The sequence below is a fragment of the Aegilops tauschii genome, chromosome 3 (genome assembly GCF_002575655.3).
Source record: "Aegilops tauschii subsp. strangulata cultivar AL8/78 chromosome 3, Aet v6.0, whole genome shotgun sequence".
NCBI lineage: Eukaryota > Viridiplantae > Streptophyta > Magnoliopsida > Poales > Poaceae > Aegilops > Aegilops tauschii.
Window position 1 is genome coordinate 448635597 of NC_053037.3, and position 72089 is coordinate 448707685.

Here is a 72089-nt window from a genome sequence, read left to right on the forward strand (position 1 = left end):
TATCGATGTATGGAGGAAACATCGATTGCGCCAGTAAGTCGATTTTGCTTACCACCCCAGAAGGAAGAAGGATTAAGTATGTATCACGGCATGTGCCGAAGAGGACTCAAGTGAATTCTTTATCAGGAGTTGTACAGGAGGAAGTACCAGTGGTGAAGGATTACCCGGATGTATTTCTAGAAGAGTTGCCAGGCATGCCACCAGATAGAGACATTGAGTTTCTGATTGAACTTTTGCCAGGCACAGGGCCAATATCTAAGAGACCGTACAGGATGCCCGCAAAAGATTTGGAGGAAATTAAGAAGCAGATCAAGGAGTTACTGGATAAAGGCTATATTCGCCCAAGTTCGTCACCTTGGGGATCACCAGTACTTCTAGTGGAGAAGAAAGATGGATCGTTGAGGATGGTTGTTGATTATCGTGGATTGAATGAAGTGACCATCAAAAACAAGTACCCACTGCCGATGATCAATGATTTGTTTGACCTCTTACAAGGAGCTAAAGTATTTTCCAAGATCGATCTACGATCAGGATACCATCAGTTAAAGATTCGAGAGCAGGATATACCTAAGACGGCTTTTACCACCAGATATGGGCTGTATGAGTATACCGTTATGTCATTTGGTCTGACTAACGCACCTGCCTATTTCATGAACTTGATGAACAAAGTGTTTATGGAGTTTTTGGACAAGTTCGTCGTGGTGTTCATTGACGATATTTTAGTCTTTTCCAAGAATGGGGAAGAGCATGAGGAGCATTTGCGATTGGTACTTGAGAAGCTCAGAGAACATCAGTTATATGCCAAGTTCAGCAAATGTGAATTTTGGCTGAAGGAAGTTGGATTCCTCAGACATGTTATTTCTGGAGAAGGAGTAGCAGTAGACCCTGCCAAAGTTGACACAGTGACAAGTTGGGAATCACCCACGTCAGTTGGAGAGATCCAGAGTTTTCTTGGACTTGCAGGATACTACCGGAGGTTCATTGAGAATTTCTCGAAGATTGCTAAGCCCATGACTGAGCTATTGAAGAAGGACACCAAATTCAATTGGACTGAGGATTGTGAAGCTAGTTTCCAAGAATTGAAGAAACGATTGGTTACATCACCAGTGTTGATTCTGCCAGATCAACGCAAGGATTATGAAGTTTATTGCGACGCTTCTCGTCGAGGACTTGGAGCAGTGCTTATGCAGGAAGGAAGAGTTGTGTCATATGCTTCACGACAACTTAAACCCCATGAGAAGAATTATGCTACGCATGATTTGGAGTTAGCAGCCGTGGTGCATGCGTTGAAGACATGGAGACATTTTCTCATCGGAAACCATTGTGAGGTGTACATGGATCACAAGAGTTTGAAGTATATTTTCACGCAGAAGGAGTTAAATCTCAGACAGAGGAGATGGTTGGAGCTTATTAAGGACTATGATATGAGATTGCATTATCACCCAGGAAAGGCTAACGTAGTAGCAGACGCGTTAAGCCGCAAGAGTCATGTCAACACCCTCATGACAGGAGAGTTACCTCAGGAGTTAGCCGAGGACCTTCGCGAGCTATATTTGGAGATAGTCCCAAGAGGCTATTTAGCGACACTGGAGACTCAGTCTACCTTGATGGAAAGGATCAGAGAAGCTCAGAAGACAGACAAGGAGATTGACGAGATAAAGGAGAAGATGAGCAAAGGAAAAGCCAAGGGATTTCGTGAGGATGAGCACGATACCTTATGGTTTGAGGACCGCGTTTATGTGCCCAATGATCCGGAGATCAGGAAGTTGATTTTGCAAGAAGCCCATGATTCACCGTACTCGATTCACCCAGGAAATACCAAGATGTATTTGGATCTGAAAAATACTTTTTGGTGGACCGGAATGAAGAAGGATATTGCGGAGTATGTAGCAGTTTGTGATGTATGTCAGAGAGTGAAGGCAGAGCATCAGAAGCCAGCAGGATTGGTACAACCATTGCCAATACCCGAATGGAAGTGGGATAAAATAGGCATGGATTTTATCACCGGATTGCCAAGGACTCGTTCAGGCTATGACTCAATATGGGTTGTAGTCGACCGTTTGACGAAAGTAGCTCATTTCATTCCAGTGAAGACCACTTACACCAGTGCTAAGTTGGCAAAGATATACATGACCAGGATCGTATGTTTGCATGGAGTTCCGAGGACCATTGTATCAGACAGAGGAACCCAGTTTACCTCAAAGTTTTGGAAGCAGTTACATGAAACATTGGGAACCAGGCTAGAATTTAGTACAGCCTTTCACCCACAGACAGATGGACAGACCGAGAGAGTCAATCAGATTTTGGAGGACATGGTGAGAGCTTGTGCACTAGATTATGGATCTAGTTGGGACGACAATTTGCCATATGCGGAGTTTTCCTACAACAACAGTTATCAAACCAGTTTGAAGATGGCCCCTTACGAAGCTTTGTACGGAAGAAGGTGTAGAACACCGTTGTTATGGGACGAGGTTGGAGACCTTCAGTTGTTTGGACCAGATTTGATTAAGGAGTCTGAACAGAAAGTGAGGCTGATTCGCGATAGGCTCAAGGTAGCCCAGTCCAGGCAGAAGAGTTATGCTGATTCTAAACGAAAGGAGACAGTTCATGAATCCGGAGACCGAGTGTCTCTTCGAGTATCACCACTTCGAGGAGTGAAGCGCTTTGGAGTTAAGGGAAAGCTAGCACCCCGTTTTATCGGACCATACAGAGTTTTGGAACGTATGGGAGAAGTTGCCTACAAGCTGGAATTGCCCGAAGGATTGTCTGGAGTTCATGATGTATTTCACGTTTCCCAGTTGAAGAAGTGCCACGCAGAGATGGCTGAGATACCACTGAGAGATACAATGCCATTGGAAGCGATTCAGCTGGAAAGTGATTTGACCTATGAGGAGAAACCAGTTAAGATTCTGGAGTATGCCAGCCGAGTCACCCGCAGTAAGGTTATCAAGTTTTGCAAAGTCCAGTGGAGTCACCACACGGAAGATGAAGCCACCTGGGAGCGAGAGGAAGATCTACGGAAGGACCACCCCCACCTGTTTTCTAGCCAACCCGAATCTCGAGGGCGAGATTAATCTTAAGGGGGGTAGGTTTGTAACATCCCAAATTTTCATTTGGAATGTTATACATAGATCATCATTGCATATCATATTTTTTATTGCATTTTTACAAATCCTCGATAAATCCTAAGCAACTCAAGGACCCTCGGAGAGAGTTGGGGATTTTCTCGATTTTTCATATTTGATTTTATCAAATAATAAAACGAGGATTTTGGTTTTAATTATTTTCTCTCCGGAAAAATATTTCATTAAAAAATAAATGAGAGGAGAAAATATGACTTCTCCAAAACAATTGAAATATTGGAGGAAAAATATTAAAATCATATATTGGATTTTATCCGGATTTTATTTGCAATTTTAATTGCATTAAAAAAATTGCACGTTTTCAAAACTGCATTTTTGTGTCAAAAAAATGTTCACCCTGTTCTAATTATTTTAACTAGACGGGGAAATTTTGTTTTATCGTTTTTCGATTTTTATTTATTTTTGTGCGATTTTCTTCGGCGGAATTTTTTTTAAAAAAAGCGCCGCGCCCGACCGGGCCGAGGCCCAGCCGAGCGGCCGGCCCAGCCGCGTCGTCTCCTCCGCGCGTACGCGCCGCCGCCGCCCGAGTCCGCCCCGAGCACGGGAGCCACCGCCGCCTTACCCCTCCCCCAGGCAGCCCCCCATCCATATATACCGCCGCCGCCCCCCCCCCTTCACCCCGTCCCCGCCTGAGCCGAGCCCCGCCGGAGCCGCGAGCGCCGCCGCCGAGTTCGCCGCCCGTCGCCGCCGCCGGAACCCGCCCCTCGCCGCCCCAAGCCCCGCCGCACCCCGCCGCCCCCTCGCCGGACCCCGCCGGAGCCCGCCGACCCCGCCGGAGCCCCGTTCCGACGAGGTATCGATCCGATGCCGTTGCCGGTTTTTATAAAAAAAACCGTTCATTTTTTTAAAAAAAACCCTAGATCGGTTTATTTTCTTCGGTTTTATTATTTAGTGAACGTTCACCGGCCCGTTCGTTTTAACGAACGTGTTCGTCGGATTTTCACTGTTAACGAACGTCCGTTCTTTAACCGTTCGTCAGTTTTCTTTTTCGTCAGATTTTTCCCGATTATTTCAGATCTCGATTTCTGATGGGATCTTCGTTTTCGTTTAACTTTTCGCTCGTTTATCGTAATCAGGCGATTCAAGCGCCTAGAGTTTCGTCTCGAAATTCTCTTTCTGTTTAACCTACTCAAACAAGTTTTTGCTACTGTAAAATTTGACCTAGATCCAGATTAGTAAACGAAGCTTGTTTCTTTCGCCGTTTGACTTTCGTTGCTTCGTTCGAGTTGATTCTTTTTGCAAACCGGAGTTCTTAAGTTGAAATTTCTGGTTGGATCTTTCATTCGAGTTTTACCTATGCATTAGATGAGTACTTATTGTTTGCTTGTTTGTTTGCGATAGAGTACCCGGAGTGCGCCGCTTGTTACTTCGAATCGCTAGGTTTCGCGGATCATCAGCAAGGCAAGTAACACTTTGATCATACCTTTCCATACCCAGTTTTTATTGCATTAGATCAATCCTCAAACATTGCATGGTTAGGATCTAATTAAATTGTGGGTATTGGGATGTAGTTGAGGTAGTACCTATTACCTGTTTATTATCAAACCCTTCGGAGTTACCTCTACGTTTGCCTATATCGCTAAGCTATGCTAGTAGATGTGGATTGGGTTTGAGAGATATTCACAACAGATGTGAGATTGTTAATTAATGGTTTACTTAAGGTGGCAACTAAAACTCACATCTGGGTGGATTGAGGTACCTGGGTATTCCAGGATTGCCTGTTTTTCTTTTGGACCGCCACCCAGGTTCAAAGGGATCATGAGATTATTCATGCTAGAAACTTCCGTGTGCAGCCGCAAGCTATTATGGGCTCTAGCATAGTTGATTAAGTTGTGTGAACTCTTACAGTGGTAGACTAGCAGATGTAGGGGAAAGTAGGTGTAACTGTCTACCCATACGTAAGGTGCAAACACTTCTGAAAGACTGTGTCTCGGTCATCCGTTACTCAAACACCATGTAGTGCGAGTAATCCAACGGAGGAGATCGAGTCTTGTGGGGAAAAGTGCACAAACCTCTGCAGAGTGTACAAACTAATCATGGTTAGCCGTGTCCCCGGTTATGGACAACTTGAGTATCTAGTACCTGGATTATCATGTGAATCTCATCATGTTACTTTAATTAATTTTGTTGGGTTATTGATGACATTTAATTGGGATTGAGATGCTGTCAACCATCTCAATGTTCAACAACCACCATGATAGTTAAATAAAATTTATTCCTTTGCAGTAGGGAAAAATTGGCTTTTCGCAAAACTGTAACCATAGAGCTTTCCACCAGCCATATATGCATGTAGTATAGCATTATTATGTTCATTATTCTCTATGTGTTATTTTGCCAGCATATTCCATGTGCTGACCCGTTTTCGGGCTGCAACGTTTCATGTTGCAGACTTTTCAGACGACGAGTAAGGTGCCTTAGGTCGTGGTCTTATACTCAGTGATGCCGTTGGAGTTGATGGACTCACTTATCTTCCAAGTCTTCCGCTGTTATCGTTTTTAGATGGCCTTAAGCCATATTTATCATACTTATTCTCTTTGGAGATATTCGATGTAATAAGTGTGTGATTGCTACTCTGTTATAAATCCTCCATTTGTACTGTGCGTGTCAGCATTACTGATCCAGGGATGACACTGGTGCACAGCAGCACAGACCATTTGAGGTCTGGTCGCTACAGGTGCTGTGCGTTCGGTACTTGATCGGTTGGATCGCGAAGATGTTCGACTACATCAACTGCGTTACTAAACGCTTCCGCTTTCGGTCTACGAGGGTACGTGGACATACTCTCCCCGCTCGTTGCTATGCTTCTCCTAGATAGATCTTATGTGATCGTTGGCAAAAAATTTGAAATTACTGCGTTCCCCAACAATGGAATCAGAGCCAGGTCTATGCATAGATGTTATATGCACGAGTAGGACACAAAGAGTTGTGGGCGATAATAGTCATACTGCTTACCAGCATGTCATACTTTGATTCAGCGGTATTGTTTTATGAAGCAGCCCAGACCGACATTACATGACCGCGTTCATGAGACTGGTTCTACCGCCGTGCTTCGCACACAGGTGGCTAGTGGGTGTCTGTTTCTCCAACATTAGTTGAATCGAGTTTGACTACGCCCGGTCCTTGTTGAAGGTTAAAACAACACACTTGACAAAAATCGTTGTGGTTTTGATGCGTAGGTAAGAACGGTTCTTGCTAGAAGCCCGTAGCAGCCACGTAAAACTTGTAACAACAAAGTAGAGGACGTCTAACTTGTTTTTGCAGGGCTTGCTGTGATGTGATATGGTCAAGACGTGATGATATATAAATTGTTGTATGAGATGATCATGTTTTGTAAAAGTTATCAGCAACTGGAGGAGCCTTATGGTTGTCGCTTTATTGTATGAAATGCAATCGCCATGTAATTGCTTTACTTTATCACTAAGCCGTAGCGATAGTCGTAGAAGCAATAGTTGGCGAGATGACAACGATGCTACAATGGAGATCAAGGTGTCAAGCCGGTGACGATGGTGATCATGATGGTGCTTTGGAGATGGAGATCAAAGGCACAAGATGATGATGGCCATATCATATCACTTATATTGATTGCATGTGATGTTTATCCTTTATGCATCTTATTTTGCTTAGTTCGGCGGTAGCATTATAAGATGATCTCTCACTAAATTTCAAGGTATAAGTGTTCTCCCTGAGTATGCACCGTTGCTACAGTTCGTCGTGCCGAGACACCACGTGATGATCGGGTGTGATAAGCTCTACGTTCACATACAATGGGTGCAAGCCAGTTTTGCACACGCAGAATACTCGGGTTAAACTTGACGATCCTAGCATATGCAGATATGGCCTCGGAACACTGAGACCGAAAGGTTGAGCGTGAATCATATAGTAGATATGATCAACATAGTGATGTTCACCATTGAAAACTACTCCATCTCACGTGATGATCGGACATGGTTTAGTTGATTTGGATCATGTGATCACTTAGATGATTAGAGGGATGTCTATCTAAGTGGGAGTTCTTAAGTAATATGATTAATTGAACTTTAATTTATCATGAACTTAGTACCTGATAGTATTTTGCATGTCTATGTTGTTGTAGATCAATGGCCCGTGCTACTGTTCCTTTGAATTTTAATGCGTTCCTAGAGAAAGCTAAGTTGAAAGATGATGGTAGCAACAACATGGACTGGTTTTGTAACTTGAGGATTATCCTCATTGCTGCACAGAAGAATTACGTCCTGGAAGCACCGCTAGGTGCAAGACCCACTACAGGAGCAACACCGGACGTTGTGAACGTGGCAGAGCAAAGCTGATGACTACTCGATAGTTCAGTGTGACCTGCTTTACGACTTAGAACCGGGACCTCAACGACGTTTTGAACATCATGGAGCATATGAGATGTTCCAGGACTTGAAGTTAATATTTCAAGAAAATGCCCGGATTGAGAGATATGAAGTCTCTAATAAGTTCTACAACTGCAACATGGAGGAGAATAGTTCTGTCAGTGAACATATACTCAAAATGTCTGGGTACCACAACCACTTGACTCAACTGGGAGTTAATCTTCCTGATGATAGTGTCATTGACAGAGTTCTTGTATGACTGCCACCAAGCTACAAAAGCTTCATGATGAACTATAATATGCAAGGGATGAACAAGACTATTCCCGAGCTCTTCACGATGCTAAAGGCTGCGGAGGTAGAAATCAAGAAGGAGCATCAAGTTTTGATGGTCAACAAGACCACTAGTTTCAAGAAAAAGGGTAAAGCGAAGAAGGGCAACTTCAAGAAGAACGACAAGCAAGTTGCTGCTCAAGTGAAGAAACCCAAGTCTGGACCTAAGCCTGAGACTGAGTGCTTCTACTGCAAAGGGACTGGTCAATGGAAGAGGAACTGCCCCAAGTATTTGGCGGATAAGAAGGATGGCAAAGTGAAATGTATATTTGATATACATGTTATTCATGTGTACCTTACTAATGCTCGCAGTAGTGCCTAGGTATTTGATACTGGTTCTGTTGCTCATATTTGCAACTCGAAACAGGGACTACGGATTAAGCGAAGATTGGCTAAGGACGAGGTGACGATGCGCGTGGGAAATGGTTCCAAAGTCGATGTGATCGCCGTCGGCACGCTACCTCTACATCTACCTTCGGGATTAATTTTAGACCTGGATAATTGTTATTTGGTGCCAGCGTTAAGCATGAACATTATATCTGGATCTTGTTTGATGCGAGACGGTTATTCATTTAAATCAGAGAATAATAGTTGGTCTATTTATACGAGTAATATCTTTTATGGTCATGCACCCTTGATGAGTGGTCTATTTTAGCTGAATCTCGATAGTAGTGATACACATATTCATAGTATTGAAGCCGAAAGATATAAGTTTAATAATGATAGTGCAACTTATTTGTGGCACTGCCGTTTGGGTCATATTGGTGTAAAGCGCATGAAAAAACTCCATGCTGATGGGCTTTTGGAATCGCTTGATTATGAATCACTTGATGCTTGCGAACCATGCCTCATGGGCAAGATGACTAAGACTCCGTTCTCCAGAACTATGGAGTGAGCAATAGACTTGTTGGAAATAATACATGCCGATGTATGCGGTCCGATGAGTGTTGAGGCTCACGGCTGGTATCGTTATTTTCTGACCTTCACAGATGATTTGAGAAGATATGGGTATATCTACTTGATGAAACATAAGTCTGAAACATTTGAAAAGTTCAAAGAATTTCAGAGTGAAGTGGAAAATCATCATAACAAGAAAATAAAGTTTCTACGATCTGATCGTGGAGGTGAATATTTGAGTTACAAGTTTGGTCTTCATTTGAAACAATGCGGAATAGTTTCGCAACTCATGCCACCCAGAACACCACAGCGTAATGGTGTGTCCGCACGTCGTAACCTCACTTTATTAGATATGGTGCGATCTATGATGTCTCTTACTGATTTAACGCTATCGTTTTGGGTTATGCTTTAGAGACGGATGCATTCACGTTAAATAGGGAACCATCTAAATCCGTTGAGACGACAACTTATGAATTGTGGTTTGGCAAGAAACCCAAGTTGTCGTTTCTTAAAGTTTGGGGCTGTGATGCTTATGTGAAAAAACTTCAACCGGATAAGCTCGAACCAAATTGGAGAAATGTGTCTTCATAGGATACCCAAAGGAGACTGTTGGGTACACCTTCTATCACAGATCCGAAGGCAAGATATTCGTTGCTAAGAATGGATCCTTTCTAGAGAAGGAGTTTCTCTCGAAAGAAGTGAGTGGGAGGAAAGTAGAACTTGATGAGGTAATTGTACCTGCACCCGAATTGGAAAGTAGTTCATCACATAAATCAGTTCCAGTGATTCCTACACCAATTAGTGAGGAAGCTAATGATAGTGATCATGAAACTTCAGATCAAGTTACTACCGAACCTCGTAGGTCAACCAGAGTAAGATCCACACCGGAGTGGTACGGTAATCCTGTTCTGGAGGTCATGTTACTTGACCATGAAGAACCTACGAACTATGAGGAAGCGATGATGAGCCCAGATTCTGCGAAATGGCTTGAGGCCATGAAATCTGAGATGGGATCCATGTATGAGAACAAAGTATGGACTTTGGTTGACTTGCCTGATGATCTGCAAGCCATAGAGAATAAATGGATCTTCAACAAGAAGACTGACGCTGACGGTAATGTTACTGTCTTCAAAGCTCGACTTGTTGCGAAAGGTTTTCAACAAGTTCAATGAGTTGACTATGATGAGACTTTCTCACCCGTAGCGATGCTTAAGTCCGTCCGAATCATGTTAGCAATTGCCGCATTTTATGATTATGAAATTTGGCAAATGGATGTCGAAACTGCATTCCTGAATGGATTTCTGGAAGAAGAGTTGTATATGATGCAACCAGAAGGTTTTATCGATCCAAAGGATGCTAACAAAGTGTGCAAGCTCTAGCGATCCATTTATGGACTGGTGCAAGCCTCTCAGAGTTGGAATAACCATTTTGATAGTGTGACCAAAGCATATGATTTTATACAGACTTTTGGAGAAGCCTGTATTTACAAGGAAGTGAGTGGGAGCTCTGTAGCAATTCTAATATTATATGTGGATGACATATTGTTGATTGGAAATGATATAGAATTTCTGGATAGCAAAAAAGGATACTTGAATAAGAGTTTTTCTATGAAAGACCTCGGCGAAGCTGCTTACATAATGGGCATCAAAATCTATAGGGATATATCAAGACGCTTATTTGGACTTTCACAAACCACATACCTTGACAAAGTTTTGAAGAAGTTCAAAATGGATCAAGCAAAGAAAGGGTTCTTGCCTGCGTTACAAGGTCTGAAGTTGAGTCAGACTCAATGCCGACCACTGCTGAAGATAGAGAGAAAATGAAAGCCATTCCCTATGCTTCAGCCATAGGTTCTATCATTTATGCAATGTTGTGTACCAGACCTGATGTGTGCCTTGCTATAAGTATAGCAGGGAGGTACCAAAGTAATCCAGGAGTGGATCACTGGACAACGATCAAGAACATCCTGAAATACCTGAAGAGGACTAAGGATATGTTTCTCGTTTATGGAGGTGACAAAGAGCTTGTCGTAAATGGTTACGTCGATGCAAGCTTTGACACTGATCCGGACGACTCTAAGTCACAAACCAGATACGTATTTATTTTGAACGGTGGAGCTGTCAGTTGGTGCAGTTCTAAGCAAAGCGTCGTGGCGGGATCTACGTGTGAAGCGGAGTACATAGCTGCTTCGGAAGCAGCAAATGAAGGAGTCTGGATGAAGGAGTTCATATCCGATCTAGGTGTCATACCTAGTGCATTGGGTCCAATGAAAATCTTTTGTGACAATACTGGAGCAATAGCCTTGGCGAAGGAATCCAGATTTCACAAGAGAACCAAGCACATCAAGAGACGCTTCAATTCCATCTGTCATCAAGTGTCGGAAGGGGACATAGAGATTTACAAAATACATACGGACCTGAATGTTGCTGACCCGTTGATTAAGCCTCTCTCACGGGCAAAACATGATCAGCACCAAGACTCCATGGGTGTTAGAATAATTACTTGTAATCCAGATTATTGACTCTAGTGCAAGTGGGAGACTGAAGGAAATATGCCCTAGAGGCAATAATAAAGTTGTTATTTATATTTCCTTATATCATGATAAATGTTTATTATTCATGCTAGAATTGTATTAACCAGAAATTTAGTACATGTGTGAATACATAGACAAACAGAGTGTCCCTAGTATGCCTCTACTTGACTAGCTCGTTAATCAAAGATGGTTAAGTTTCCTAGCCATAGACATGAGTTGTCATTTGATGAACGGGATCACATCATTAGAGAATGATGTGATAGACAAGACCCATCCATTAGCTTAGCACTATGATCGTTTAGTTTATTGGTATTGCTTTCTTCATGACTTATAGATGTTCCTATGACTATGAGATTATGCAACTCCCGGATATCGGAGGAACACTTAGTGTGCTATCAAACGTCACAACGTAACTGGGTGATTATAAAGATGCTCAATAGGTGTCTCCGATCATGTCTATTAAGTTGGCATAGATCGAGATTAGGATTTGTCACTCCGAATGTCGGAGAGGTATCTCTGGGCCCTCTCGCTAATGCACACCACTATAAGCCTTGCAAGCAATGTGACTAATGAGTTCGTTACGGGGTGATGCATTATGGAACGAGTAAAGAGACTTTCCGGTAACGAGATTGAACTAGGTATGATGATACCGACGATCGAATCTCGGGCAAGTAACATACCGATGACAAAGGGAACAACGTATGTTGTTATGCGGTTTGACCGATAAAGATCTTCGTAGAATATGTAGGAACCAATATGAGCATCCAGGTTCCGCTATTGCTTATTGACAGGAGAGGTGTCTCAGTCATGTCTACATAGTTCTCGAACCCGTAGGGTCCGCACGCTTAACGTTCGATGACAATTGGTATTATGAGTTTATGTGATTTGATGTACCGAAGGTTGTTCGGAGTCCGGGATGAGATCACGGACATGACGAGGATTCTCGAAATGGTCGAGACATGAAGATTGATATATTGGACCATGTTATTTGGACACAGGAAGTGTTCTGGAGAGTTTAGGATAAAACTGGAGTGCCGAAGGGTTACCAGAACCCCCCTGGAAGTTATGGGCCTTAGTGGGCCTTAGGGGAGAGAGACGGCCGTAGCCAAGAGGTGGCGTGCGCCCCCCCAAGGGGAGTCCGAATAGGACAAGGGGAGGGGGCCGGCCCCTCTTTCCCTCTCCCTCTCCCTCTCCTTCCTTCTTCTCCTAGTTGGACTAGGAAAGGGGTGAACCTATTCTTACTCGGAGTAGGATTCCCCCCCTTGGGAGCGCCCCTTGTGGCCGGCCGTCCCCCTCCTCCCCTCCTTTATATACGGGGGAGGGGGCACCCCATAGACACACAAGTTGATCTTTAGCCGAGTGCGGTGCCCCCCTCCACGGTTTTACACCTCGGTTATATTGTCGTAGTGCTTAGGCGAAGCCCTGCGCCGGTAACTTCATCATCACCGTCACCACGCCGTCGTGCTGACGGAACTCTCCCTCAGCCTCAGCTGGATCTAGAGTTCGAGGGACGTCACCGAGCTGAACGTGTGCAGATCGCGGAGGTGCCGTGCGTTCGGTACTTGATCGGTTGGATCGGGAAGACGTTCGACTACATCAACCGCATTACCAAATGCTTCCGATTTCAGTCTACGAGGGTACGTGGATACACTCTCCCCGCTCATTGCTATGCTTCTCCTAGATAGATCTTACGTGATCGTAGGCAAAAAAATTGAAATTACTGCGTTCCCCAACAGAGACTTCAACCCACGAAGGGTAACGGCTGCGCGAGTCCACGGAGGGCTCCACCCATGAAGGGTCCACGAAGAAGCAACCTTGTCTATCCCACCATGGCCATCGCCCACGAAGGACTTGCCTCACTAGGGTAGATCTTCACGAAGTAGGTGAACTCATTGCCCGTACAAATTCCTTGGTTCAACACCACAATCTTGACGGAGGCTCCCAAGTGACACATAAACAATCTAGGAGACACCACTCTCCAAAAGGTAATAGACAGTGTATTGATGGTGAACTCCTTGCTCTTGTGCTTCAAATGATAGTCTCCCCAACACTCAACTCTCTCTCATAAATTTGGATTTGTTGGAAAGATGATTTGAGTGGAAAGCAACTTGGGGAAGGCTAGAGATCAAGATTCTTGTGGTTGGATTGGAATACCTTGGTCTCAACACATGAGTAGGTGGTTCTCTCTCAGAAAATGAATGTTGGAAGTGTAGGCATGTTCTGATGGCTCTCTCCACGAATGAAGAGTGGGTGGTGATCGGGAACGTAGTATTTCAAAAAAAATTCCTACGATCACGCAAGATCTATCTAGGAGAAGCATAGCAACGAGCGGGGAAAGTGTGTCCACGTACCCTCGTAGACCGAAAGCGGAAGCGTTATATGAACGCGGTTGATGTAGTTGTACGTCTTCATGATCCGACCGATCCTAGCACCGAACGTATGGCACCTCCGTGTTCAGCACACGTTCAGCTCGATGACGTCCCTCGTACTCTTGATCCAGTTGAGGCCGAGGGAGAGTTCCGTCAGCATGACGGCGTGGCGACGGTGATGATGAAGTTACCGGCGCAGGGCTTCACCTAAGCACTACGACGATATGACCGAGGTGTAAAACTGTGGAGGGGGCACCGCACATGACTAAGAGATTGTCAGTTGTGCCTTTGGGTGCCCCCTCCCCACGTATATAAAGGAGGGAGGGAGGAGGAGGCCGACCAGGAGGAGGCGCGCCCAAGGGGGGGAGTCCTACTCTAAGTAGGATTCGGCCCCCCCTTTCCTACTTCCACAAGGAGAAGGGGGGAAGGAGAGGGAGAAGAGAAGGAAAGGGGGGCTGGCCCCCCTAGCTCTAGTCCAATTTGGTTTGGGCTAGAGGGAGAACTATGTAGACATGACCGAGACACATCTCCGGTCAATAACCAATAGTGGAACCTGGATGCTCATATTGGGTCCTACATATTCTACGAAGATCTTTATCGGTTAAACCGCACAACAACATACGTTGTTCCCTTTGTCATCGGTATGTTACTTGCCCAAGATTCGATCGTCGGTATCACCATACCTAGTTCAATCTCGTTACTGGCAAGTCTCTTTACTTGTTCCGTAATGCATCAACTCGCAACTAACTCATTAGTCACATTGCTTGCAAGGCTTATAGTGATGTGCGTTACCGAGAGGGCCCAGAGATACCTCTTCGACAATTGGAGTGACAAATCCTAATCTTGATCTATGCCAACTCAACAAACACCATCGGAGACACCTGTAGAGCATCTTTATAATCACCCAGTTACATTGTGACGTTTGATAGCACACTAAGTGTTCCTCCGGTATTCGGGAGTTGCATAATCTCATAGTCATAGGAACATGTATAAGCCATGAAGAAAGCAATACCAATAAACTAAACGATCATAGTGCTAAGCTAACGGATGAGTCTTGTCCATCACCTCATTCTCTAATGATGTGATCCCGTTCATCAAATGACAACACATGTCTATGGCTAGGAAACTTAACCATCTTTGATTAACGAGCTAGTCTAGTAGAGGCATACTAGGGACACTCTGTTTGTCTATGTATTCACCCATGTACTAAGTTTCCGGTTAATACAATTCTAGCATGAATAATAAACATTTATCATGATATAAGGAAATATAAATAACAACTTTATTATTGCCTCTAGGGCATATTTCCTTCAGTCTCCCACTTGCACTAGAGTCAATAATCTAGATCACATAGTAATGATTCTAACACCCATGGAGTCATGGTGCTGATCATGTTTTGCTAGTGAGAGAGGCTTCGTCAACGGATCTGCAACATTCAGATCTATATGTTGAAAGTGCGTTATATCAACTAGAGGGGGGGTGAATAGGCGATTTTTATGAATTCTTCACTGAGGAATTTGCGGGTGAGGAAATTCCTTAGCGAATAACTACTTGCAGCGGAATAAGTACTCAGAAGTAAACATAACAGAATACAAGCATGGTCATCATGATGAAATGAAGACAAGCACAGAGTACAGAAAGCGTAAACACAGGATAACACAAGATGAAGACAAACAGACTGAAGAAATTGAACTGAGGAAATTCAGAAAGTCTTCAGTCAAAGTCTTCAAACACAGATATGAACAAGTGCACAACACAGTTATGAGGAAATGAAAAGAGTTGAGGAAATAGAACCAGTAAGCTCGGTGAAGACAATGATTTGGTAGACCAGTTCCAACTGCTGTCTCAGTTGTACATCTGGTTGGAGCGGCTAGGTATTTAAACCTGAGGACACACAGTCCTCACCGTATTCTCCTTGAGCTAAGGTCACACAGACCTCGCCCAATCACTCGTGGTAAGTCTTCAGGTGACTTCCAAACCTTCACAGACTCGGTTACTCGGCGATCCACAATTTCCTCTTGGATGCTCTAGACCATGACGCCTAACCGTCTGGAAGAAGCACAGTCTTCAAAGGTAACAAGCGTCAGATCCACACAGGATCAATCTCTCCAGTGATGCTCAATCACTTTGGGTTTGTGGGTGTTTTGGGTTTGTGTTTTCCTCACTTGATGATTTTCGCTCAAAGTCCTCAGAGGATGGGATGCTCTCAAATGACAATTGTCAGTTTCTCTCGGAGCAGCCAACCAGCTAGTGGTTGTAGGGGGCGCCTATTTATAGCCTAGGGAGCAGCCCGGCATGATAAGACATAAATGCCCTTCAATGATATGACCGTTAGGTGGGTAGATATTTTGGGACAGCTGGCGCGTAACACAGCAACGGTCGGAAATTTGAGTATCAAATTCCTCAGGGCTATCATGTTCCTCACTGTGTAGGCAATCCGCACTGGTGAATTCCTAACTCCTCAGTTAGAACAAATTCCTCAGAGACCAGAAGAACTTCGTCTCTGTCACTGAAGAATATGACTGAACTGTATGAGATTTCCAATGGCTTCACTCGAAGGGATTGGTAGGTGTAGGATTTTGAGTTGAGCATCACATGGAAATTTTTCCTTAGTATTTCCTCGACCCCCTTTAACAGTACGGTGTTTCCTATGACTCAAGAAAGAGAAAATGAAACTACGAAAACAAAAGTCTTCACGCTTCATGTTCCTCAAATTAATACCAAGTCTTCAAGGTCACACCAATTTCTTCACTTTCAAAGTCTTCAGAAATCCAAAGTCTTTAGTCGAAGAACTTCATTTTTAGGGGTCGACTTTCTTTGTAAATATCAAACTCCTCATAGACTTATATACCTGTGTACACTCATATACACATTAGTCCCTTAACCTATAAGTCTTCAATACACCAAAATCACTAAGGGGCACTAGATGCACTTAAAATCTCCCCCTTTTTGGTGATTGATGACAATATAGGTTAAGTTTTCAACGGGGACAAACATATGAAGTGTAAATACTGATATTGAGGAATTTTATTGCAAGATATAGAAGAACTCCCCCTGAAGATGTGCATAGTGAGGAATTTGCTTTTGAAGCAATGCACACTTGAAGAGTAAAATCATGGAGATCTCCCCCTATATCTTGTAATTCATACACGCATTTGACATAATATATGAAGAATTTGAAATGCATGATGAAATATGGTGACTGATGTAATTCAGCATGCGTGCAATAACATTAACGAGGAATAAGCATGCAGAAGAAAACAGCAAAAGTATCAGGCCACCATAGAGTTTTAAGTTTACAACCCGATCCAACAAAGTCATCAGAAGAACGAGAGTTGTAACTTAGAAAAAAACGCCCATATAAGATAGACCCGCTTGAAACGCCCATATAAGATAGACCCGCTTGAAGACTAACTCAAATTTCTCCCCCTTTGTCATCGAATGACCTAAAGGTTCGAAAATGAGGACTAACGCCCCTCAAGAATATCAAGTTGATGAAGGAGCGACAGCGTTGTTGGGGTCATTTGTTGTAGTAGGGCCTGCCGCAGTGTCGTCCAAGTCTTCATGTTCATCAGTGTCACATGATGAAGAATAGGAGCTAGCCACCAAGGAAGGAACCTTGACCTTCTTGTACTTCTTCGGAGGAGGTGCAGCCCAGTCAAAATCTTCCTTGAGACCCATTTTCTTCAGATCTTCTCCACCATATATGTGCGACAGAACAGCCCAGGTGCGGTTGAGGGTTTCATGAAGGTAGTAATGGTTTTTCTTCACTGCATTGTGGGTAGCAGTCATGTTGTGAAGAATTGAACCAAACTGACGCTTGACCCATTTGTGATTGCGATCAACCTTCTGGTGAAGACTGAGGAGAAGCTCATGGTCAGTCATCACCCTGGGAGCTGTGCCTTGAGGATTTGGCTTGGTTGCGTTGGCGGCAGAGTCATGGGTGGCAGAGTCATCATTGGTGGAGTAGGATGCAGCCTTGCGAAATTGACCATCCAATGGACGAATGCCTTCATCAATGACAGCAGTAGCCTTGCCCTTTTCATCAGCTGAGGAAAATGTCCGTTTGAGGACTTCAATCAGGGGCAAGTAGTTGCAATGGTTCAGTGTATCAGCTTTGTAGTTGAGTGAAGACCTTGTTCTGATGAATCTCATAATCCATGGAGCATAAGGCTTCAACTCAAACGGTGACATTGCGACATTGGCCAGAATCCTCATGAAGAAATCATGGAAGTTGACGGGAACGCCATGAATGATATTGAAAAGCAGATTCTTCATGATGCCAACAACTTCTTCTTCATTCGAGTCATGGCCCTTGATAGGACTCAATGTCTTCATCAGAATGTCATAGACAGTCCGAGGCACATATAACAATTCCTTCACAAGGAATTTTTTCTTGGGGCCTGACCTGGCTTCAAAGGCTTCATCAGCACTTGCATATAGTGATCTGTAAGCTCAGGTTCACTATAGACGCAACGAGCAGCTTCAAGGGGAGGACTGAGAGGCAAAGCACGAAGCAATTCAGTAGTTGGTGCTTTGTAGTGAGTATTTTCATACATCCAGTCCAACACCCATGAATTCACATCTTCAGAGTCTCCGGTGATGTGCAGAGTTGCATGAAATTGAAGAATGAGCTCTTCATTCCAATCACATATATCAGCGCAGAAATTTAACAGTCCAGCATCGTAAAGAACACTAAGGACTGGCACGAAGCACGGCAAAGATTCCATATCCACGTGAGGAATGTGCTCATGATCGAAGACTTTGTCTTTGTTGAACAGCACTGAGGAATAAAAATTTGCCTGGCTGGCAGTCCAGAAACGCCTCTTCCAAATGCGAGCAGAGTCATAGGGGTTGTAATCAGTGAAGAATATGTGCTCGCCGAAGAAATCATTAGCCTTGAATTTTTGCTTCCTTGAGAATGGATCCTTTGGCTTGGGCAGAGGAGTGTCAGTCAGTTGCATGACAACCTCAGGAATCGCCATCTCAGGTTCTTCAGGCTGAGGAATTCCTGGTTCCTCTTCAGTGGCAGCCTGGGTCTTCAATTCTTCATTTTTATTTTCTTCAGCACTAGTGGCTGGAACTTGTTCATGAGCTTCATCAGATCCCATTTGAACTGTAGTTGCCGGGGACTGAGGAATTTGTTGCAATGGAGTGAAGAGTGGAGAATTGGGGTGTTGAATTTCCCAGAAGTCATCATTCATCATTGGTGTGGTACAGCCAATGTCCACATCTTCATCTTCCATTTCTTCAACGCCAGCCTCTTCAGCAGTAAACTGAGGCATAGGCGAGGAAACTGTTGGGGTTGAAGGGATTTTATCCACTTCAATTTCTTCATCCATCTGCTCTGACGAAGCAGCAGAAGGATTTTCTTCATCAGATCCGCTAGGGATCACATATTCTTCATCAAAAGGGACGATTTCCTTTGATGGCATGGAGGAAACAGGAACAACATCAATTGGATTAGCAAATGAGCTTGTCAATTTCTTCATCTTCTTCGGTGCTAAAGAATCTGAAGGAGCTGATGCTTTCCTTTTCTTCACTGCTGCACGCTCTGTAGCCTTGGTCTTCTTCACATCTGATGCAGATGGAAGAATTGGAGTTGGGGCAGGCGCAGGAGGAGCAGCGGAATGTGGTTGATTTTCTTCAGGCACAACTGATGCAATTGCCCTGACTTCTTCATTTTCTTCAGGCGCGCCACTAGTGGATGCCCTGGCAATTTCATCAGTGGCTGGAATGCAGTCATCAGCCCTGGAACTTACATTTTCTTCAGCAGCCTGATTGTCATCAGCGGTGCTGGCATGTTCTTCAGTTGGCTGAGCAGATGCTTCAGCTGAGGAATTTCTTGTTGCGATGGGGCTGCAACATTTGAGGTGAACTTCTCAGTCAGTTTAACAAACCTGACCTTGGCTCCTTTCCAATCAGCATAGTAAGCATTGAAATCATCGCTGAGGACTTTGATTTCAGACTGGATCTTCACAAGTTCATCAGTTTTCATAGAGACAACGTTGTTCTTCAGGAATTTCTCCTTCCCGTACTGTGCTTTCTTGAGCTGCCTGGCCTTCTCAAATTTCCATTTCTCTTCTTGGATGAAGGCAGTCAGCATATGACTTCAACCAGGAGTCAGCTTGAAGTCAGGCATAGGAGTGTTTGGGTCCTTAGGCCAGAGATCAATGTAATCGAGGATCAACTTTGGATCCAAAAGCAGAGGCACATTTGTGCCCTTGGCTCTAGCGGCCCTGACTTGCCTATCTCTGATGATTTCAGCAAGTTCTTCATCATCAGCTTCGTCTTCTTCAGACGGCACTTGGAAAGCGACCTGCTTCTTGTGAGGACTTGGGCGAGAGCCTCGTCCAGCAGTGGTCTTGGTCTTCAGCAGAGAGGGTCCTGTTGAAGAATTTGGTGCAGCTGAGGAACTAGCTCAAGCTCCTGAGGCAATAGAGATGCCTGTAGTCCTTTGGCACGTGGCAAGATGCACAGGTGCTGAGGATTTGGTCGGAGCAGGAGCAGCGTGAGGAATTTGCCGTGAGGGCTTAGCTGAGGCACTTGGCCATGAGGGCATTGAAGAAGAAGCACTTGGCTTATGCGCAGGCTTCTTTGCCATGGATTTCTTCGGCCTTACAGAGGCCTCAGCAGCAGCAGTAGAGTCTTCGTTGAATTTCCTCACTGCATCTTTTGCCTGTTTGGCCAGTTTGGCCTGGCGCTTGGCCCATTCTTCAGGAAAATCCTCACCGCATTTGATGCTAGTGGGATCTGCTTCTTGGCCAGGTGCCAATGGTGGTCTTGAGCATGGAGGAGTAACAGCGAATTTCTTCATGTACTTTGGAGTCACATATCTGTACTCCCTCCACTCTCTTGCCCATCTCCTCTCTATCTTCGGAATGCGCACCTTGCGCTGATTTTTATCTTCCTCAGGGGGTGTGCAGTACCCAGCATAGATGTCCTCAGGGATTTCAAATGCAGTGTTGACCTCAGGCCTCTTTCCTCCTTTCTGTAGCTTCTTTCCATCAGCCATTTTCTTTAGATGAGGAATTTGGACAATTCAATTTTCTGAAGAAGTATGCAACTTTTCTTCGAGGAACGCTGCAAATGAGTTAAGTTGATGAGAACATAGTGATTCAGCTGCGGACATGAGTACCTGTGAACAGAGTATAGTTGCGAGGAATTTGGAGAGGTCATATGCGTTCTCACAAGGTTTTTCAAAAAAGAACAAGTTTGAGGAATTTGACCAGGCGAGTCTTGAAGAATTTCACTAAGCGTTCTCAGTCTTAGGTTCTAGAGTTGTATAGATCGAAGATCCACACAATTGAGGAATCTTGAAGAAAAATGATGCTTAGAGAAACGAATCAAGAACAGATGTCATGTGAGGTGTTTAGTGTGTGAAGAATTTGAAGAATAAACACCTTTGAAGATTTTGTAGAAATCATTTGAATCAAAGAGGGCAGTAAAAGTGAATTTTAATTACCCTGAACGAAGAACACAACAAACTCTGAGGTGGAGAAGTGAAGTTCGTCTGTGCAGATCTTCCATGCCCTAACTCGGCGGAGGAAGACGGCTACGGCGATGGCGGAGTGAAGATTTCCGCGGCCGGCACGAGTACGGCGGCGACGAGGTCGAGGCAGTGAAGCTCTTCCTCACCGGCGACGATGAAGTAGCGGCGGCGCTAGGGTTTGAGAAGCTTGAGCTGGAGAGAGGTCGAGCGAAGTAAAGGCAGTGAGGAAGGGGAGAGGGGGTATTTATAGCCACGGTGAAAAACTGTTCGCCCGAAGAAATTGGACGAACGTGCCCCTGACCCTTCTCATTCGCTTGACATGTGTCACCCATGTATTGAGAAGTGGAGATCGTGTTAGATCGTGGGTGAATAGATAAGTATTTCGTGGGATGCGGAACGGTTTGAGCGGCAAAGCCGAAAATTTGGATAAGATGAGTTAAAAGTTCCATTCGCAAATTCTTCAGCTGACAAGGACATAGTGAAGATTTAAACGAGTTTCAAATAGAACGCACATGAAGAATTTGTGAATAGATTGGGTTGAGTATAGCATAGAGGGGGAAGGGTCCGATCACATTCACTTAGCAGAGACACCAACTTGAAGAATTAGCCATAAGTGAATGCTGTAGAGGACATAAACTCATATATATATATAGCCAATCAAGAAAAACGACGGAGAAGGTGAAGACAGTGCAAAGTTGAAGAAAATGAACAACTGAGGAATTTCAAAAACTGAGGAAAAACTCAAATTGAAGATTTTCAACTTTGTGGTGGTGTGACCCACCGTATAAGAATGATGATTTCGGACACCGCGTACAATTGTCGTAGGGTTCCGAGAATCAAATTCTTCATTAATTGCTTCACACTTAGAGTGTTATTCTTCATTGATTGAAGAAAAACGTTTCTTCATGTGTTGCACATCTAAGTCATCAATTTTGCATAAGTGTTAGGATGAGTGTCCTTTTCAAAGAACATTCGAAGATTCTAGGATATTTAGCTCACACCGCAACTTGCTAAATCTCTTCTCATCCAAGGGCTTTGTGAAGATATCGGCTAGCTGTTCTTCAGTTTTCACATGCTCAATAGAAATGTTGCCCTTCAACACATGATCGTGAAGAAAATGATGACGAATCTGAATGTGCTTTGTCTTCGAGTGCTGAACTGGGTTGTGAGCAATCTTGATGGCACTCTCATTGTCACAGAAGAGAGGCACATTCTTCACGTTGACGCTGTAGTCCTTGAGAGTTTGCTTCATCCACAACAATTGAGCACAGCAAGAACCAGCAGCAATGTACTCAGCTTCAGCAGTAGACAGTGATACGCAGTTCTGTTTCTTTGAGGACCAACAGACCAAAGATCGTCTGAGGAAATGACATGTACCAGATGTTGACTTGCGGTCCACACGATCACCAGCATAGTCAGAGTCAGAATATCCGATGAGATCAAAAGCCGAGCTCTTGGGGTACCATAATCCAAGTGTTGGTGTGTGAGCTAGATATCGAAGAATATGTTTCACAGCCTTATGGTGTGATTCCTTCGGTGTAGCTTGAAATCGGGCACACATGCAAACACTAAGCATAATATCTGGCCTAGATGCACATAAATACAATAAAGAACCAATCATGGAGCGGTATACCTTTTGATCGAAGTCAATACCATTTTCATCAGTGCACAGATGGCCATTTGTGGGCATCGGAATTTTGACGCCTTTGCAATCTTGCATGCCGAATTTCCTCAGTACATCCTTGAGGTATTTCTCCTGAGATATGAATATGCCATTGTGCTGTTGACGAATTTGGAGACCTAAGAAGAATTTCAACTCTCCCATCATAGACATTTGATATTCTTCACTCATCATATAGGAAAATTCATCACTATAACGTTGGTCAGTACAGCCAAAGATAATGTCATCAACATATATTTGGCACACAAACAATTCACCATCATAAGATTTAGTGAAAAGAGTAGGGTCGAGTGAACCGGGTTTGAAGCCTTTCTTCATGAGGAATTCCTTCAAAGTATCATACCATGCCCGAGGGGCCTGCTTGAGGCCATAGAGGGCCTTATTGAGTCTGAAGACTTTGTCAGGATGCTTTGGATCTTCAAAACCTGAGGGTTGAGCAACATATACTTCTTCCTCAAGCTTACCATTGAGGAATGCACTTTTCACATTCATTTGATATAAAGTGATATCATGATGGTTGGCATAAGCAAGTAATATGCGAATAGCTTCAAGTCTAGCTACAGGTGCAAAAGTTTCATCGAAATCAATTCCTTCAACCTGTGTGTAGCCTTGAGCTACAAGTCGTGCCTTATTCCTCACCACAAGGCCATTTTCATCTTGCTTGTTGCGGTAGATCCACTTTGTGCCAATGATATTGTGTTTGCGAGGATCTGGACGTTTAACCAGTTCCCAGACGTTGTTGAGTTCGAATTGATGTAATTCTTCTTGCATGGCCTGAATCCACTCAGGCTCCAGAAATGCTTCATCTACCTTAGTGGGCTCTGTGATAGAGACAAAAGCATAGTGCCCACAAAAGTTAGATAAATGTGAAGCTTTTGAGCGTGTGAGAGGACCTGGTGCTTCAATGTCATCGATGATCTTTTCAACTTGCACTTCTTTTGCAATGCGAGGATGAGTTGGTTGTCGTCGAGGAATTTGATCAGCATTTTCTTCAGCACCATTTTCTTCAGCATTTTCTTCAGGTGCATTAGCTCGACGTTCTTCACGTTCTGGAATGAATTCTTCAGCAGATTCTTCGGTAGGAATGACATCCTCAGTAGCCTTGAACTTGATAGATTCCTCAGGTGCAGGTTCATCTATCACAGAAGGTAGGTGCTCTCTTTGCGAGCCATTAGTTTCATCGAACCGCACATCTACAGTTTCAACAACCTTGTGAAGAACGTTGTTGAAGACTCTATAGGTGTGCGAGTCCTTTCTGCAACAAGGCATAAAACCTTAATGTGCTTTCGGTTCAAATTTAGCATTGTGATGAGGATCTCTAATCCAACATTTAGCACCGAAGACTTTGAAATAACTCACATTGGGTTTCTTCTCAGTGAGGAGTTCATAGGCAGTCTTCTTGAAGAATTTGTGAAGATATACCCTGTTGATGATGTGGCACGCAGTATAAATTGCCTCAATCCAGAAGTGATGAGGCGTCTTGTACTCATCAAGCATAGTGCGAGCCATCTCAACAAGAGTTCTGTTCTTGCGCTCCACGACGCCATTCTGCTGAGGAGTGTAAGGAGCAGATAACTCATGAGTAATACCAAGTTCATCAAGATAGTCATCAAGACCAGAATTCTTGAACTCAGTTCCATTGTCACTTCTGATGTGCTTGATCTTCACACCAAAGTTGGTTGAAGCCCTCGAGGAAAATCGTTTGAAGACTTCCTGCACTTCATGTTTGTATGTAACAATGTGTACCCATGTGTATCGAGAGTAATCATCAACAATAACAAAGCCATAGAGAGATGCGTCATTTGTGACTGCTGAGTAATGGTTAGGACCGAAGAGATCCATATGAAGCAATTCAAATGGTCGAGTAGTGGTCATGATAGTCCTCGCTGGATGCTTAGCCTTGGTCATGTTTCCAGCTTCACAAACTCCACACAAGTGATCCTTGAGGAATTTGACATTCTCAATGCCAATGACATGCTTCTTCTTTGCAAGCGTGTGCAAATTCCTCATGCCTGCATGACCAAGTCGTCGATGCCATAGCCAGCCTTCTGAAGCTTTTGCAAGTAGGCACACGGCTGGTTGCGGTCCTGTAGAGAAATCAACAATATACAAGTCTCCTCTCCTAAAGCCTTCGAAGACTTTGGAATTGTCAGCTTCCATAACCACAACACAACGATACTTGCCAAAGACAACAACCATATCAAGATCGCAAAGCATTGAGACAGACATGAGGTTGTATCCTAAGGACTCGACAAGCATGACTTTGTCCATGTGTCGATCCTTTGTGATCGCAACCTTACCTAGACCCAATACCTGACTTTTGCCTTTGTCAGCGAAGATGATATGCTTCAGATGCGATGGTGATAAGGGAGCATCCATCAATAGATTCTTGTCACCAGTCATGTGATTTGTACATCCACTATCGAGGACCCACTCAGTGGATTTGGGTTGATCATCCTGCAGATGAATTAGTGCAGCTTACGAACTTCATATACTTCATCAGTGAAGAATATGACATCACAATTCATCAGACCAATTTCATCAAGCAATGCAGCAGTTACAACAGTATGAGGACGTGAGAAATGAAAGTTCATTTCTTCATGATTAGCCTGCGTCCTTTCAGGCATTTTTCAGGTCTCCAGCAAATTCTTCAGACGTTTAAGTACGTCTGGAGACCTGACCCTGCATAAAAGATTAGTTCTTTTTCTTCACCATCCACATCTGAATGGGTGGCAAAGAGTTCATCACTCTGCGAGCTCCATACGAGAAAGGTGGCATAGAAGCCAATCCATTTCATTTCACATAAGAGGAGTTAGGGTAAGCATATGAATAAGCAGAGAAATTCTTCGAGGACTTATGAACATAATGATTAGAAGAATAATGCTCATATTTATAGCCCTTGGCTCTTCCCTGCGAAACAGAGTTGTTAGCACAATGATGTTCATATGAGGACTTTGATCCTTTTGAGGAATTTGATCCATGTGAGGAATTTGGTCCGTATGAGGACTTGGATCCATATGAAGAATTTGGTCCATATGAAGAATTTGATCTGGGGTTCCTATTCTTCACAGGTGGTGTCATGAGGACATTCACCTGAAGACTTTCAAGGTACCTTTTGGGAACCCAGATTTTCTTCATAGGAGAACCGTTCCTGCAGTTAGTGCCAACATATCTAGCAAATACTTCACCATTCTGATTTTTGAACAGTTTATAGTTGGAGTCAAATGACCCATCGGAAGAATGAGGAGATTCACATGTAAAGCAAGATAGATTAGATGGATCAACTGGAGGTCCCTTTGCCGCAACCCATGAGGTTTTGGGGTACTACTCAGGCTTCCAATATGTACCATCAGCATTGAGTTTCTCTCAAAGGCAATACCCTCTTTGCTAGCGTTCCTGTTGAGGATCTGCTTTTTAAGCACATCACAAAGAGTCTGATGCCCTTTGAGGCTTTTGTACATGCCTGTCATGTACAATTTCTTCAGCCCTGCATCGTCAGTGATACTAGCAATGTCTTCAGATGAGGAATTAGTGATAGCAGAGACAGTTGAAGAATTTGTAGCATTAGAAGCATTTGAACATTCAGGTGAAGAATTAGCAGATTCACGTTCAATGCATTTCAAACATGGAGGAACAAATTCTTCCTGAGCAGCGCTGATTTGTTGAGCAAGTAATGAATCGCGCTCCTTCTGAAGATCTTCATAACTCACTCTTAGCTTCTCAAGATCTTGCTTTCTTTGAAGAAATTCATAAGAAAGCTTCTCATGATCAGACAAGAGAGTGTTATGATGACCTGGAAGGTTGTCAAACCTAGTCTGAAGTCTCTGAAGATTTTCAGTCAAGGTTTTAGTGCGATCCATTTCTTCACCCAACATATCATCACTTTTGTCTAGCATGTTTTGAACCTTTTCAAAAGCCCTTTGTTGTTTAACAGCAATCTTAGCAAGTTTAGAATAGTTGGGCTTAAGGTTTTCATCAGATTCATTCTCACCTGACTCAGAGGAGGTATATTTGAGTACCTTGGCACCCTTTGCCATGAAGCAATAGGTGGGAGCGTAGTCATCATTGCCTTCATCAGCCTTCTTGGTGAGGTCATTTTCTTCAGTGTTGATGTTACACTTGCCGACGAATGCAGTAGCGAGGGCTAGGCTCGCCACACCGGATTCGGAATCCTCAGATGCCTCCTCTTCCTCATTTTCTTCTGATTCAGCCTCAGAGTCCATTTCCTTGCCAATGAATGCCCGAGCCTTCTTGGAGCTGCTCTTCTTGTGAGATGAAGACTTTGAGGATTTTGATGATGAAGATTTTGAGGATTTCTTCTTTTTCTTTGCATCAACAGAACTATAATCCTTGTATTTCTTCTTCTTTGATTCCTTTTCCCACTGAGGACAATCTTGAATGTAGTGTGCGGGTTTCTTGCATTTGTGACAAAGCCTCTTCTTGTAGTCACTGGATGAGGAATCATTGCTCCTTGAGGGTCTTCCAAAGCGACCACGTCTTGAGAACTTCTGGAATTTCTTCACGAGCAGTGCTAGATCATGGCTCAGTTCATCAGGATCACCAAGGCTGCTGTCAGAGTTTTCATCTTCAGACTCAGAAACTGCCTTGGCCATCTGTGCACGTGATCTGCCATAGCTCGAACCATAGAGATCTCTCTTTTCAGCAAGCTGGAACTCATGAGTATTTAGCCTCTCGAGGATATCAGCGGGATCAAGGGACTTGTAATCAGCACGCTCTTGTATCATCAATGCCAGAGTATCAAATGAGGAATCAAGCGATCTCAGCAGTTTCTTCACCACCTCATGGTCGGTGATGTCAGTGGCACCAAGTGCTTGAAGCTCATTTGAGATGTCAGTGAGGCGATCGAAGGTTTGTTGAACATTTTCATTTTCGAGTCTTTTGAAGCGGTTGAAGATATTGCGAAGAACATCAACTCGAGAGGTACGCTGTGTTGAGACTCCTTCATTGACTTTGGACAGCCTATCCCAGATAAGCATAGCAGTTTCCAAAGCACTCACTCTTCCATACTGTCCTTTGCTCAGATTGCCACAAATGATATTCTTCGCTTGAGAATCGAGTTGCTTGAATCTCTTCCCGTCAGCAGCATTCAGAGAAGGTGTGACTGAGGGAAGACCATTTTCCACAACATACCAGAGATCGTTATCAATTGCCTCAAGATGCATTCGCATCTTATTCTTCCAGTAGGGGTAGTCCGTCCCATCGAAGGTAGGACACCCAGCAGAGACCTTGATCATACCTGCGGTCGACATAACTAAAACTCCAGGCGGTTAAACCAAAATCACACAGAACAAGGGAGTACCTTGCTCTGATACCAATTGAAAGTGCGTTATATCGACTAGAGGGGGGTGAATAGGCGATTTTTATGAATTCTTCACTGAGGAATTTGCGGGTGAGGAAATTCCTTAGCAAAGAACTACTTGCAGCGGAATAAGTACTCAGAAGTAAACATAACAGAATACAAGCATGGTCATCATGATGAAATGAAGACAAGCACAGAGTACAGAAAGCGTAAACACATGATAACACAAGATGAAGACAAACAGACTGAAGAAATTGAACTGAGGAAATTGAGAAAGTCTTCAGTCAAAGTCTTCAAACACAAATATGAACAAATGCACAACACAGTTATGAGGAATGAAAAGAGTTGAGGAAATAGAACCAGTAAGCTCGGTGAAGACAATGATTTGGTAGACCAGTTCCAACTGTTGCCTCAGTTGTACATCTGGTTGGAGCGGCTAGGTATTTAAACCTGAGGACACACAGTCCTCACCGTATTCTCCTTGAGCTAAGGTCACACAGACCTCGCCCAATCACTCGTGGTAAGTCTTCAGGTGACTTCCAAACCTTCACAGACTCGGTTACTCGACGATCCACAATTTCCTCTTGGATGCTCTAGACCATGACGCCTAACCGTCTGGAAGAAGCACAGTCTTCAAAGGTAACAAACGTCGGATCCACACAGGATCAATCTCTTCAGTGATGCTCAATCACTTTGGGTTTGTGGGTGTTTTGGGTTTGGGTTTTCCTCACTTGATGATTTTCGCTCAAAGTCCTCAGAGGATGGGATGCTCTCAACTGACAAGTGTCAGTTTCTCTCGGAGCAGCCAACCAGCTAGTGGTTGTAGGGGGGTGGCTATATTTATAGCCTAGGGAGCAGCCCGGCATGATAAGACATAAATACCCTTCAGTGGTATGACCGTTAGGTGGGTAGATATTTTGGGACAGCTGGTGCATAGCACAGCAACGGTCGGAAATTTGAGTATCAAATTCCTCAGGGCTATCATGTTCCTCACTGTGTAGGCAATCCGCACTGGCGAATTCCTAACTCCTCAGTCAGAACAAATTCCTCAGAGACCAGAAGAACTTCGTCTCTGTCACTAAAGAATATGACTGAACTGTATGAGATTTCCAATGGCTTCACTCGAAGGGATTGGTAGGTGTAGGATTTTGAGTTGAGCATCACATGGAAATTTTTCCTTAGTATTTCCTCGACCCCCTTTAACAGTACGGTGTTTCCTATGACTCAAGAAAGAGAAAATGAAACTACGAAAACAAAAGTCTTCACGCTTCATGTTCCTCAAATGAATACCAAGTCTTCAAGGTCACACCAATTTCTTCACTTTCAAAGTCTTCAGAAAGTCTTCAGAAATCCAAAGTCTTCTGTCGAAGAACTTCATTTTTAGGGGTCGACTTTCTCTGTAAATATCAAACTCCTCATAGACTTATATACATGTGTACACTCATAAGCACATTAGTCCCTTAACCTATAAGTCTTCAATACACCAAAATCACTAAGGGGCACTAGATGCACTTAAATATGTATCTTGCAAATCTCTATGTCCCCTTCCAACACTTGATGACGGATGGAATTGAAGTGTCTCTTGATGTGCTTGGTTCTCTTGTGAAATCTGGATTCCTTCTCTAAGGCTATTGCTCCAGTATTGTCACAAAAGATTTTCATTGGACCCGATGCACTAGGTATGACACCTACATCGGATATGAACTCCTTCATCCAGACTCCTTCCTTTGCTGCTTCCGAAGCAGCTATGTACTCCGCTTCACACGTAGATCTCGCCACGACGCTTTGCTTAGAACTGCACCAACTGACAGCTCCACCGTTCAATATAAAAACGTATCCGGTTTGTGAATTAGAGTCATCCGGATCAGTGTGAAAGCTTGCATCAACGTAACCATTTACGACGAGCTCTTTGTCACCTCCGTAAATGAGAAACATATCCTTAGTCCTCTTCAGGTATTTCAGGATGTTCTTGACCGTTGTCCAGTGATCCACTCCTGGATTACTTTGGTACCTCCCTGCTATACTTATAGGAAGGTGTCGGTGTACAAAAGTAGGGGTCCCTTTTTGCACCCCTTTACTTGTGCGCGGGCAGTCGCAGCCCCACGCCCCTGGCCACGCTTGGCAGGGCGGAGGAAGCGAAGACACAAGACAACCAGACCAACGCCAAGCCGGAAACACAAAGAGCAAAAGGGTGAGATGGACTCCCTCGGCAAGGCCCTTGCCTGGGCGGCTTCCACAGCCCCAGCAAGAATCTTGTCGGGGCAACTTGCGCAACGCCAGTAGGGCTGCCACCCTTGAGCCTGAGGGTTCCGACGCCCTCAACCACCTTGGAACCAAAGCTCGGGAGGCGCCTCCGTGGTGGCATGCAGATCTTTGTGAAGACCAGGAACATACAAGATCAGATGAGAACCAGAAGACGAAGATCCTCGGCAAGATCCTTGCCAAGGAAACCCACGAGACCCCCGGCAAGATCCTTGTCGGGGACGACCGCGGTGCCCCGGCAAGACCCTTGCCGGGGCCCCGGCAAGACCCTTGCCGAAGACATCCGCGGGGCCACAGCCAGGCCCACATCTGCCAAGACTCCACCGCCGTTCCCATGCAGCTGCTAGCCCACCAACTAGGCGAGCACCTGCGTGGCGACGTGCGGCCTCTAGACCAACTCAGCAAGCACCTGCGTGGTGGCGTGCAGATCTTCGTGAAGACTCTGCCACCGCACCAACTCAGCAGCCAGCCACCCGGCGTGGCACTACACGCCTCGTCAGTTCGGACGCACGTCGAAGCCAGGCGAGGCGGCGACGGCTGGGATGAGCTTCCTTCCTGTCCCTGATAAAGCAAGAAGGGCACGTCGGCAACGCATTAAATGTGTTTGTCCTACGATGCCAGAGGATAGACTCGACCACTGTATAGCTTTCCACCTCCTGTGTGTCACTGTGGCAGCCCCTTTGTCTATAAAAGGAGGCCCGCGGCGTACTGGCGGGGATTCAGACTTTTTGGACCCTGCACGCCTTGTAGCTAGTCCAAGAACACCAGATAAACAGAAACCAGCAGGAGTAGGGTATTACACATCGCTTGTGGCCCGAACCTGGATAATCCCCCCCCCCCCGCGTTGATCTCTCAATCACGGTCTTTCCACGGCCCCGCGCCCGCCAACCGTAGCAAAAGGGATTCCTCGTGATCCCATAGGTGTCGTTTCCCCGACATCTTTGGTGCGCTAGGTAGGGGGCGCAAGCCGTGGAAATCTGGTTTTGGATCCGACGCAGCGACTCTTCCGTGAGGATTGCTCGAAGGGAGAGGGCGACATCGATCAACCGCCCTCTGGTGCCGTCCGCAGCCTCGACGGCCATCCGTGTGGCCCCAAAAAGCTAAGTCATGCGAAATTTTGGCTAATTTCATTTATATAAGTCTATCCTCCCCGAAAGATCTTGTTCCTTGTACGGAAAACCTGCACGCAATGGGACCCTTCCGCTATTGGCAACGCCCTTGTCTCTGTCTCGAGTCTGCTCGACAGTTCATGCGGCCGCCCTGAGAATGGCAAGGTGGCCTGCCCGCTACTAGCAGCGCTCTTGTCCTGTTACGAGTCCGCTCGATGGTTCAAGCGACCGCGCTGGCAGCGGCAAGGTGGCTTGCCCGGCCGCAAGCGCCCGTCCGGCAGGGTGCTAAGGATTCGTCCTCAAAGCACCACGGCATGGGTTTACGCGCCGGCAGCCTTATCTCAACAAGCGTAGGGTGCAAACATACAAAGAAAGATCTAACGAGAAGATAACATGCGTGATATTAAAGTATTGCAGACTTATATTACATCGAATAATCGCTGCGGTTCTAACTTAAGATAAAATTGTCTTGGTCTTGATCTCGCAGCGACGATGAAAAACGGGGTACCTAGTCCCAGTGCTGGCCCTCTATCCTTCGAACTCCGTCGACGCGGCTGATGATGGGCTCGATACGCTCCTCGAGCGCCGCAAGGTCCACGTCCTCCGGCAAGCTCTCCAGCCTGGCGTCGAAGTCGAGTTTGGGGTTCCAGTATGCCACCTTGGTGAGCACCTTGGTTAGGACGCCCCGGCAGAGCTTCCGGGCCTCATTGGCCAGAGAGGTCGCTCTGTTGCAGCGGAACTACTCCAGGGCTCCAAGAATGCCCTCGAAGAACAGGGTCATTTTGGCATTGGGACTCATGTTCGGCTCTGGGACATACCTCACGTTTGGCATCCCCATGGACACCAGCTTCGTGGTGATCCTGCCAGCAACATTGGCGAGGCGGCTGACCCAGAGGTTTTCGCCCTTCACGTAATCCTCGTGGTTGGCGGCGTCATTCCTCCGCAGCTGCCTCTCCTTCTCCAGGTCCTTGGTCAGGGTCTCTTCCCGGGCCCTGACCTCCGAAAGCGTCCCCTCAAGACCCTCCAGCTTCAGCTTCAGGTCTTTGATGGAGTCGTTGGCCTTGGAGAGCTGCTCAGCCTTGCCGAGGACGGCGGCCTGCACCTCCACCAAGGCGTCGTTGAGCGTGTCCTTCTCCTTCGCCACCTCCAGGGCCTGGCTCTTCAGGCCATCCCGCTCCACCTCCAGCTCCTTCACCTTGCCGGCATGGACCAGGGCTTGGGCATTAAGCGCCTCCCTGTGCCTCTGCTCCAGCTCCTGAGTCCGCTGCGCGACAAGCTTCTCGATCTCCTCATCCTTGCGGCGGAGTGTTGCGGTGAGCGCCTCCTCACGGGCGGCAAGGTCCTCCTCCTGGGAGTTCAGCAGAGCCTGGTGTTGTTGCCGAGCGGCCTCATCTTTAGCGGCCTGCTCCTTCGCCAGCTCCTCGGCCTTTTCGATGTCATCTTGCTTCAGGAGGAGCTCTTGTTTGCGCTCGGCCAGATCACCTTGGATCTCCTTCAGTTCCTGGTGGGCGTCGCAGAGCCAGGCTTGCGTCTCGGTGACGCGCTCCTTGAAATATGCTTCCGCCTTGTCCACCGCCGCCATCCTGGACTTTGCCTTGTCCAGGCAGGCATGGTGAAGCGCTTGGAGCTTCTGGAAGTTGGCGCTCATGGCCCGAAGGAGCTCCTCCTCCTGGGAACCGCCGCCACCGGCGCTCGGTTCATCAACAACCTCAAGCCCGGCGACGGCGAGTACCTCGTCGTCGAACACCTCCCCCTCGGTGGGCGCCCTGGTGCTCGCCGTCCCTGGGAGGTGGACGAACAGGCCGTCGCTCACCTTCAGGTACTTGGCCGAGCCAGAGGCAGCGGAGGAGGAAGGAAGGTCGTCAACCACCCCCTCCCCGGCAGGCCCCGTGTTGGCCTTCTCGGCAGCGGCCTTGTCGTCCTCCTCGGCAGTGGCCTTGCCGGCCTCCCCGGCAGGCCCCTTGGCGGCCTCTTCAGCTGCAGTCTCGGCGGCCTCCTTGGCGGTGATCTTGTCGTCCTCGGCCTCAGCATCCCTGGTGACCTCCTCGATGATGGTGTCGATGTCCTCCCGGTCCACCGGGGAAGGATCTGGACACCGAGAAGGGGAATGAGGCGGAGCCAAGGCCGAGGTTCGAAAAGAAGAAGAAAGAACAAGGATAGAAAACAAACAGCTTACCCACACCAGGCTGGGAAGAAGTGGCACCCTCCCTGCCAACGTTCGTTGCCGGGGCGGAACCATCGGCACCCAAGCTCGCCCCCTCCTCCTCCATATGTGTGGGCTCGGTGGTGGATGCCCTTGCCCGGGACGCCCCTCTGGGCGGCATAGTCGAGGGGGGGCGGCGTGTTGGGAGTGGCCCTCGGTGGCTCCTCCTGCTGCCGTTCTCCTCCTGCGAACCCGACAAGGGCAACGTCGAGAACTCACACCCCAAAGTTCGTCAATGGAGGAGTAAGTGGTGAGCTTACGCTGGGGGCTGAAGCGAGGGCTACGCCGGGGGCTGGTTTCCGGGCTGCTCTCCACCAACACCGGTGTGTTCGGAGTCCCCGCCGGGGGCTTGTCGCCCGTCGAGGCCTTGGCCCTCTTCGCCACCCTCTGGGCCAGTGTCTCCCTGTCCCTGCAAAGATGAAAACAAGTCAAGAACAGCAGCACAATCTGAAGGGTCGGGGATAATGAAGGGCAGGATGCTTACTCGTCCTCCACCTCCTCTTCCGTTGCCTTCCTCTTCCTCCTTGGGCTGAGACACCCAAGGTTGAAGTCGACCTCCAGGTCAACATCTGCGGGGGAAGAGGAAGGGGATGGAGTCCGACGACGCTTGGACGAAGAAGAGGCGGTCGCCTTCTTCTTCGCCACCGCGGCCTTCACCACCTTCTTCGCCGCCGCATCCCTTGTCTGGTGCAATAACTGATCTGGGCCTGTTGCCGCTGCACGGCCCTGCCGGGCCGGACCGGCTCGCCAGAGCCAGCGCGACACAGGACGCGTCTCTTCCCTGTGGCCGGGGAATCATCGACCTCGACCTCCTCTTTAGACGACTCGCCGCACGCGTCTTCGACAAGGGGGGTGCCGGCCCCAGCGCTGCTGGCCTCCCCAGCAGACTCCGCCCATCCGGCAAGCTCCTTCTCCTCCACGGCCGAGTCGGCCTCATCCTCCATATGACCAGCGCTGCCGGCCTCCCGGGCAAGCGCCGCCTCCACCGCCCTGGCGGCAATGTAGTCCAGCTCCTCCTTAATGGTGTCCTGGACGAGAAGTGGGACCACTCCCACCGGCAACCCGAACAAGGTGTCGAAGAACTCCTGCATCTTCTCCGTTGGCGGCTCGGGCCAGGACGGGTCAAGGATGTGCGCGTTGAAGTCCGGCATCATGGCGATGATGGCGGACTGGCGAGAGTTGTTGCTCAGTGGGACCACTCCCACCGGCAACCCGAACAGGGGCCCCTTGACGGCCTTGCCAGCCTTCGCGGCCTTGCCGCACCTCTCCGCCCTGCCGTCGCTGTTCACGTCGAGCTGGAAGAGCCTTTGGCAGACGTGGGCATGCCCCATCACCATGAAGTTGTGCTTCAAACCAGGGCGAAGCCTCATGATGTCGGCCGCGTTCCTGAAGAGCCAAGCCAGCCTCCCCTTGTTGTGCAGCGGAGCAATTCGGCGGTGGATGAAATCGGCCCCGATCATCTCAAGGGTGAGCCCGGCCTTGGTGAGGCGATGAATCCTGGTGGTGGCGACCGTGAGCTTTTCGTCGTTGGCGTCGAGGTCGCTCCAGTCCCCGCGGCGGGTCGGCGGGCTCTGACGAACCCGACAGAACTCCGGCGGGTCCTTCTCCTCGATCCAGCACCACCGGCCCCGCCACTCCTCCCACCTCTCCTTCTGGGCACCCTCCGGGTATGTGCCTTTTTCCTGGGCCCTCGGGATCCAGGCGATGCTCCCAGAGATGGCGCCCCCTGGTTGGATGCGGGGGTAGAAGTAGTGGCGGAAGAGCGCCGTGCTGGGGAACACCCCGGCAAAGCCCTCGCAGAGGTGGGCGAAGAGAGCCAGGCACGCCATGGCATTCGGCGTAAGATCCAAAAGATGAAAGCTGTAGGTGTGCATGACATCATTGAAGAAGTCAGAGAAAGGGGGCAAAGCCCACAAGAGAAGAAACCAACGAAGAAGGGGTACCGATTTGGGCCGTCCTTGGCAAAATTCGCAGGGATGACGCGCATCGCAGGATGCCCCGTCGTCTTCCTCCCCCACAGGGGCAAGAATTAGTCCCTGAGGTGGACCGCGTCGACCGTCGACGGGAAGTAGGCGAGCTGGGTCCGCCGCGTCGCCAACTCACTCTCCGGCGCCTCCTTCCCCCCGGCATCCTTGGCCACTCCCTTACCCCTGCTGGTTTTGGGCGCCATGGCAGCTGGGAGGGGGCGAAGGACCAAGAGCAATGGAGGCGTAGCAGCAGCAAGCAGAGGCAAGAACTTCGAATCTTTCGCCTGAGTAAGAAGAGAGGAACAACGGTTCCGAGATTGGGAGAGGCGCAGAAGGTAAATGAGCAGCGCGCCTGCGGCTTTTTCCCTTTTTTATGGGGAAGGCGTGGGCCGCCTCTTTACCATTTACTACGATGTGATGCATGAGGGCAGCGACCGCCCCACGCATGACCCCCACGTCGCGCATTCAATGTGGGTCGTGGGGAAGCACAACGAGCGAGGGAGTTACTGCGGTAAAAACTCCGCCGCACGCGCACCCGCGCACCGTTCTGGACCTGACCCAATAACGCCCCGCGCTTATATGTGGCCCAGGCCCGGGGCTCTTGTCGGTGTACAAAAGTAGGGGTCCCTTTTTGCACCCCTTTACTTGTGCGCGGGCAGTCGCAGCCCCACGTCCCTGGCCACGCTTGGCGGGTCGGAGGAAGCGAAGACACAAGACGACCAGACCAACGCCAAGCCAGAAACACAAAGATTAAAAGGGCGAGATGGACTCCCCCGGCAAGGCCCTTGCCGGGGCGGCTTCCACAGCCCCGAGAAGAACCTTGCCGAGGCAACTTGCCCAACGCCAGCAGGGCTGCCACCCTTGAGCCTAAGGGTTCCGACGCCCTCAACCACATAGGAACCAAAGCTCGGGAGGCGCCTCCGTGGTGGCATGCAGATCTTTGTGAAGACCAGGAACGTACAAGATCAGATGAGAACCAGAAGACGAAGATCCTCGGCAAGATCCTTGCCAAGGAAACCCACAAGACCCCCGGCAAGATCCTTGCCGGGGACGAATGCGGTGCCACGGCAAGACCCTTGCCGGGGCCCTGGCAAGACCCTTGCCAAAGACATCCGCAGGGCCGCAGCCAGGCCCACATCTGCCAAGACTCCACCGCCGTTCCCATGTAGCTGCCAGCCCACCAACTAGGCGAGCACCTGCGTGGCGACGTGCGGCCTCTAGACCAACTCAGCAAGCACCTGCGTGGTGGCATGCAGATCTTCGTGAAGACTCTGCCACCGCACCAACTCAGCAGTCGAAGCCAGGCAAGGCGGCGATAGCTGGAACGAGCTTCCTTCCCGTCCACGATAAAGCAAGAAGGGCACGTCGGCAGTGCATTAAATGCGTTTGTCCTATGGTGCCAGAGGATAGACCCGACCACTTTATAGCTTTCCACTTCCTGTGTGCCAATGTGGCAGCCCCTTTGTCTATAAAAGGAGGCCCGCGGCGTACTGGGGGGGATTCGGACTTTTTGGACCCTGCACGCCTTGTAGCTAGTCCAAGAACACCAGATAAACAGAAACCAGCAGGAGTAGGGTATTATGCATCGCTTGTGGCCCGAACCTGGATAATCACCCCCCCCCCCTGCGTTGATCTCGCAATCCCGCTCTTTCCACGGCCCCGCGCCCGCCAACCGTAGCAAAAGGGATTCCACATGATCCCATAGGTGTCGTTTCCCCCGACAGAAGGCACACATCAGGTCTGGTACACAGCATTGCATGCATGATAGAACCTATGGCTGAAGCATTGGGAATGACTTTCATTTTCTCCCTATCATCTGCAGTGGTCGGGCATTGAGTCTGACTCAACTTCACACCTTGTAGCACATGCAAGAACCCTTTCTTTGCTTGATCCATTTTGAACTTCTTCAAAACTTTGTCAAGGTATGTGCTTTGTGAAAGTCCAATTAAGCGTCTTGATCTATCTCTATAGATTTTGATGCCTAATATGTAAGCAGCTTCACCGAGGTCTTCTATAGAAAAACTCTTATTCAAGTATCCTTTTTTGCTATCCAGAAATTATATATCATTTCCAATCAACAATATGTCATCCACATATAATATTAGAAAAGCTACAAAGCTCCCACTCACTTTCTTGTAAATACAGGCTTCTCCAAAAGTCTGTATAAAACCATACGCTTTGATCACACTATCAAAACGTTTATTCCAACTCCGAGAGGCTTGCACCAGTCCATAAATGGATCGCTGGAGCTTGCACACTTTGTTAGCATCCTTTGGATCGATAAAACCTTTAGGTTGCATCATATACAACTCTTCTTCCAGAAATCCATTCAGGAATGCAATTTTGACATCCATTTGCCAAATTTCATAATCATAAAATGCGGCAATTGCTAACATGATTCGGATAGACTTAAGCATCGCTACGGGTGAGAAGTCTCATCGTAGTCAACTCCTTGAACTTGTCGAAAACCTTTTGCAACAAGTTGAGCTTTGTAAACAGTAACATTGCTATCAGCGTCAGTCTTCTTCTTGAAGATCCATTTATTCTCTATGGCTTGCCGATCATCGGGCAAGTCAACCAAAGTCCACACTTTGTTCTCATACATGGGTCCCATCTCAGATTTCATGGCCTCAAGCCATTTCGCGGAATCTGGGATCATCATCGCTTCCTCATAGTTCGTAGGTTCGTCATGGTCAAGTAACATGACTTCGAGAACAGGATTACCGCACCACTCTGGTGCAGATCTTACTCTGGTTGACCTACGAGGTTCGGTAGTAACCTGATCTGAAGTTTCATGATCATCATCATTAGCTTTCTCACTAATTGGTGTAGGAATCACTGGAACTGATTTATGTGATGAACTACTTTCCAATAAGGGAGCAGGTACAATTACCTCATCAAGTTCTACTTTTCTCCCACTCACTTCTTTCGAGAGAAACTCCTTCTCTAGAAAGGATCCATTCTTAGCAACGAATATTATGCCTTCGGATCTGTGATAGAAGGTGTACCCAACAGTCTTCTTTGGGTATCCTATGAAGACACATTTCTCCGACTTGGGTTCGAGCTTATCAGGTTGAAGCTTTTTCACATAAGCATCGCAGCCCCAAACTTTAAGAAACGACAACTTGGGTTTCTTGCCAAACCACAGTTCGTATGGTGTCGTCTCAACGGATTTAGATGGTGCCCTATTTTAACGTGAATGCAGCCGTCTCTAAAGAATAACCCCAAAACGATAGCCGTAAATCAGTAAGAGACATCATAGATCGCACCATATCTAATAAAGTGCGGTTACTACGTTCAGACACACCATTACGTTGTGGTGTTCGGGGTGGCGTGAGTTGCGAAACTATTCCACATATTTTCAAATGAAGACCAAACTCGTAACTCAAATATTCTCCTCCATGATCAGATCATAGAAATTTTATTTTCTTGTTACGATAATTTTCCGCTTCACTCTGAAATTCTTTGAACTTTTCAAATGTTTCAGACTTATGTTTCATCAAGTAGATATACCCATATCTGCTCAAATCATCTGTGAAGGTCAGAAAATAACGATACCCGCCGCGAGCCTCAACACTCATTGGACCGCATACATTAGTATGTATTATTTCCAACAAGTCTGTTGCTCGCTCCATTGTTCCGGAGAACGGAGTCTTAGTCATCTTGCCCATGAGGCATGGTTTGCAAGCATCAAGTGATTCATAATCAAGTGATTCCAAAAGTCCATCAGCATGGAGTTCCTTCATGTGCTTTACACCAATATGACCCAAACGGCATTGCCACAAATAAGTTGCACTATCATTATTGAACTTATATCTTTTGGCTTCAATACTATGAATATGTGTGTTACTACTATCGAGATTCAATAAAAATAGACCACTCATCAGGGGTGCATGACCATAAAAGATATTACTCATATAAATAGAACAACCATTATTCTCTGATTTAAATGAATAACCGTCTCGCATCAAACAAGATCCAGATATAATGTTCATGCTTAATGCTGGCACCAAATAACAATTATTCAGGTCTAAAACTAATCCCGAAGGTAGATGTAGAGGTAGCGTGCCGACGGTGATCACATCGACTTTGGAACCATTTCCGACGCGCATCATCACCTCGTCCTTAGCCAATCTTCACTTAATCTGTAGCCCCTGTTTCGAGTTGCAAATATGAGCAACAGAACCATTATCAAATACCCAGGCACTACTGCGGGCATTAGTAAGGTACACATCAATAACATGTATATCAGATATACCTTTCATTTTGCCATCCTTCTTATCCGCCAAATACTTGGGGCAGTTCCGCTCCCAGTGACCAGTCCCTTTGCAGTAGAAGCACTCAGTCTCAGGCTTAGGTCCAGACTTGGGCTTCTTCACTTGAGCAGCAACTTGCTTGCCGTTCTTCTTGAAGTTCCCCTTCTTCCCTTTGCCCTTTTTCTTGAAAATAGTGGTCTTATTAACCATCAACACTTGATGCTCCTTCTTGATTTCTACCTCCACAGCCTTTAGCATCGCGAAGAGCTCAGGAATAGTCTTGTTCATCCCTTGCATATTATAGTTCATCACGAAGCTTTTGTAGCTTGGTGGCAGTGATTGAAGAACTCTGTCAATGACACTATCATCAGGAAGATTAACTCCCAGTTGAGTCAAGTGGTTGTGGTACCCAGACATTCTGAGTATATGTTCACTGACATAACTATTCTCCTCCATCTTGCGGCTATAGAACTTATTGGAGACTTCATATCTCTCAATCCGGGCATATGCTCCATGACGTTCAAAACGTCGTTGAAGTCCCGGTTCTAAGCCGTAAAGCATGGTGCACTGAACTATCGAGTAGTCATCAGCTTTCCTCTGCCAGACGTTCACAACGTCCTGTGTTGCTCCTACAGCGGGTCTCGCACCTACCGGTGCTTCCAGGACATAATTCTTCTGTGCAGCAATGAGGATAATCCTCAAGTTACGGACCCAGTCCGTGTAGTCGCTACCATCATCTTTCAGCTTAGCTTTCTCTAGGAATGCATTAAAATTCAAAGGAACAGTAGCACGGGCCAATTATCTACAACAACATAGACATGCAAAATACTATCAGGTACTAAGTTCATGATAAATTAAAGTTCAATTAATCATATTACTTAAGAACTCCCACTTAGATAGACATCCCTCTAATCATCTAAGTGATCACGTGATCCAAATCAACTAAACCATGTCCGATCATCATGTGAGATGGAGTAGTTTTCAGTGGTGAACACCACTATGTTGATCATATCTACTATATGATTCATGCTCGACCTTTCGGTCTCAGTGTTCCGAGGCCATATCTGCATATGCTAGGATCGTCAAGTTTAACCCGAGTATTCTGCGTGTGCAAAACTGGCTTGCACCCGTTGTATGTGAACGTAGAGCTTATCACATCCGATCATCACGTGGTGTCTCGGCACGACGAACTATAGCAACGGTGCATACTCATGGAGAACACTTGTACCATGAAATTTAGTGAGAGATCATCTTATAATTCTACCGCTGTACTAAGCAAAATTAGATGCATAAAGGATATACATCACATGCAATCAAAATATGTGACATGATATGGCCATCATCATCTTGTGCTCATGATCTCCATCACCGAAGCATCGTCATGATCTCCATCATCACCGGCGCGATACCTTGATCTCCGTCGTACCATCGTTGCCATCTCGCCAACTATTGTTTCTACGACTATCGCTACCACTTAGTGATATAGTAAAAACAATTACATGGCGATTGCATTGCATACAATAAAGCAAAAACCATATGGCTCCTACCAGTTGTCGATAACTTCGTTACAAAACATGATCATCTCATACAACAATTTATATCATCACGTCTTGACCATATCACATCACAACATGCCATGCAAAAACAAGTTAGACGTCCTCTACTTTGTTGTTGCAAGTTTTACGTGGCTGCTATGGGCTTAACAAAAACCGTTCTTACCTACGCATCAAAACCACAATGATTTTTCGTCAAGTGTGCTGTTTTAACCTTCAACAAGGACCGGGCATAGCCACACTCGATTCAACTAAAGCTGGATAAAGAGACACCCACTAGCCACCTGTGTGCGAAGCACGGAGGTAGAACTAGTCTCATGAACGCGGTCATGTAATGTCGGTCTGGGCCGCTTCATAAAACAATACCGCCGAATCAAAGTATGAAATGCTGGTAAGCAGTATGACTATTATCGCCCACAACTCTTTGTGTTATACTTGTGCATATAACATCTACGCATAGACCTGGCTCGGATGCCACTGATGGGGAACGTAGTATTTCAAAAAATTTGCCTACGATCATGCAAGATCTATCTACGAGAAGCATAGCAACGAGCGGGGAGAGTGTGTCCACGTACCCTCGTAGACCGAAAGCGGAAGCGTTATATCAACGTGGTTGCCGTAGTCATACGTTGTCGGCGTTCTGGGAACGGGGGTCCCAGACTTGCCTGCCTGCGGCCCACGGCGTGGCTATGCTAGCGGGCCTGTACGGCCCATGTTTGTCAACAAAGCATTCAAGACCCTCGCGAGGGGCCAGGCCTCGCGAGGCGGACGGCGCAAGACCTCCTCGGGAGCGGCCTCACCAGGGCTGCCTCGCGAGGAGTGGAGATATCAAGGCGGAGCAAACCTCACGAGGCTCTCATGACGTGAGCCATGACGATCGAGACCAGGCGGGCGCCAGCGCGCGCAGCGTCCTTGTTTCCTATTTGGTGCTAAGGGAGCAAGCGCAGACGCGGAGTACCGAGGCATTAGGCAAAGGTTTCCATATCGGTGCAACAAGACCAAGACCAGCAGGACGTCAAGACAGAGGTCACCATGGAGCCCAAGACGGCGTCAGCGCCAGAGCCTTTTGCAGGCGAAGACCGCTTTTGTCAGGATAGCTTGTACTAGCTGTCCCCTTTCAAATCTGCCCGCCGTTGTTGGCTCCCTTCCCGCTCAATATTTGGGGAGAGGACCAGGGCCTATATAAGTAGAGCTAGCCACCACAGAGAGAGATCAAGTCGCAGAAAAAAGAAGAAGTCACGCTCTCACCGCACAAGTTCACCAAGCACAAGAACACCTCGACCTCAGGAGGCTATTCTTCCCCTTGTACTGCTCATCATCAGCCCAAGAGGCAATCCACCACCACACATTGGAGTAGGGTATTACACCACATCGGTGGCCCGAACCAGTATAAATCTCGTGTCTTTCTGTGTTGCGAGTTCGTCGAGTTCGTCCGTGAGATCTTAACGAGCTAGGGCGTAGATCGGTAGGGGGGAAGAACTTCGCGCGCACCCCAGAGTTCGAACCTTAAGGGTTTTGCCGGAACCTGAGATCCGACATTTGGCGCGCCAGGTAGGGGTGCGCCGTAGCTTCCCTCCCATTGATTCGTTGCTCCGTCGCTCCGTTGTCTCCATGGCGGACGCTCGCCGCACTCGAGCTGAGCGCCGGGCTGCCCTCACCGCCCGCGTTGCTTAGACGGCTCCCGTCGGTGGGCCACCTCGTCGTTCTCCGTCTCCTGCCGCAAACGCCGCTACCGGCCCGGCGGGGAACGAGCAGCAAGCGTCCTCGCTGCACCCATCGGTGCGGCAGGACGGCCGCACCACCACTCCATCGCTGACCCCGGCCGGTTCCTCGTCCCATGCACGTCGCGCTCCCATGGACGCGCAGGCCGCGCTCCTCATGGAGAACGAGCTCCTGCGCTACCACCCGGTCGACGACCTCTACGAGGAGGGGCTCCCGGCACCGTCCCTCTCTCTGCCTCGCCCTCCGCTAGCCACGGGCGACGTGGCTCATGGAGCGTCTCCACCACCTCTGCCCCAAGACGGTGCCTTGGCACCAAGGCGCGTGGCCCCACGGCATGATCCACCATGCCCAGTGCCCGCACGTGAAGAGAGAAGTTGCCAAGAAATTCCTCGGCCGCGGGAAGCTGCGCCTGCGCTCCTCGCGCCACCTCGCCAAGACCAAGCTCCACCTCCGAGGCGGGCCCCGGCAACCACGGCCGGCTGCCGCGCCTTCACCCCCGAGCTGCGCAGCATCGCCTGGCCAGGCAAGTTCAAGCCGGATTTGCCCCCTCGTTACGACGGCACCGCCGACCCCGCGGAGTTCCTGCAGCTCTACGAGCTGAGCATCGAAGCAGCCAACGGCGACGAGAAAGTCATGGCGAACTGGTTCCCTATGGCTCTCAAGGATGGTGCCCGCTCCTGGCTCCTGAACCTGCCGCATGGCTCGGTCTCCTCCTGGGACGAGATGCGCGACCGCTTCGTCGCCAACTTCCAGGGCACCCGTGACCGCCCGCTGGCCGCAGGCGACTTGCGCCGCATCAAGCAACAACCGGGGGAGACCCTCCAGAAGTACATCTAGCGCTTCAACAACACTCGCCTCAAGATCCCCAAGGTCACGGACGAGGCCATCATCTCCGCGTTCTCTGACGGCGTCCATGACGTCAAGATGAAGGAGGAGCTCGCTATCCACGAGGAACTATGCACATCTCAGGAGCTGTTCAACTTGGCAACCAAGTGCGCAAGAGCTGAGGAGGGGCGCCTTTCCCTCCTCGAGCTGCCAGCTGCGGGTGCAGAGGAGAAGAAGGCCAAAGCCAAGGACGTGAAGCACAAGGAGGCAGTTGTGCTTGCAGCGGAGCCGGATACCAAGCGGGCCAGAGACCAGCCCGAGTCATCCAAGGGCAGCCGACCATTCTGCGCCTTCCACAATCTGAACACCCACAACACCAGCGACTGTCAAGAGCTCAGAGCCATTCGCGAAGGACGTTTCGGTCGACGCCCCGAGCGCAGCGACCGGGGCTATGGCCGTGGAGGAGGACGTGGAGGCGAACGCTGGGACAACCGTGGCCCGCGCCAGGAGTGGCGCGACAGGCCTCGTGAGGACCGCTAGAAGGACCATCCTCGCGAGGGCGCCTGGAGGGACCATCCTCGTGAGGATCGCCCTCAGGCCAACGCCGGTCTTCCCCCGCTGCCGCCACCACCAAGAAGGAACAACGATCACCATCAGGACGAGGGGGCTGGGGGCTTCCAGGAGCCGTGTGCTATCGCCTGCATCTTGGGCGGCGCGCAGGCCCTAGCCTCTCAATGCATCTTCAAACAGTTTGCTCGTGAAGTGAACGCGGTCCTCCCCAAGCTCGAGGCCACACGCCCGCTCAGGTGGTCCCAGTGCGCCATCACCTTCAACTCGGCAGATCAGCTCAAGTGCGCAGCCACTACTGGCGCCCTCCCGATGATGTGCTCCCCAGTCATCAGCAATGTACAAGTCACCAAGACCCTCATCGATGGAGGCGCGGGGCTCAATGTCCTGTCCGTCGACACATTCGACAACCTCCAAGTGCCGTATGAGCAGCTTCAGCCTACCAAGCCTTTCTCAGGAGTGACCGACGGTTCCACCACACCGATAGGGCAGGTCCGCCTGCCTGTCACTTCGGGGAGCACAAGAACTACCGCACCGAGCTCATCGACTTCGACGTCGCACACATTCTCCTGCCGTACAACGCCATCCTCGGGTATCCATCCCTAGCCAAGTTCATGGCCGTCACCCACCACGGCTGCAACGTTCTCAAGATGCCAGGAAGCGGCGGAATCATCACAGTACCATGTGAAGAAAGAGATGCGGTGTGCTCCCTCGAGCGCGCCTTCCAAGCTGCAGGAAAAGATGACCCCAGCAGCAGAAGTAAGGGCACTATGGAGGCCATCCCCAAGAAGAAGAAGCTACGCCGTGCCGGGCCTCGGGAGGGTGGCATCGCAGCTGGAACCTCGTCAGGATCAGCGCCCGCTCCAGGGGCGCCTCCCTCCGTCGCATAGGAAGGCGCGCCCGGCGCCCTCCTCGGGCAGGGCTCGGGGGATTTCTTCTGGAAGGCCTCGGACCTTGCCCACATCACGAGGGAGGCGCTTAGGCACCACATGGAGGCGTTCTTCGCGGCACGTTTCCCTCAGGAGATCACAGGAAAGGGAGCGCCCACCGCTCAGGAGTTCGTCACCAAGACCACTCAGGAACTGCAAGACGCAAGGGTCATGCGCGGCGACCGCCTCTCACGAGGCATAGCCCCCCATCCAGGCGAGGATGCCGGGCTGCACGTCTGCATCGACGTCCCAGGGCTCAACAGGGCCGCATCTTAGGAGCTTTTCTGGCCTTCGCGTGTGGGCCGTTGCGAGGGCCCACCACACAGCTATGTCTGCATGCCCTTCGGCTTGCCGAGCGTGGTGTCAGCCTATTAGTGCAACATGCGGCGCATCATGGCAGCTCAGGAGGCCAGACACCACGCCGTCCTGGCAGAGATGGAGATGGTCCTCAGGGAACCACCTGAGCCCCCAGAGCCTCCCGAGGCTCAGGGCCCCGGTGGCTCGTGAGGAGCCATTCCTTCGAGCACGCCTTCAGCTGCACCAACTCTTCTTCGTTGACAGAACCAGGTGACATTTTCCAAGTTCATTTAGCTGGGAGCGCCCCTCAGGCCGCATTATTCCCAGGCCGCGTGGGTCCGTCCCTATGGCGTGTATCCTTTGCTTATGTCTTTAGCTTACCTTGCTGGGGGCGCCCCTCGGGTTGCATCATCCCCAAGCCGCTCGGGCCTGGCCCAGTGGCATGTATCTTTCTGCATTTACTTAAGCTGGTTTGCCTTCCATGCTTAACCTTCCTGATTGCTACCTGCTCGGTCGTCGCCCCCACGGGGCCTCCTCACACTGGCACGACGCTGGTCCATGGGTCCGTCCCTGCCACGTCGACAAACCTGAGCGGTCGAGCTCTGGCTCGCGGCACGCCTCGCGCACGTCACCTCACCAGGCCCTCAATGCATTCGTCTCCTCACCAAGCGTCCAGCGGCAGGCTGGCAACCATAACGGCAAAACCGTGTCTCCCTTTGTGATGGATTACAGGAACCTCCTGAAGAAGACAGCGGGCGGCACCCCGAGCTTCCTTTTCCTTCGTGCAATTCGCTTGCGTGTTAAAAGGGGGGCTCCTGAGCATCACGACACAGGAGCTCTTACTGGCTCTCCAGCCCTCACCCCCTGGCCTTGACCACGGCATCGCGACCTGGCATACCAGCGGCGGCTGAGCTTGCTCGAGGGCCGGGAGCTGAGGACGTAGAGCACTAAGGAGAGCATGGGGAAGGGAAGACTCGTGCGGGCCTAACCTAGCTACGCTGCGGGGATCTGCGCATAGGCCTGGCGCATCGCGAAGAATCGACCCCGCGCCACTGAGATAAGTCTCGCGCTCGGATCGGCTAATCGTTGGAACCTTAGGGTCGCGGTCATCGCAGCTCTGCCGCGGCCACGACGCTTCCCTTTCTTATCTTGCCGTAGCTGCTTGAGCGCTAAAGGGGACCTCCTGAGCATCGCGCCTTAGGGGCTCTTACCGGACCTCGGGCCGCACACCTCCTGGCCTTGACCACGGCACGCGACCTGGCATACCAGCGACGACTGTAGCCTGCCTGGGGACTGGGACCTATCAGCGTAGAGCAACAAGCTATCGCCGGGTTGTAAAGGGGAGACCGAGCCTTGACACGACATGCGCTCGCAAATTTTCATAATAAGGAAGGTATACACAAAAGGGCATCACGGATCCTTACACACCCCCATGGGGTACCTCATGATTCTCCGCAGGAAACGGAAATGAGAACTAAGAGGAATCCTATCTACACCCCCCCCCCTGGCGGACGCCATCATCAACAGTGGGCCACGGGAGGCCAACCGGCGCCTCCCACGATCACAGGTAATGATGGTTTTCCTTGCATGTCGCAGGGACTTGTCAAGTCGAGCAGTTGCCGAGGCAGCATGGGGAAGCGGAGACACCCACGTCCAATCAACCGCCACGCGTCGACCGAGGCCGCAGGCTTTTGGGGCCCGCGGCGTTCCGTACTTGACCTTTGGCTTCACCTCGAAGCCAAGCCCGAGCGCACCTTGGGCCCGGGGGCTACTGTCGGCGTTCTGGGAACGGGGGTCCCCAGACTTGCCTGCCTGCGGCCCACGGCGTGGCTATGCTAGCGGGCTTGTACGGCCCATCTTCGTCAACAGAGCATTCAAGACCCTCGCGAGGGGCCAGGCCTCGCGAGGCGGACGGTGCAAGACCTCCTCGGGAGCGGCCTCACCAGGGCTGACTCGCGAGGAGCCGAGATATCAAGGCGGAGCAAACCTCACGAGGCTCTCGTGACGTGAGCCATGACGATCGAGACCAGGCGGGCGCCAGCGCGTGCAGCATCCTTGTTTCCTCTTTGGTGCTAAGGGAGCAAGCGCAGACGCGGAGTACCGAGGCATCAGGAAAAGGTTTCTCATATCGGTGCAACAAGACCAAGACCAGCAGGACGGCAAGACGGAGGTCACCATGGAGCCCAAGACGGTGTCACCACCAGAGCCTTTTGCAGGCGAAGACCGCTTTTGTCAGGATAGCTTGTACTAGCTGTCCCCTTTCAAATTTGCCCGCCGTTGTTGGCTCCCTTCCCGCTCAATATTTGGGGAGAGGACCAGGGCCTATATAAGTAGAGCTAGCCACCACAGAGAGAGATCAAGTCGCGGAAAAAAGAAGAAGTCCCGCTCTCACCGCACAAGTTCACCAAGCACAAGAACACCTCAACCTCAGGAGGCTGTTCTTCCCCTTGTACTGCTCATCATCAACCCAAGAGGCAATCCACCACCACACACTGGAGTAGGGTATTACACCACATTGGTGGCCCGAACCAGTATAAATCTCGTGTCTTTCTGTGTTGCGAGTTCGTCGAGTTCGTCCGTGAGATCTTAGCGAGCTAGGGCGTAGATCGGTAGGGGGGAAAGAACTTCACGCGCACCCCAGAGTTCGAACCTTAAGGGTTTTGCCGGAACCCGAGATCCGACATACGTCTTCACGATCCGACCGATCCTAGGATCGTACGGCACCTCCGTGTTCAGCACACGTTCAGCTCGATGACGTCCCTTGTACTCTTGATCCAATTGAGGCCGAGGGAGAGTTCCTTCAGCACGACGACGTGTCGATGGTGATGATGAAGTTACCGGCGCAGGGCTTCGCCTAAGCACTACGACAATATGACCGAGGTGTAAAACTGTGGAGGGGGCACCGCACACGGCTAAGAGATTGTCTGTTGTGCCTTTGGGTGCCCCCTCCCGACGTATATAAAGGAGGGAGGAGGAGGAGGCCAGCCAGGAGGAGGCGCGCCCACGGGGGGGGGGGGGGGGGAGTCCTACTCCAAGTAGGATTCGCCCCCCCCCCCTTTCCTACTTCCACAAGGAGAAGGGGGAAGGAGAGGGAGAAGAGAAGGAAAGAGGGGCTGGCCCCTAGCCCTAGTCCAAATTCTGTTTGGGCTAGGGGGCGCGCACCACACCTTGGCCTGACTCCTCTCTTCCACCACTAGGACCATGAGGCCCACTAACTTCCGGGGGGTTCCGGTAACCCCCGGTACTCCGAAACTTATCCAAAACGACCCGAACCATTTCGGTGTCCGAATGTAACCTTCCAATATATCAATCTTTATGTCTCGACCATTTCGAGACTCCTCGTCATGTCTGTGATCTCATCCAGGACTCCAAACAACCTTCGGTAAATCAAATCACATAAACTCATAATACGAATCGTCATCCAACGTTAAGCGTGCGGACCCTACGGGTTCGAGAACTATGTAGACATGACCGAGACACATCTCTGGTAAATAACCAATAGCGGAACCTGGATGCTCATATTGGCTCCTACATATTCTACGAAGATCTTTATCGGTCAAACCGCACAACAACATACGTTGTTCCCTTTGTCATCGGTATGTTACTTGCCCGAGATTCGATCGTCGGTATCACCATACCTAGTTCAATCTCGTTACCGGCAAGTCTCTTTACTCGTTCTGTAATGCATCATCCCGCAACTAACTCATTAGTCACATTGCTTGCAAGGCTTATAGTGATGTGCACTACCGAGAGGGCCCGGAGATACCTCTCCGACAATCAGAGTGACAAATCCTAATCTTGATCTATGCCAGCTCAACAAACACCATCGGAGACACCTGTTGGGCATCTTTATAATCACCCAGTTACGTTGTGACGTTTGATAGCACGCTAAGTGTTCCTCTGGTATTCGGGAGTTGCATAATCTCATAGTCATAGGAACATGTATAAGTCATGAAGAAAGCAATAGTAATAAACTAAACGATCATAGTGCTAAGCTAACGGATGGGTCTTGTCCATCACATCATTCTCTAATGATGTGATCCTATTCATCATAGGACAACACATGTCTATGGCTAGGAAACTTACCATCTTTGATTAACGAGCTAGTCTAGTAGAGGCATACTAGGGACACTCTGTTTGTCTATGTATTCACACATGTACTAAGTTTCTGGTTAATACAATTCTAGCATGAATAATAAACATCTATCATGATATAAGGATATATAAATAACAACTTTATTATTGCCTCTAGGGCATATTTCCTTCAAGTGGAGGGGTATATATAGCCTCCACACAAAATCTAACCGTTACACACAATTTACCAAACTCGGTGGGACCGAATACTCAAACTCGGTCAGACCGATTTAGTTCAAAATGTGAACGTTAGGATTTTCGGTGGGACCGACATGTCAACTCAGTGTGACTGATTTCATTAGGGTTAGGGCATAACATAATCTCGGTGAGATCGATCACATGAACTCGATTGGACCGATTTCTGTAATAGGCAAACAGAGAGTTGGTCAGGCAAACTCGCTGGGACCGATTCGCTCATTTCGGTGAGACCGAAACGTTGCGAAAAGGAAACAGAGAGTTTGCATTGCGAACTCGGTGGGACCGATCACTCATCTCGGTTAGACCGAAACGTTACGAAGGGAAACAGAGTGTTTGCAATCCCATCTCGGTGAGACCGAACTGATTAGGGTTTCTGGCTATGGCTATGTCAAATGAACTCGGTGGCGCCGGATAGATTAAATCGCTGGGGCCGAGTTTGATTTTTGTTTTGGGACATATGTGGATATGAGAAAGTGGTTGAGGGATTTTGGAGCATATCACTAAGTATTTTGAGCAAGCAATCCATTAAGCAACACCTCATCCCCTTTTAATAATATTGGCTTTTCCTATGGACTCAATGTGATCTTGGATCACTAAAATGATAATGTAGAGTCTTGAGCTTGAGCCAATATGTGTCCTTAGCATTTTGAGGGGTCCACATTCCTAGTCCATGCCATGCCAATCATTGAACTTTCTGAAATGATCATCTTGAAAGAGTATTAGTTCAATGAGCTATATGTTGTTAAGAATTACCAAAACCACCCAGGGATAGTTGCACTTTCAGTCTCCCCCTTTTTGGTAATTGATGACAACATATAGATCAAAGCTTCGACAAATGATAATAAGAATGTAATACATCGTCGCTTTGAGAAGTATGTGATAAGCAAGAGCTCCCCCTAAATTTGTGCATTATTTATTGCTTTTGAATGCAAATGCACAATCGATTAGGATCATGGGTTACTCTTCCATGTCACACACATCTTGGTGGAGCGCTCAAAATGATAGAATATGAAATATGCGCTCATCACCAAGGCAAAGTGAATGATCATACATGAGAGATAAATAATAGCATCATTGAAGCACAAGCATTAAAGTATGTGAAAGTGCAACTATCCCTGGGTGGTTTTGGTAATTCCTAACAACATATAGCTCATTGAGCTAATGCTATTCCAAGATAAATATTTCAGGAAAGCTCAATGATTGGCATGGCATGGATTAGAAAGTGGACCCTTCAAAATGCTAAGGCCAAAAGATTGGCTCAAGCTCAAAGCACAGGACTCTACATTTTCTATTTTAGTGATCCAAGATCGCATTGAGTCTATAGGAAAAGCCAATACTATTAAGAAGGGATGAGGTGCTACTTAATGAGGTTCTTGCTCAAAATGCTTAGTGATATGCTCCAAAACCCTCCACTACTTTCTCATATCCACATATGTCCCAAACCAAAAGTCCAACTCAGACCCACCGATTCTTTCTATCCGGCGCCACCGACTTCACTTGACATAGCCACTGCCAGAAACCCTAGTCTTTTCGGTCTCACCAATAGGGATCTCGGTCTCACTGAGATGGGATTGTAATCTCTCTGTTTCCCTTCGTAACATTTTGGTCAAACCGAGATGAGCGATCGGTCCCACCGAGATTGCAATGCAAACTCTCTATTTCCCTTTCGTAACGTTTGGTCTAACCGAGATGAGCGAATCGGTCCCACCGAGTTTGCCTGACCAACTCTCTGTTAGTCTATTACCAAAATCGGTCACACCGAGTTTGTGTAATTGGTCTCACCGAGATTACGTTATGCCCTAACCCTAATGATATCGGTCCCACCAAGTTGACATGTCGGTCCCACCGAAACACCTAATGGTCACATTATGAACTAAATCGGTCTGACCGAGTTTAACAATTCGGTCCCACCGAGTTTGGTGATTTGTGTGTAACGGTTAGATTTTGTGTGGAGGCTATATATACCCCTCCACCCACTCTTCATTCGAGGAGAGAGCCATCAGAACATGCCTACACTTCCAATACATATTTTCTGAGAGAGAACCACCTACACTTGTGTTGAGGTCAAGATATTCCATTCCAACCACATAAATCTTGATCTCTAGCCTTCCCCAAGTTTCTTTCCACTCAAATCTTCTTTCCACCAAATCCAATCCTATGAGAGAGAGTTGAGTGTTGGGGAGACTATCATTTGAAGCACAAGAGCAAGGAGTTCATCATCAACACACCATTTGTTACTTCTTGGAGAGTGGTGTCTCCTAGATTGGCTAGGTGTCACTTGGGAGCCTCCGACAAGATTGTGGAGTTGAACCAAGGAGTTTGTAAGGGCAAGGATATCGCCTACTTCGTGAAGACCTACCCTAGTGAGGCAAGTCCTTCGTGGGCGACGGCCATGGTGGGATAGACAAGGTTGCTTCTTCGTGGACCCTTTGTGGGTGGAGCCCTCCGTGGACTCGCGCAACCGTTACCCTTCGTGGGTTGAAGTCTCCATCAACGTGGATGTACGATAGCACCACCTATCGGAACTACGGATAAAAAATCTCTGTGTCAACATTGCATTTGCTCCCTCAATCTCCTCCCTTTACCTCAATATGCAATTGTTTTACATTCCGCTGCTATACTCTTCGAATTGCATGTGTAGGTTGATTGCTTGACTTGTGCTAAGTTGTTAAAATCTGCCAAGAACTAAAATTGGGAAAAGGCTAGATTTTTATTTGGTCAGGTAGTCTAATCACCCCCCCCCCTCTAGACATACTTTCGATCCGACAAGTGGTATCAGAGCTTTGGTCTCCATTTGCTTTGATTTCCATAGCTTTTGGTGGTCATAGCCTTGGTTTCACAACCTAGGAGAGTATGGCGTCTAGCGAGGGAAATTACCACCGTAGAGGTCCTTACTTTGATGGTACAAATTTTGCTAGTTGGAAGCATAAGATGAAAATGCATATTCTTGGACATAACCCCGCCGTTTGGGCTATTGTGTGTATTGGCTTGCAAGGTGAATTCTTTGATGGGAGAGAACCAAACCGTGAAGCTACCGCAGAAGAGTTGAAGATGCTACACTACAATGCTCAAGCTTGTGATATTCTCTTCAATGGATTGTGCCCCGAAGAAATCAACAAAATCAGCCGTCTTGAGAATGCAAAGGAAATTTTGGATACTTTGATCGATATGCACGAAGGTACCGACTCCGTCAAGGAATCCAAATTGGATGTGCTTCAAAGTCAACTTGACAAGTTCAAAATGAAGGATGGTGAAGGTGTCGCCGAAATGTACTCTAGGCTTGCTCTCATCACAAATGAGATTGTCGGCTTAGGAAGTGAAGAGATGACCGACAAATTCATCATCAAAAAGATCCTAAGAGCCTTGGATGGAAAATATGATACCGTGTGCAGATTGATCCAAATGATGCCCAGTTACAAAGATCTCAAGCCAACGGAAGTCATTGAAGAACTGTTGCTCATGAGATGTCACTCAAGGATAAGGAAGAGCTTCACAACAAGTCTAGTGGTGCTTACAAAGCTTCATGCGATGCTCCCACATCATCAAGTGAGAAACAAACCTTCAATGAAGAATTGAGCCTAATGGTCAAGAACTTCAACAAGTTCTACAAGAGTAGAAGCAAAGAAAGAAGTTCCAAGTCAAGGTCCTACAATGACAAAAGATCTTCTAGTCGTGAGCGTAATTGCTACAATTGTGGAAGGCCCGGACACTACTCAAATGAGTGCACGACACCCTACAAAAGAAGAGAAGATTCTCCCAAAAGAAGAAGTAGAAGAGAAGAATCACCACCAAGAGAAAGGAGGAGTAGAGATGATCGTTATGAACGAAGACCCTCCCGGAGAAGCAAGGACTCGGAAAGGAAGGAAAAGTCATCAAGGAGCTACACAAAAAGAAGACATCAAGCTCATGTTGGTGAATGGGTATCCGGCTCCGACTCCGACAATCACTCCGAAAGAAGTTATCACTCCGACTCCGAATATACTCAAGATGAAGGTGTTGCCGGTCTAGCACTTGTGTCGACCAACTCCTACGACATATTTGACTCACCAAATGAAGGAATTGGAAGATGCTTCATGGCCAAAGGTCCAAAGGTAACACATCCCGAGTATGTTGATTTCAATAGTGATGAAGATGATTTGCTAGGTGATGATGATTTACTTGTTGACAACTCTAGTGATGAAAACTATGATGAAACGTCAATTAATCATGCTAATCAAGATAAAACAAATGACGATGATAAGAAGGAGATTGAGCGTCTAACTAAAGAACTAAACACTCTTAAGTTAGCTCATGAGACTACCTTGGAAAAATCATCGAGAACTTTTAAATACTCATGATAAGCTACGCTTTGAAAAGCTCAACCTTGAGCAAGAGCATGAGTTTTTAAAGGCAATCAATGATGATCTTCGCAAGAAAACTTCTTCTTACATTGCCAAGTGTTTACTCTTGTCTACTTACATGCCACAAGTTAAATCTAGCAACAAGAACAAGAAAGATGCTTCATCTAGTAGTAACAACAATCATGCTAAATCCAATGTTGTTGCTTCTAGTAGTTCTCTTGATTCCACTAATAATTCTCTTAGACAAGTTACACTTGAGCAAGAAAATAGCTTATTGAAGGGCATTATAGAGAAAGGTGTTTACAAGAGCCTTGCCGGAAGTAAGCAATTTGAGGAAATTGTGCGCAAGCAAGGAAGACACCGGAAGAATCAAGGTGTTGGTTTTGAACGAAAGTTCAATGCCAATGGAGTTGAGTGGGAAGAAGATCAATACCCCAAGACGAAGTTTGTTCCTCAACAAGAGAAGTATGATCCTACTTCTTTCAAAAGGACACAAGCTTAAGATGATCTTCCACCACAAGACCACAAGCAAAAAGGCAAGGACAATCTTCAAGAGGAAATTGATGCATTTGAAGAAGCACCTAAGGCCTTGGTCAAGTGGGTTCCCAAGACTACATCAAGTTCTACTTCATCAAGTACAACTACAACTCCAAGGATTCCCATCAAGATGGTGTGGATCCAGAAGAAGAAGAAGAACTAGAGAGTTCTTGAGGGTGACTCCGCTAACATACTTCACTCTTATTATTTTGGCAAGAACAAGTGCAAACAACTTCCATATCTTGCACTAGTTCAAGGAGTCACAAACCCTCTTGTTGGTAAGACAAGGGACAAGGTAACCCAATGCTTTCATGGACATCATCTTGTGTATGCATCACTCTATCTCTATGGATATCCTTGTTTGTTCCTTGTGGGACTAACCCGTGTAGGTATTCAAAGTGCAACTCACTCCAAAGGATTGCTCCAAATGATCTACATCGACATTGAGCATCTACATCTTCAACACCTACATGAAGTCATCATCGACAAAACCCAAGGTTAGTTCATCCCTCTAAGGGGGGATATCACATCTAGGGGGAGCTTTACTCTAATTGAGTCAAAGCAACTCTAATGGTGTGAACACAACAATGCTTTATGTAAAAGTGGTAACCCCACTTGTGCTTAAATGATGAGTATGACCTATGATCAAATGTTCTCATTTGACTCCTAAGTCAATATACTCATATATAGATGACCCAGTCATCGCCAAATTGCTTGATAGATGCTAGAGTGTTTGTGCATGCTTTGTCACATATTTCATTTGCCATTTTATTGTGTGAGCATGTTGGTTGCATATTTCACTCATTCGAGGACATCCATTTATTGTTTTGATTGTTTGGCTCTTTCTCTTTTGCCAAATGGATGGACAAGAATGCCTAAGAACTCCCTCTAGCTATCTATGCTTTTCTCGTCTCAAACTCTATTCATGCTACATCACAAAGTTTGATCAAGTCAGATTCGAACCAGTCTGTGTGAGGAGCACTCGGAGTCCCCGATTCATCATAGATTTAAACCTCCAAAACCTCTTTGTGCATCTCGGTCTGACCAATTCATTATTTTCGGTCCTACCAAGTCACTAAGTTGATCTAGGGTTTTCAATCTCAGTGCAACCGATTAGAACTTTTCGGTCACACCGAGTTGCAGTAACCGCTTGCAGTTTTGCATCTCGGTGCCACCGAGTCGTTCCACTCGGTCACACCGACAGGGTCAGGTTATATATACCGACGGGCCAAATTTTGGAAAAATTTCCGAACCCTCTCACCCTCACATAACCTGCTCTGCCTCTTCGGGTCTCTGGATCGTCCTCTCGTTGCCAGCGACCTCCCGCCACTGGTCTCCGCCGCCGTCAACGAAAATCCTCACCACCGTTGCCGCCGTAGCAAGTTCGTTGCCGAACTAGGGTACGAACTTGACCTTTGTGCTAATCCCTAACTCCGATTCTTAGCACATTGCTTTGCCATGATCTTTGCCACGATTGAAATCATCCTGTCCAGCAAAAACATCCCATAGATTAGTTTTGATTTGAAAAATTAGGGTTAGGTCTCCGCCGAATTCATCTCGGACCAACCGAGTTGTAGAAATCGGTCTCACCGATTTTGGCCTAGGCCAAAGCACACGCGTTTTCGGTCTGACCGAAAACTGCAAATCGGTGTGACCGAGTTTGATTCTTTGTGAAACCCTAGCAGTCTCGGTACCACCGAACTGTGACTCGGTTTGACCGAGTTCACTAGTTTAGGTTCCAAAAGCTGCTTCGGTATCACCGAGTTTACAAATCGGTAGATCCAAAATGCTTTCTGTGAAGAACTAAAACTAAGTTTTTAAGTCATCCTTTTTGCAAAACTCCTGTACTTTGTGATGCTCATCCACTCTACCTCATCTATAACCTATTCACAGGGTCTGTTGTTAGAGTATTTGCAGAGATTTCAGACCAAAGTGACAGCCAGAACAAGTCAGAAGAGCAGGTTCAGTTGAGTGAGGGCACTAGTCCCTCTAGCAGCTATGATGATGGCAGCAGGAGCACACCAAGCAATCTGCCAAAGGCTGCCACAAGGACAAGGAAGAAGAGAAACTCTGACTCTGAGGATGAAGATTATGTGGCTGTTGAGGATGAAGCCACTTCGAAGAACAAAGTGCTGAAGAAGGAGTATGGCACAGCTACTGCAACAAAGCCAGGTCTGAAAACAAAGGCTCCAGCAAGAAGAGTTCCAATGTCAAAAGCCAGAGCCTCCACAGGAGAAACAACAGAGTTCACTCTTGAACCCAAGGAAACTGGAGATGGCAAGAAGAGAAAAGAAAGGGTCAAGAAGACCATTGCCAGAGTTATTGGGAAGCCAACAATGATGAGAGATTCTGAAGAAGAGGAAGAGGATGCTGCACCAGCACCCAAAGCTCAAAAGCTTATAGGAGATGCAATTAAATCAGGGGCCGCACCATCAAAGCCCAAAGCTGCTCCCAAGGCTGCTGCTCCAGCTCCAAAGCCAAAACCCAAGAGAAGCACTAGGAACGTACCTGCTGAAGAGAAGAACAAGGCCCCAGTGCCTCAAGCTGCTGCTGAAGAAGATGATGATTCTGTTGTGCTGAGGAAGCTAAAGCCCAAGATCCCTAACCACACTGATGCACACCCAGTTGCAGAGAATATGAAAATCAGGAAGGATGCAGGATTGAGACTATGGAGAGAGTCTGATCCCTATGCTATCAGGAGAAGGACTGCTGTGGACTACAGATTCCACACTAAGGAACAGCAGGACTTCTATGAGACTATTCTGCTTGACAAGAAGCCCATTGTGTGTGACATGAGATGGGTTGACTGGGAGTTCATCACGGAGAATGAAGATCACTTCCCTGGTGTGCTTGATAGCTTCAAGGCATGTGGAGTGGACACTTTTGTTGCCCAGAAGCTCACCAAGTGGAATGATGAGCTCATCATGCAGTTTTACTCCACTGCCCACTTCTATCCAGATGGAAGAATAGTGTGGATGTCAGAGGGTACTAGGTACCAATCTATAGTTGATGAGTGGGCCAAGCTCATAAATGCTCTTGAAGAACATGAGGATGACTTGGACATTTATGCAGAGAAGAAGAAAGGCCACAACAGTATGGCCAATATGTACAAGGAGATCCCAGATGCTGCTTTGGATACACACAAGTTTGGATCTGTACACTATCTGTTGTCTGGTCTGCCAACTATTAACTGGATCTTAAGGCACACACTGCTACCCAAGTCAGGTGATCACAAGATGATCAAAGGACATGCCATCAACTTGCTGCACATATTTGATGTCCCACAGAAGTTCAAAGTCATGAGCCTGATTGTTGAAACAATCAAGAGGACTGCAGCTGATCAGAAGAGAAGTTGTGGGTATGCCCCACACATTCAGGAGCTTATCAACTCAAAGATGGGCAAAGGCAAGTACATCTTGGATAAGGAGCACCTGCCCATCTATCCTGAATTTGAAGATAACACTGTTGTGATGAATGAAAATGAACCGTCTTCAGCTCAAGCGCATGAAAAGAGAGAGAAGGCTAAGGCAGAGAAGGCTGCAAAGATGCCATCTGTGGAAGAGGCATCTCAGGTATTCTTGAAGAGCAAGCAAGACCAGCTTGGATATCTGATCCAATCTACCCTGAGGATTGAGAAGGGCTTGGCCACCCTGACCAAGAACCAGGAGAGCTTGGAAAGGATTATTGAGACAAAATTCTATGACCTTGATGTCAAGGTAACAGAAATCCAAACTGCAGTTGAGCAACTTCAGGAGGAAGCAGAGGAGAAGAAGGGCAAGTCTACCACAGATGCTTTTGCCAGAGTGCCCAAAGGACAGAGATCTGCTGCAGTGCCAGTGACAGACACTAGAGCCACAGCATCAGCACCAGCAGCTACAGCTCCAGTTCCACCTCCAGCAGCTACTCCACCAGCTCCAGCTACTTCATCAGAAGCCTTCGTCCTTGGAGTTCTCTCAACACCTCCTACCGAAGATCAAGCCTGAGAGTCGTTTAGCACTATGCATTTTTGAACTTTTTGGTAACTTGTTGCCAAAGGGGGAGAAAAATGTATAGATCATAGGCTTCGAGAGAGAGTGTTGGTTTTTATCTCTCTTTGCACTTATTTGGTTTGGTTTGAAACTTTATTGTGTGCTTGTGATGCTACTTTATGTTCTTGTGAGATACTTGTCGATCATGTGTTTGATTATATGCTACCCTTAATACTTGTTGGATGATATTATCTTTATATCCTCTTATGATCATTCACTTTGCTTGGTGATGAGTGCATGTGTTTTAACTTCTATCATTTTGAGCGCTCCACCAAGATGTATGTGACTTGAAAGAGTAACCCATGATCCTAATCGATTGTGCATTTGCATTCAAAAGCAAATTTTAAATAATGCACAAATTTAGGGGAGCTCTTGCTTATCACATACTTCTCAAAGCGACGATGTTTTTCAATACCTTTTATCATATGTCGAAGCTTTGATCTATATGTTGTCATCAATTACCAAAAAGGGGGAGATTGAAAGTGCAACCATCCCTGGGTGGTTTTGGTAATTCCTAACAACATATAGCTCATTGAGCTAATGCTATTCCAAGATAAATATTTCAGGAAAGCTCAATGATTGGCATGGCATGGATTAGAAAGTGGACCCTTCAAAATGCTAAGGACAAAAGATTGGCTCAAGCTCAAAGCACAATACTCTACATTTTCTATTTTAGTGATCCAAGATCGCATTGAGTCTATAGGAAAAGCCAATACTATTAAGAAGGGATGAGGTGCTGTTTAATGAGGTTCTTGCTCAAAATGCTTAGTGATATGCTCCAAAACCCTCCACTACTTTCTCATATCCACATATGTCCCAAACCAAAAGTCCAAATCGGACCCACCGATTCTTTCTATCCGGCGCCACCGAGTTCACTTGACATAGCCACTGCCAGAAACGCTAGTCTTTTCGGTCTCACCGATAGGGATCTCGGTCTCACCGAGATGGGATTGTAATCACTCTGTCTCCCTTCGTAACGTTTCGATCAAACCGAGATGAGCGATCGGTCCCACCGAGATTGCAATGCAAACTCTCTGTTTCCCTTTCGTAACGTTTCGGTCTAACCGAGATGAGCGAATCGGTCCCACCGAGTTTGCCTGACCAACTCTCTGTTAGTCTATTACCAAAACCGGTCACACCGAGTTTGTGTAATCGGTCTCACCGAGATTATATTATGCCCTAACCCTAATGATATAGGTCCCACCAAGTTGACATGTCGGTCCCACCGAAACACCTAACGGTCACATTATGAACTAAATCGGTCTGACCGAGTTTAACATTCGGTCCAACCGAGTTTGGTGATTTGTGTGTAACGGTTAGATTTTGTGTGGAGGCTATATATACCCCTCCACCCACTCTTCATTCGAGGAGAGAGCCATCAAAACATGCCTACACTTCCAATACATATTTTCTGAGAGAGAACCACCTACACTTGTGTTGAGGTCAAGATATTCCATTCCAACCACATAAATCTTGATCTCTAGCCTTCCCCAAGTTGCTTTCCACTCAAATCTTCTTTCCACCAAATCCAATCCTATGAGAGAGAGAGTTGAGTGTTGGGGATACTATCATTTGAAGCACAAGAGCAAGGAGTTCATCATCAACACACCATTTGTTACTTCTTGGAGAGTGGTGTCTCCTAGATTGGCTAGGTGTCACTTGGGAGCCTCCGAAAGATTGTGGAGTTGAACCAAGGAGTTTGTAAGGGCAAGGAGATCGCCTACTTCGTGAAGATCTACCCTAGTGAGGCAAGTCCTTCGTGGGCGATGGCCATGGTGGGATAGACAAGGTTGCTTCTTCGTGGACCCTTCGTGGGTGGAGCCCTCCATGGACTCGCGCAACCGTTACCCTTCGTGGGTTGAAGTCTCCATCAACGTGGATGTACGATAGCACCACCTATCGGAACCACGGATAAAAAATCTCCGTGTCAACATTGTGTTTGCTCCCTCAATCTCCTCCCTTTACCTTCATATGCAATTATTTTACATTCCGCTGCTATACTCTTGGAATTGCATGTGTAGGTTGATTGCTTGACTTGTGCTAAGTTGTTAAAATCTGCCAAGAACTAAAATTGGGTAAAGGCTAGATTTTTATTTGGTCAAGTAGTCTAATCACCCCCCTCTAGACATACTTTCGATCCTACAGTATGATATGATCAAACCCATGACCATACAAGTATCTCACACACATAAACATAGAGTATCAACCAGGCAAGCAAACAAATAAGTATGAAACAAGAGATAGCAAAAAGAAGCAAAGCTCTCTCTCTCTCTCTCTAAGCCTATGATCTATACACTTTCTCCCCCTTTGGCAACAAGTTACCAAAAAGCTCGAAAATGCATAGTGCTATGCGTCTCTCTAGGCTTGATCTTCGGGAGGTGGCGTTGAGAGGACTCCAAGGACAAATGCATCTGTAGAAGTTGTTGGGGCTGGTGGAGTGGCAACTGGAGGAGCTAGTGATGCTGTGGCTGCAGGTGCTGATTTAGTAGCTCTTGTGTCTGTCACAGGCACTGCTGCAGATCTATGTGCCCTAGGCACTCTCTGAAAGGCATCTGTGGTAGCTTTCCCTTTCCTCTCCTCATCTTCTTCCTGGAGCTGCTCAATAGTTGTTTGCATCGCAGTCACCTTCAAGTCTAAATCATAGAACTTTTGTTCAGTGATCCTCTCCAGGCTCTCTTGATTCTGAGTCAGGGTGGCCAATCCTTTCTCAATCCTCAGAGTTGCCTGAATAAGATATCCAAGTTGATCTTTCTTTGACTTGAGGAAAATTTTTGAAGCCTCTTCAGCACTTGGCATCTTTGCTGCTTTCTCAGCTTTTGCTTTTTCCCTCTTCGCTTGAGCCTCTACTAATGTGGGATCTTCAGCATCCATGACAACTGTGTTGTCCTCAAAGTCGGGCCTCAAGGGAAGATGTTCCTTGTCCAATAAGTATGTGCATGTGCCCATCTTTGAGTTCATTAGCATCTGGATGTGTGGAGCATACCCACATGATCTCTTCTGGTCAGCAGATGTCCTCTTGATTGTCTCTACAATCAGTGTCATCACTTTGAACTTTTGGGGCACATCAAATAACTGCAGCAAATTGACGGAATGGCCTTTGATCATCCTGTGATCTCTTGATTTGGGCAACAAGGTGTGCCTCAAGATGGTGCTAATAGTGGCCAGACCAGACAACAGATAATAAATAGAGCCTAGCTTGCGATCCTCCAAGGCTTTGTCAGGAATCTCCTTGTACATGTTGGTCATGGAGTTGCGATCTTTCTTCTTATTGGCATAGACATCTAAGTCATCCTTATGCTCTTCAGGGGCATTAATCAGCTTGGCCCACTCATCAACTGTTGATTGGTACCTTGTACCTTCAGACATCCAAACAATCCTTCCATCAGGATAGAAATGAGTTGTAGAATAGAATTGCATAATGAGCTTATCATTCCACTTGGTCAACTTCTGACCCACAAATTTTCTACTCCACATAGTCTGAAGCTCTCATGCACTCCTGGAAAGTGGTCTTCATTGTCATCAATGTATGACCAATCAACCCATCTCATATCACTAACTATGGGCTTCTTATCTAGCAGAATAGTCTCACAGAAGTCCTGCTGCTCCTTGGTTTGAAACCTATAATCCACAACAGTCCTTCTTCTCACAGCATAAGGGTCTGATTGTCTCCACAATCTGAGACCTGCATCCTTTCTGATTTTTATATTTTCTGCCACTGGATGATTTTCATCATGGTCAGGGATCTTGGGCTTTAGCTTCCTAAGCACTTGGGCTTCAGCATCTTCTTCTTCTATTTCAGGCACTGGGGCCTTGTTCTTTTCAGCAGCTGGTATGTTCCTGGTGCTCCTCTTTGGTGCAGTCTTGGGGGCTGGAGCAGAAGCTTTGGGGTAGTCTTGGGCTTAGAAGGGGCAGCCCCAGACTTGATGGCACCCCCATCAGCCTTTGAGTCTTTGATGCTAGTGCAGCATCCTCTTCTTCCTCTTCATCCTCATCTGATTGAACCATCATTGAGGGCTTTCCAATAATTCTTACCATAGTTTTCTTGGCCCTTTCCTTCCTCTTTTTGCCTTCACTAGCAGCTTCTTCTTCAGTTGATTTGGAGGCTTCAAGAGTTGAGGCTCTGGCCTTTAACATGCGCACCCTCTTTGCAGGAGCCTTCTTGTTCAACCTAGCTTTGTAGATGCAGCTGTGCCAAATTCCTTCTTGACAACCTTTTTCTTCTTGGAGTTGACTTCCTCCTCAGCAGCCACATAATCTTCATCTTCAGAATCAAAAAAATTCTTCCACCTTTGCCTAGTAGCAGCCTTAGGCAAATTGCTAGGAGTACTTCTGTTGCCTTCATCATAACTGTCAGAGGGACTAGTGCCCTCACTCAGATTCACCTGCTCTTCAGACCTATTCTGGTTATCACTCTGATCAGACATTCTGGCACTGCAAACTGACAGTTGACCCTGTGAATGGTTATATATGAGATAGAGTGGATGAGCATCACAAAGTGCAGAGATTTTGCAAAACAAATGAGTCAAAAACTTAGTTTTAGTTTTCCATAGAAAGCATTTCGAAGCTACCAATTTCTTAAACTCGGTGACACCGAAGCAACTTTGGAGTCTAAACTAGTGGAATCGGTCAGACCAAGACACAGTTCGGTGACTCCGAGATTGCTAGGGTTTCACTGAGAGTTGAACTCGGTCACACCGATTTGCAACTTTCGGTCAGACCGAAAATTACAGGTGCAATGGCCTAAGCCAAATTGGTGAGACCAATTTCTACAACTCGGTCGGTCCGAGATGAGTTCGGCGGACACCTAACCCTAAATTTTCGAATCCAAACTAATCTAAAGGAAGTTTTTGTTGGATAGGATGATATCATACGTGGTTAGAATCATGGCATTTGCTTTGTGCTAAGAATCGGAGGTAAGGATTGCACAAAGATTTGAACTCATACCCTAACTCCGCGATGAGCTCGCTATGGCAGCAATGGCGGTGTAGATTTCCGTTGATGGCGACGGAGGCCAGCGACGGGAGTTCGCTGGCGACGAGAGGACGATCCGGAGACCCGAGTCGGCAGAGCAGTACACGCGCGGGCGAAGAGGTTTTGGAGAAACTTTCAAAATTTGACCGGTCAGTATATATATCTTGACCCTGTCGGTGTGACCGAGTGGAACAACTCGGTGGCACTGAGATGCAGAATCGCAAGAGATTACTGCAACTTGGTGTGACCGAATAATTCTAATCGGTTGCACCGAGAATGAAAACATAGATCAACTCAGTGAACCCGGTTTGACCGAAAAGGATGAATCGGTCAGACCGAAATACACAGAGAGGTTTTGGAAGTTTAAGTCTATGACGAATTGGTGACTCCGAGTGTTCCTCACCCAGAGGGTTCGAATCTGACTTGATCAACTTTTGTGATGTAGCATCAATAGAGTTTGAGACGAGAAAAGCATAGATAGATAGAGGAAGTTCTTAGGCATTCTTGTCCATCCATTTTGCAAAAGAAAAAAGAGACAAACAATCAAAGCAACAAATGGATGTCCTTGAATGAGTAAAATATGCAATCAACATGCTCACACAATAAAATGGCAAATGAAATATGTGACAAAGCATGCACAAACACTCTAGCATCTATCAAACAATTGGCGATGACTAGGTCATCTATGTATGAGTATATTGACTTAGGAGTCAAATGAGAACATTTGATCATAGGTCATACTCATCGTTTAAGCACAAGTGGGGTTACCACTTTTACATAAAGTGTTGGTGTGTTCACACCATTAGAGTTGCTTTAGCTCAATTCTTAGAGTAAAGCTCCCCCTAGATGTGATATCCCCCCTAAGAGGGCTGAACTAACCTTGGGTTTTTTCGATGATGACTTCATGTAGATGTTGAAGATGTGGATGCTCAGTGTTGATGTGGATCATTTGGAGCCATCCATTGGAGTGAGTTGCACTTTCAATACCTACACGGGTTAGTCCCACAAGGAAAAAACAAGGATATCCATAGACATAGAGTGAAGTTCACACAAGATGATGTCCATGAAAACATTAGGTTACCTTGTCCCTTTTTTACCAACAAGAGGGTTTGTCACTCCTTGAACTAGTGCAAGATGTGGAAGTTGTTTGCACTTGTTCTCGCCAAAATGATATGAATGAAGTGTGTTGGCGGAGTCACCCTCAAGAACTCTCTAGTTCATCTTCTTCGGGATCCACATCAACTTGATGGGAATCCTTGAAGTCATAGTCGTACTTGATGAAGCAGAACTTGATGTAGTCTTGGGAACCCACTTGACCAAGGCTTGGGGAGCTTCTTCAAATGCATAAATTTCCTCTTGAAGCTTGTCCTTGCCTTTTTGCTTGTGGTCTTGTGGTGGAAGATCATCTTGAGCTTGTGTCCCCTCGAAGGAAGTAGGATCATACTTCTCTTGTTGAGAAACAAACTTTGTCTTGGGGTATTGATCTTCTTCCCACTCAACTCCATTGGCATTGAACTTTCATTCAAAACCAACACCTTGATTCTTCCGGTGCCTTCCTTGCTTGCGTAAAATTTCCTCAAATTTCTTACTTCCGGCAAGGCTCTTGTAAACACCTTTCTCTATAATTCCCTTCAATAAGCTATTTTCTTGCTCAAGTGTAACTTGGCTAAGAGAATCATTAGTGGAATCAAGAGAACTACTAGAAGTAACAACATTGGATTTAACATGATTATTGTTACTACTAGAAGAAGAATCTTTCTTGCTCTTGTTACTAGATTTTACTTGTGGCATGTAAGTAGACAAGAGTAAACGCTTGGCAATGTAAGAAGAACTTTTCTTACAAAGATCATCATTAATTGCTTTTAATAACCCATGCTCTTGCTCAAGGTTGAGCTTCTCAAAGCGTAGCTTCTCATGAGTCTTTAAAAGCTCTCGATGATCTCCCAAGGTAGTTTCATGAGCTAACTTAAGAATGTTTAGTTCTTTAGTTAGACGCTCAATATGATCATCGTCATTCGTTTTATCTTGATTAGCATGATTAATAGCAAGTTCATCATAGTTTTCATCACTAGAGTTGTCAACAAGTAAATCATCATCACCTAGCAAATCATCTTCATCACTATTGAAATCAACATACTCAGGGTGTGATACCTCCGGGCCTTTAGCCATGAAGCATCTTCCAATTCCTTCATTTGGTGATTCAAATATGTCATAGGAGTTGGTTGACACAAGTGCTAGACCGACAACACCTTCATCTTGAGTATATTCGGAGTCGGAGTGGTAACTTCTCTCAGAGCGATGGTCGGAGTCGGAACCGGATACCCATTCATCAACATGAGCTTGATGTCTTCGTTTTGTTTAGCTCCGTGATCACTTGTCCTTCCTTTCCGAATCCTTGCTTCTGCGAGAGGTTCTTCGTTCATAACGATCATCTCTACTCCTTCTCTCTCTTGGAGGCGATTCTTCTCTTCTACTTCTCCTTTTAGGTGAGTCTTCTCTTCTTTTGTAGGGAGTCGTACACTCATTGGAATAGTGTCCGGGTCTTCCACAATTGTAGCAATTACGCTTGCGACTAGAAGATCTTTTGTCATTGTAGGACCTTGACTTGGAACTTCTTTCCTTGCTTCTACTCTTGTAGAACTTGTTGAAGTTCTTTACCATTAGGCTCAATTCCTCGTTGAAGGCTTGTTTCTCACTTGATGATGTAGGAGCTTCACATGAGGATTTGTAAGCACCATTTGACTTGTTGTGAAGCTCTTCTTTATCCTTGAGTGACAACTCATGAGCAATAATTCTTCCAATGACTTCCGTTGGCTTGAGATCTTCGTAATTGGGCATCATTTGGATCAATGTGCACACGGTATCATATTTTCTATCCAAGGCTCTTAGGATCTTCTTGATGATGAATCTGTCGGTCATCTCTTCACTTCCTAAGCCGGCAATCTCATTTGTAATGAGAGCAAGCCTAGAGTACATTTCAGCGACACCTTCACCATCCTGCATTTGGAACTTGTCAAGCTGACTTTGAAGCACATCCAATTTGGATTCCTTGACGGAGTTGGTACCTTCGTGCATATCAATCAAAGTATCCCAAGTTTCCTTTGCATTCTCAAGACGGCTGATTTTGTTGAATTCTTCGGGGCACAATCCGTTGAAGAGGATATCGCAAGCTTGAGCATTGTATTGCAGCATCTTCAATTCTTCCGCGGTAGCTTCACGGTTCAGTTCTCTCCCATCAAAGAATTCACCTTGCAAGCCAATACACACAATAGCCCAAATGGCGGGGTTATGTCCAAGAATATGCATTTTCATCTTATGCTTCCAACTAGCAAAATTAGTACCATCAAAGTAAGGACCTCTACGGTGGTAATTTCCCTCGCTAGACGCCATACTCTCCTAGGTTGTGAAACCAAGGCTATGATCACCAAAGCTATGGAAATCAAGGCAAATGGAGACCAAAGCTCTGATACCACTTGTAGGATCGAAAGTATGTCTAGAGGGGGGTGATTAGACTACTTGACAAAATAAAAACCTAGCATTTTCCCAATTTTAAGTCTGGCAGATTTTAGCAACTTATCAGAAGTCAAGCAATCAACCTACACATGCAAATCTAAGAGTATAGCAGCAGAATGTAAATCATTGCATATGAAGGTAAAGGGGAGGAGTTTGGAGGGAGCAAACGCAATGTAGACACGAAGATTTTTGGCATGGTTCCGATAGGTGGTGCTATCGTACATCCACGTTGATGGAGACTTCAACCCATGAAGGGTAACGGCTGCGCGAGTCCACGGAGCTTCGCCCACGAAGGGTCCACGAAGAAGCAACCTTGTCTATCCCACCATGGCCATCGCCAACGAAGGACTTGCCTCACTAGGGTAGATCTTCATGAAGTAGGCGATCTCCTTGCTCATACAAACTCCTTGGTTCAACTCCACAATCTTGACGGAGGCTCCCAAGTGACACCTAACCAATCTAGGAGACACCACTCTCCAAAAGGTAATAGACGGTGTGTTGATGATGAACTCCTTGCTCTTGTGCTTCAAATGATAGTCTCCCCAACACTCAACTCTCTCACACAGATTTGGATTTGGTGGAAAGATGATTTGAGTGGAAAGCAACTTGGGGAAGGCTAGAGATCAAGATTCTTGTGGTTGGATTGGAATATCTTGGTATCAACACATGAGTAGGTGGTTCTCTCTCAGAAAATGAATGCTGGAAGTGTAGGCACGTTCTGATGGCTCTCTCCATGAATGAAGAGTGGGTGGAGGGGTATATATAGCCTCCACACAAAATCTAACCATTACACACAATTTACCAAACTCGGTGGGACCGAATACTCAAACTCGGTCAGACCGATTTGGTTCAAAATGTAAACATTAGGATTTTCGGTGGGACTGACACGTCAACTCGGTGTGACGGATTTAATTAGGGTTAGGGCATAACGTGATCTCGTTAAGACTGATCACATGAACTCGGAGGGACCGATTTCTGTAATAGGCAAACAGAGAGTTGGTCAGGCAAACTCGGTGGGACCGATTCGCTCATTTCGGTGAGACCAAAACGTTACGAAAAGGAAACAGAGAGTTTGCATTGCGAACTCGGTGGGACCGATCGCTCATCTCGGTTAGACCAAAACGTTACGAAGGGAAACAGAGAGTTCGCAGTCCCATCTCGGTGAGACCGAGATCCCTATCGGTGAGACCGAACTGATTAGGGTTTCTGGCTATGGCTATGTCAAATGAACTCGGTGGCGCCGGATAGATCAAATCGGTGGGGTCAAGTTTGACTTTTGGTTTGGGACATATGTGGATATGAGAAAGTGGTTGAGGGCTTTTGGAGCATATAACTAAGCATTTTGAGCAAGCAAGCCATTAAGCAACACCCCATCCCCTTTTAATAATATTGACTTTTCCTATGGACTCAATGTGATCTTGGATCACTAAAATGAAAATGTAGAGTCTTGAGCTTGAGCCAATATGTGTCCTTAGCATTTTTAGGGGTCCACATTCCTAGTCCATGCCATGCTAATCATTGAACTTTCTGAAATGATCATCTTGAAAGAGTATTAGTTCAATGAGCTATATGCTGTTAAGAATTACCAAAACCACCCAGGGATAGTTGCACTTTTAAAAGGTAAGCATGTCCCAATATTACCATGAACACACAATTTTGTTGTTTTTTCATTTAAAATTTAGAAATGTGATTTTCGCTAGGTACAAAAAAAGAGAATTGGGTTCGTGAATACACGGGTTCGAAGCACATATCCCCACAGCACTCACTTGGTACTATGATCTACCACATTGGCTAACTATTCTTCTTTTTTCTCCGGGGAGGGGGGGCTAACTATTCTTCTAACGAGAAGGCAATAAAAAACCTATGGGAGGTTTCCAAACAGGCGTCCAAATGTATTCCTACTGGATGAAGAGAGTGCGTTAGCAATCCTCTTTGGGATTCAGATACATTTGGGCGTGAGTTATGTGTTATTTAAAGATAAATAAATTGACGGATCTTGCTCTGGTATTATACAAAACAAATAATTAGGAGCTGATGCAGGCAATAAAACATTTGCTTAGAGCTTTGCTTAGACAGACCCAAATGAGCATGTGCTAGAGTATTGGATACATGATCCTAGCAGCCGGTGTGGTTGAGCAGATGCATGCGGGAAACTAGGTAGGCTCCAAAACACACTGTAAAATGTTTCTTCCGCCATAGATTCTGCCAGCACACTGGCCGGTACTCACGATAGATGTGCTGCTTTGACTCAAATTTCCGATGTGTCTCATTCTTACGGGATCCGACTGTCAATCAAATACACTCGTGGCCTTCCTTTTATCATCCTTGCCTATACTAAATTTTCCTTTTCCCCGCTCCCTTTCTCTTGCTGTGGTTGTGGTTTCCAAATGTGTAGAGAAACTAGCTATCTTATAGTGGGAATGGAAGACATGTTACATATGAATAGACGGCTTGTAGATGTAGTAAATGAAACTTCTCTAGTGCATCACACTTTACCAACCAGCTCAGCTACCTCTGATTTGATTATTCACTGCATGGTAGGCTAGAAGATATATTCCCAAAATGTACATGCGCGTAATGTCGTGTGGAAGCCACGCACGGTCACCCGGAGATAAATATATATATCATCTTAAATAATTGGAGTTGTAAACTGTATTTCTTGTGAGAATAATTAGGCCCATCTTTGTAGTGCGGAGTTGTCCATAAATACTTACAAACTCTGCAATGACTAACGCTCTGTTGCTGGAAATGAGGCACAAGATGGTCAAATTCAGACATGAATTCAAGTAACAACACACATTGCGTCCGACCCAACTGCATACTTGATATCCCAGGGGGAAATGCATCTGCACAATGATTTGAATGGTGTAACATTGAGAAGACTAACAAGTCTACGATCCGACAACAACACAATTAAAGACAAAAACTTAGTAAAGTTGTACATTATCATTCACATAACCTCGTTGCTTCTCTGATGGATCTTTTCGATGACGGAATGCAAATTTAGTGATTTAGCTTAACCTCTACCAAAATCATTTAGAAGGGTAGCAATAGGTTAGTGGATTTTCCAAAGGAACGTGGAATGTTGCAGCTCAACGAGTGGGTAAACAGAGGACTCCTACAAAATAAGCACAATAGAATCTTTAGAAAAATTATGTGCAAGTCAATCTTGTAACACCCCACCCCCCACAAGTCTATAAATATTCCAAATATCCAAAACTCGTATAAAAATCATTTAAGTAAAAAAGTCTCTGAAAGTGAGGCGATGTATATGCGGTTTCTATATAGTTACACCTTAAGTAAATATTCTCTCCGCTCACAAATATAAGATGTTCTAACTTTTTCTCTAAATCGGATGTATATAGGCACATTTTAGTTTGTTCATTCATTTCAGTCCATATGTAGTTCATATTGAAACATCTTATATTTGTGAACGAAGGGAGTAGTAGTTACTATGCCAAATGGATGATACTAATGTGCAGTTGTTAATTGTGACACATTTACATCATGCTGGAGCCAGCAACCCTACTATGATCTCTAACTTCTGGAAAACTATAAAGAACTTTCACAAAAATCAAGCACACAACTCCATATGAACTATTACTAGCCATGGGATGGACTTTTAGAAAAATAAAGATGAATTTCCAACTACTTCTAAACCATCTCCTAGAAAATCAAGGTTTGTGTTACCAGTTCAACTTTCAAAGTATTCAACGCAAGCTTATAAATTTTCTGAACTAACTTTGACAAGATTGGACTCCAAAATTTGAAACATAAGCTTTAAAAACCCAAGAGTAACTTTCCCAAAAATATTGGGTTGAAATATATATCTGTTCACCTTACTGGATTGATATTCTTGGGACACGACAAGAGTGGCATCGTGTGTTTTCAAATTATAACGAAAAAAGAGAAGGTGAAGAAGGAAGATGCCCTCATGTAAATAGGAGTGTGCATGGCCTACATTCGGCATCAGCCGTGGACTCATCCTACATGTTCGCTTGGATTACGTGGTGAAGGCGATAGGGTAACTGTCACTTGTATCTGGCCAACTACCAAGCAATGAGATGCTAATACAAGCAATGAAAGACCAACTGACACAATATCAGGATGCGCTACTGCATGGGAACGATCTTTTGTGTCTCTTGGATGCTTGATCCAATCCGGTCTGGATGAGTTGATGCATGCGGGAAATGGTGCAAGCTACTAAAACTCACTCCAAAGGCTCAAGTCGACGATCATGCCTGCATTGCTGCTCTGTCTCTCAAATTCCCCATGCGTTACATTCATAGTCACCATCGATCACATCGCCCTTCTCTTCTTTACCCTCATTGCACTCTTTTTCTTGCAATTTACTAGGTTGTTGTTTTCAATTTTCATTACATGGTGAGAAACTAGCTATTTGTTTGTGGGAATGGAACACCATCTAAATATAGACTAGTGCAACATACAAAACCTAAGTGCATTAACTGTATACTTCACTACCACATCACCATTCACCAACCAGCTGCTACAGTTGATTTGATTATTTACTGTTCTGGCAGGACTTATTCTCAAAATGTACGTGTGTATAATATGG